At 28.3% G+C, this 56159-nt stretch overlaps 3 protein-coding genes across 5 annotated transcripts; 1 reads left to right on the top strand and 2 right to left on the bottom strand.

Annotated features, from left to right (window-relative positions):
* Positions 1-224: 224 nt before the first annotated feature.
* loj (p24 family member logjam) lies at positions 225-16452 on the bottom strand. Its single transcript, XM_016061704.4, has 4 exons — positions 16168-16452; positions 6980-7100; positions 4600-4745; positions 225-3340 (listed from the first exon to the last, which is right to left on the bottom strand). The coding sequence occupies exons 1-4, from the start codon at positions 16357-16359 to the stop codon at positions 3107-3109; spliced, it is 693 nt and encodes a 230-aa protein (XP_015917190.1). The 5' UTR covers positions 16360-16452; the 3' UTR covers positions 225-3106.
* A 3929-nt stretch (positions 16453-20381) lies between these two features.
* Positions 20382-28093, bottom strand: Su(var)3-3 (lysine-specific histone demethylase Su(var)3-3). Of its 2 annotated transcripts, none has more exons than XM_016061702.5 (2): positions 27764-28093; positions 20382-23058 (listed from the first exon to the last, which is right to left on the bottom strand). In XM_016061702.5, the coding sequence occupies exon 2, from the start codon at positions 23040-23042 to the stop codon at positions 20679-20681; it is 2364 nt and encodes a 787-aa protein (XP_015917188.1). In that variant the 5' UTR covers positions 23043-23058; positions 27764-28093; the 3' UTR covers positions 20382-20678. The 2 variants fall into 2 exon arrangements, with proteins under 2 accessions (XP_015917188.1, XP_015917189.1); XM_016061703.5 differs by lacking the exon at positions 27764-28093 and adding an exon at positions 26998-27036.
* On the top strand, positions 28034-55368 carry LOC107446914 (BRCA1-associated protein). Of its 2 annotated transcripts, none has more exons than XM_043039206.3 (17): positions 28034-28222; positions 31358-31516; positions 32076-32568; positions 34719-34829; positions 36914-36992; positions 38149-38262; positions 39448-39513; positions 40724-40806; positions 41722-41797; positions 42568-42635; positions 42767-42905; positions 42996-43034; positions 44485-44574; positions 44664-44777; positions 45400-45450; positions 51343-51426; positions 52913-55368. In XM_043039206.3, the coding sequence occupies exons 1-17, from the start codon at positions 28147-28149 to the stop codon at positions 53087-53089; spliced, it is 2019 nt and encodes a 672-aa protein (XP_042895140.1). In that variant the 5' UTR covers positions 28034-28146; the 3' UTR covers positions 53090-55368. The 2 variants fall into 2 exon arrangements, with proteins under 2 accessions (XP_042895140.1, XP_087006392.1); XM_087150266.1 differs by having other exon boundaries at positions 28212-28341.
* The last annotated feature ends 791 nt before the right edge of the window (positions 55369-56159 follow it).

Here is a 56159-nt window from a genome sequence, read left to right as displayed (position 1 = left end):
ATACAAAATATGCTAAGTTTTAAAAAATGAATTACCAAAACTAAGAAATGTGGCTTTCATAAGAGTATATAATTAAATGCAAACTTTGTACATTGAAACTGATATTATATGTTTAACAAAGGAGAAAATTTTTGAACTGATAGGAAACAAGAAATACTTAATCCCATTTTTCCAAATAGCATGTATATATTTAAGAAAATAAACCATAGAGTTCTAGAACTAAATAAAATCACAACACTAAAAACGTTTTTATTTTTACAATAAAAAGAAAATTAATGCTCAGGTTATATATAAATATCACTCAAAACAGCAAATGCAAGTATATTTTCATTAGTTTGCATTAAATGGGTGCGGAATGATGAGAAGTATAAAAATATTTTTGACAGTTGTACTTAGAATTAGTTTTGAGCACAAATAATACTGAACAATACTAAGTATAAATATGTCTTTTTCCTGTTTTGAATTAGCACAATTCAACTTTTTTTATATAATCATCAGCATTTAATTTTTCCTAAAAAAGATTATTTACATTGAATTTTATTATTTTATGAAAATAAAAATGTTTGAATATAAGAAGAAATTATAAACTTTGTACATTTTTAAAATGTTAACAATTGAACAAACTATCATCTACTACAATCAATAGTAAGAGAAGAAGTTGGTGAAAATAAATGCTTTCGATAGTAAGCATGCCACAAATATTCATTCTATGTCTTAAATCATTTTATTTTGAAACAATTTTATAAAACTTTATAACACACTTTATTTAAATTCCTTCCTGTTAGTTGAGGTTGAACTCTGATATCTTCCTGAGTATCATTTGCATAATTTTTGGAATGAATGATGCTGCATGCTGGGAAGACTGCTTTAAAGCAAAGTTAGATTTGATATTTGAAGATGTATTTTTTTTATCTCAGCAATTAATTTGTAAATGTAATGTTCAAGTCAAAAGTCTATGCTTTTTTGTTATCAAATGTCTCTATTAACAAAAAGAATCTGAATACTAATTATAGACAGATATATTTATTGCTATTCAATAGTAGGGTTCAAATACTCGAATAAAAAAAAATTTCTAAAAAAATTGTGCGATTTTATGAAGGTTTAAGGAAGTTCAAGAAGTTTAAGCTCTCTTGTAAGAGGAATGTAGAATGTTTGAATAAGAAACTTTCACTTCATAAGTAAAATTTCTGATTGTTGCAAAAGCATTGTACAATAATTATTTAAAACAATAACATTGTATTATAAAAATCCAAATGTCTTAGAATAAAATATTATCAATTTATATCTGAATATATCTTCACATAACCAAAGACTCTGACAATAGAAAAATAGCATATTTTCCTCAAAAATATTCATCTTTTGAAGATAAGCCCAACTGAGTAAAAAAAATAATCTTTCAGTTTTTTTTTTTCTTTTTAAATAAATATATATAAATGCTTATAAAGTGTAACTTATTTTAAAAAGTTATGTTTTTGGTGTGCAACAAAAATAATAAGACTGTCACAAATTGATAATAATATTCCAGAATTTCAATTTGAGTCCAATTTATTCTCTTTTAACATATCTCACTTAAAAGTTCTGTTTTTCAAGGAAAAAAATAATTGTTAAATTTTAGACAATAGCTTTATGAATAGATACAAAAAAATTTAACATATTATTGCTTGTCTGTTAAAAACATCCGTTATAGCTTAGGAGAGGAATGGAAATAACCTGCTCTTCTTAGTAATGAGTAATTGATCTTAACACTACTTTTAAAAAATATAAATTGCAAAAATTAATTATTTTAGTATGGTAAATATTTTAGATTTCTTTTGCTATTTGATACCTAAATGGAATCTTTATATTAGACAATACAACAGGTACACTTTTCAGAATTTTTTTAACTCATGCACAAAAAGAAATAATTAATAAATAAAAATAAGCCACAATCATTAAAGTTAAATATATAATGTTACCTATAAGAAGCAAAAATAATTTAGAAAATATTAAAAATATGACATGATATGAAAAAAGAAAAATATGCTGTTTTAAATACAATTTTACTGCTTGAAAAATAAGTTCCCAAACAAAATTTTACAGTCATAAGTATATTTCATTTTTAAGTAAATTTGACTAGCATTGTTAAATAAGTGTACAATGTAATAAAACAGTTCATGTACCTTTAAATATGCATAGTTTAACTAAAATCAACATTAATGTCACTCATAATATCATTGTTAAATTAGCAAATGAACAATATTTTTACATTAAAAATATAAAATGTGTAATCAATTTTTCATGAAAAATTTAAAAATGCTTATGAAGTATTTTATTTTGAATGAGCAATTGAAATATGAAAACCTATTCACTTTGTATATGTGTATATATATATAAATGTAAGCTGTGAATAAGCTTTTACATTTTTATTTCAGTTAAACTACATTATTGAGACCTTATCGTTCTATTTTTAATTCTATTATTTATTTTTTTAACTAAATATGAATGCTTTTTTTGTTGTGCTATTATGAATTTTAGCATTATCTTAATGAAAAAGTTTTTTTTTTCATTTTAATTGATAATTATAAAAATGTGTAAAACTGTATGCCATTTAAACATATCTTTCTGAACTATAATATTATAATGCCAGCTATTTAATGTTACGTGGTTTACAGTATTTGCCGTTACAATTACTTAAGCTTTGTTCTCATTTTATAACTAGGTTATATTGAAAGTAATTTTATGCCTTAAATTTGTAAAATATATATATGTTTATATACTTATACAATATTTAAATTTAAGAATTTTACTTGTATCGAATAATATTCATACAATTCCTTCATTATATACCTCCTAATTCTTTGTATACAGTATATATATTATTCAAATTCATGTAATAATTATGAGAATAGCAACTGAAAGATTTATCTTTTTAACTTTACCTTAACATTTAAAAAAATGAAAATTTCAAAAACAAAATCTAGAATGATCGTGTTGTTAACAAATAGGGGCAAAAAAACTTGATAAAGCAGGTGAAAATATGCAACAAAATCATTACAAAATGATTAAAAGAAACGCTTATTATTTATAACCTATCATTAAATTTGATAAATGCTAAGAAACACACACATTAAGCTCTAGGTTTTGATGTTGGTGTGACATTCTTCACATCAAAAAGTTTTCGTACAAAGTAGACTTGAAGAGTAGAAGTTAAGAAAATGACAAAACACTGAGCAATAGACCAACTCTGCACATAACTATGGTTGCTGTCAACTAAATACCAATCTTTTGTCATTTGTTTTCGAGAATGATCTTGATACTTCAACATTTCTCCAATACGTCCATCCACGGTTTGCAGTGTCTCCTATATATGCAAAAAGTTTTGATTAGAACAGTGTATGCCCTTTTAAAGAGTTTTATTGTAATTATAATAAACTTATCTAAAAGAGGATATGGTACACTTCCTGCTTCTTAGAACAAAACATGAATAAAGCGCAAATAAAGATACAAAAATGAGCATAATATAGTATATATAGTATATGCAGAAAGTTTTGATTAGAACAGTGTATGCCCTTTTAAAGAGTTTTATTGTAATTATAATAAACTTATCTAAAAGAGGATATGGTACACTTCCTGCTTCTTAGAACAAAACATGAATAAAGCGCAAATAAAGATACAAAAATGAGCATAATATAGTATATTCTATAAACAAGAAATTATCTCAGTGTCTAAAAACTGAATGACAGTAGAAATGTAGCAAAACAAACATGTAATAAGTGGTTTAACTATCAGGGAAAGACAAGATGATAAAAGAAACGAAGGGAGATAATAAACAGGTCTGAGGGGGTTTTGTGGGAATCCCAGGGTGCAAGGTGTAGAAATTACATTGGAATTGATTTTCAAACATTGGGAAAGGATGGAAGCTTAAAAAAAATCATTTTCTAAATTATTAGAATTTTCAAAATATTGAATGATTCCCAGAAATCAAGATTGTTAACACTCTATTTTTACACCTTTATTTGTGCTTTATTCACGTTTTGTTTTCATTTTAATCAAACTTGTACAATAATAATATAAAAAAGAAATCTTGTTCAGGAAAAAACATACTGTCTAATTTGTCTGCATGGCTTAAAAAGCAATAGGGAGGGGTAATTGCTTAGAGGTCCTTCGATCCAGCAGTTGTGGGTAGTGTTAATAAAACAACAAACATCCCTATTTCTAATTAGGAACTTTGATAAAATATTTTTTATTAATATTAATGTTACTAAAATAATAATTTAAATCTGTATAATTTCCTTGCTAGAAAAAAGTTAGAATCTGTTAGTGATACAATGTATCACTCTTGTTTAAAAATATTGCTATAAATTATATTACAATATTAATTTTAATGGTACATGGTATTAAATTTGATACTTTTCTCTTTATGAAGCAGCATTAAAACAAAAAGAATTAGTTGATAAACTTGTTCCACACTATATAGTGTTCTTAATGGCTTTTCTTTTTTGTCAAACGCAGTCTTAATATTGAATTTTATTTCACATGCATTTCTTCTACTTTTTCCATTGCATGCCTCTTTTTTTTTAATATGTTAAAATGCCAGTATTTAATTAAAAAGTCACTTACAGTAAAGTTAGTTACTGTGACATCAGCTGCTTCTAATTCTTTTACATAGTCTTCCCATTTATCCCGTTTGAATGAATTCACATACATGCTGACTAATTTTGATGCAAATCGAGAGAGAGAATTGTCAATGCACAACAGATAAAAGCCTGAAAGAAAATATATAATTTTATAACATATTTTCAATTGAATGTAAATGTTTACCATAAAAGTTTTGTGCTAGCATTTCATTTTTGCTTTCCAAAGCTTGAATTAAATGAGTTACAAGTTACTAATGATAGAAAACTCATGCATAAAATTTATACTGGGTGTCCAAAAAGTTTGTATACTGTTAAATATTTCAAGAAATACACAATGGTTAAACAAAACAAAAAATTAAAATACTCTGAGAATTTTTTCAAATGAAGCATTCAATGGTGGGGAAGCAACTTCAAAATCTTTTATGGAAACCTTTTCTTAGAGTAGTTTTGAATTCTGAAAAACAAGTACCCTATTTTGACATGCAGGTTTTTGTTTCACAGATAATGCTGCAAACATAAAATGAAATTGCAGTACAACATGTTTAAAATGCAACTATGTCCTGAAATGTAAATCATATCAAAAGATTAAAATACATTTGTTAGATTTTTGGATAAAAACGTTGTTAATGGCAGGGAACTCGACCACGGTGAAGTTGAGGGATTGAGTTTGATATTATTGAATGCATCTATTAAAAATATTTCTCCCTTTCAATTTTAGGTCTTTCAGGCAGAACAGGTAATACCTGGAATTGTCAGGGAATTTAAATTTTAACTCCAAAAATCTGGGAACAATCAGAGAAACCTGCACTTTTTTATAAAATAATCTGGAAAATAACCAGTCATAAAGTTGTCAGTAACTGTAATCGGTTATTGAGATTCGTGTAAAATAATTCAAACATCTATTACAATTATTTGTTTTAAAAATTTCACATTTTAGTCCGACATGTTTCCATTCTCAATCAATGATTTTTTTTTCCCTCACAAAATCTAATATTCGCATTACAAAGTTTTCTGATGAAACATTACATGATCTAGATTTTTATTAAAATTTACCTGTCATACTTTTTAGACAACTTGTGTAAATTTTTTCAGTCTTAACATAGTAGTTTATTAAATGAAGCATTTGACAATAGTGTGGGGAAAAAAACTTGCGGTAAATAGCTATAAACTTAACAATAAAATTTTTATATGCTTAGATGCAATCCTCATATTTACTCAACCCAACTCCTCAGTAGTACAATAATAAAAAATACATACAATAATAAAAAATAAGCAATCAGTCACAATCCCTGCAAACTTTCTCTGAAAAAACATTTACGCTTTTTCGGTTTATTTATTTTATCAACTGTATTAAAAATAAGAGATACTCATAACCTGAAAAATATTCTATCAATCATTTAGCTAAATAATCGGCGCGAAAGGTCTGGAACTACAAGTTCGCATCAAAGAATTGTGCACGCACTTTCAAAACTCGCTTAGCTAAAAATAATTTGAAAATGTTATCGATATAATTCGATTCAATGACTAAAAAATTGCATTGCAAAGATACTTTGAGTGATGCAATTAGTACCAGAGACATAATAAAAATAGAGAAAATAAAAACCGTTCAAACATTTTAAAATTAAATTAAATAATAAATATACATTAAATATTATAATCAGTGCATGCAATTTTCTTTCAATAAACTAATTTTATAAAAATAAAAAACATCCTAACTTTGACCTTCTCTTTTTTAATTAAACTTATAGGACCATTGTTTTAAAGCTGCAGTTTCATCTAAGCATTTTAAGGATTAAGAATTCGAATCTGAGAAGTGTTTTCTCAAAGTAAGTATGATTTTATTGTTTTCTAGTTCCCCCCCCCCCCCAGTGCAATACAGTCCAAGCAAAATTAGTTATCTTGAGTGACTCCCAGGAAACTATATTTTTCAACCTCGTAACATTGAAACTCCAGAAACATTTCTGATTCCCATTTTTTATAAAGTTATGGAAAATAATTATCTGCAATGTATTTAAATCTTTTGTAAATTATAAAGATATATATTTTCCATTTTTATTGCTTAAAATATATCTTTGAAACTTATAAAAAATTCAAATAATGCGATCATAAAATACCCAACACAACATTTGAAAAATTTCGTTGATCTATGAAGTACTTCAGTTTGAAGATGTGCTTTGTTTTATTCTAGTCATCCAGAAGTTATTTTAACCAGTAAATACTAAATTTATAATCTTTCAAAAATTTGCAAAGATGGATATCTACTTTTTTTTTTTGTTGCAGTTCTGAACCTGTTAATGCCGATTTCAAATTTGAACATTATTCAAGAATAATTCGAACAGCTCGTGAGGTTCTCACAAACTTACCTCCAGGGTCAGCTGATTGTTCTTCATATTCTGCATTTGCCTTCCAATAATACGGCATAACTAATTGCCCTCCGGGGTGTCTAACAGCAAAACCTGCCATTCCATCACCACCTCGCATTACCTGCAAGGAAGAAAAAAGTTTCTTATTCCGTTTATAATATATAATTAAATAGAAATATCAAAATGATGCACTTTTAATATTGATTATTATTATGACTAAAGTATTTCAATTTATCTTTAAAGAAATGAGTTCTACTATTGCATACAAAAAAATTTTTGATTGCATATAAATGTGGCAAAATAAGCAAAAATTAAAATTGGGGTAATAAGGGAATCTTTTAATCGAACGCCATAAGATAGGGACAATTCTTTCTATATAGTATCGGTTATCTTTTATAGTTTGAGAATCAGAAGCAGGCATCCATTGAAACGAGAGAAAAAAGTGAAATGTCTGCACTAATTAAATGCGATGAGCCGTCATCAAGGCATAGAGCGTTCTCCTCCCAATGAGTTGCCCCAGGTTCGAATCCCAGCGGTAGCTGGATGATACGAATTCTATTCCCGGCTCGATCGGCCTCTGTGAAGTAAAATATCCTCAGTTATAGCCGAATCATGGGTTGGAATCCCCTTGCCGTCTAGCTAACCGTCAGAGGTTTTCCTCTACATGTAACACAAAGATAGATTGGTTCCATCGAGAAAAAAAAAATCTTCCTAGTTTGTCCCAATACTTAATCCAGCTCAGGGGATAGAGCGTTCGCCTTCCAATGAGGTGAACCGGGGTTCGATCCTGGCGATGGCTGGTCGATACGAATTCCGCATCCGGCTTGCACCGACCACAGTGATGACGTGAAACATCCTCAGTGGTAGACGGATCATGGGTTAGAGTCCTCTCGCCGTCAGGCTAACCGTGGGAGCTTCTCGTGGTCTTCCTCTCGATGTAACACAAATGCGGGTTAGTTCCATCAAAAAAAGTCCTCCACGAAGGCAAATTTCTCCCAATACTTGATCCAGGAGCTCCCTTGTCTTCTGGATTAGGTTATAAATTTACAGGGCTACGGAGTTGAATATTACTAGTCGTAAACCCAAAAATTGGGTCAGTCATTCAACGACGGTTATAAAATAAAATAGAATACTGAATCCAGGAGTTCTCTTGTCTTCTGGGTTGGGTTCCAAATTACCATGCTGTGGAGTTGAACACTGATAGTTGTAAATTCAGAATTGGATCGGCTGTTCAACGTCGATTATAAAATTAAATAGTATAATTAATTTGAACACATTTTATCCTTTAAATTGTGTTACGTCAAAATCCGTTCATTAGACCAAAAGTTATTTAGAGTGTTGTTATTTTTTTTTCGCACGCACATGGAAAAAGATATAATGATTAGCTTTTGATCCATCTTTCTAGAACTAAATGGTTAAAAGGGGTGATTTTAAATATGCTAATAGTGCAAGCGATATTTTAAGTTATGAAAGCACAGTAAAAAACCTATTTTCATTGAAGAAACACTTTTTTCTCAACGGTTTTGGAATTTTTTACCATCAAAATGTTGCAGGCGGTAACCGTAACCTGTTTCCAAGTGCTTCAAAAAGTAATCGATAATTATTTTTACTTCATTTAAATTTTTTGAATTATAAGGTATACAAATTTTTACAACATATGTAATTTTAAACAACGAAATACAAAATCGGTTGAAGAGTTCCTGAAATTTCAAAAAAGCCGTAATTTGAACCTTTCTGTTTTCAAAAACTATTCGGCCGATTTCGTTCAAATTTCGTCATTTATTATTACGTGTTTTAAATTGGGGTAAAAATTTGTATACCTCACAATTTAAAATTTTTTGATCATTATTAAATTAGAAAAATAATTCTTAAAAGTTTTTTCCTTCATGGAATTGTCATCCGTTTAATAATTTTGTGCTAAAATATTTTGCTTCTCTTAAAAACTTCCCGAGGTAAGACTAAATATGTAAATAATGAAATTAACTTTAAGATGCCTTAACTTTCGACTGCGCTCCTGACTATACAATTGGGACTAAATTTTCCTAATTGGTGTTGCATATTTTGATTGTAAAAAATCTGAAACCGTTGAAAAAAAGTATGTTCATAACAAGAAAGTACTTTTTAGTGGCTTAAAATAATATTTGCACTGTTTAATTGGCATGTTTAAATCATTAAAATTTTGGCTCTGATTTGGGGAAACATTAGCGAAACACGTCCATTAGCGAAAGACATATTCAGAGTGATATCCTTTTATTTGCGCCAGACGCTTCGAAAAAAGTGGTTAGAGCTCATTTAAATTATGTAAAGTATTGCTGCACAAACCACGTACTTAGCTTCAAAAATTCAGGCATTTGACCCAACTTTCGAACTTTACAGAAAAAGAAATTTCAAATTTTGCAATATAAAAGAAGCGAGCTGCGATGGCTCAGGGGATAAATCGTTCGCCTTCCAATGAGGTGAACCGAGTTCGAATCTGAAGCGGTGGCTGTTCGAATCGAATCTGCAACCGGCATGCGCCGACCACAGTGCTGAATGAAAGATCCTCACTGGTAGACGGATCATAGGTTAGAGTGGTCTTCCTCTCCATGCAACGCTATTGTGGGTTAGTTCCATCAAAAAGTCCCCCAAGAAGGCAAATTTCTCCTACTACTTGATCCAGGAGTTCCCTTGTCTTCTGAATTGAGTTCAAAATTACAAGGCTACGGAGATGGACATTAGTAGTCGTAAACCCGAAAAAGTGGGTCGGCTCTGTTCAACAACGGTTATAAAATAAAATATAAAAGAAGTGATTTATTTTTATTTTCAAAGTTATACACACGGAAGACCGTTTTCTTTTTTACTGAATTTGTAAAAATGCTAAATTTCAGAAATTTTATGTATTTTATTATAACCTATCCGCTTTCGAATAGCCAATCCACACTCAGGAACTCACCGTTTCGTGGTTCCTCGTTGACCCTAGGGCTTTCATTGACCCTTCTGACTTCGACAGCATTGTTCAGAATCCATAACATTTCGCATTTTAACTACGAATTGGAGGGGAGAAAGTCGTGCGCAAACTCGCATTTTTGCTAACTTCTAACTATTACTTTATTTTATTCGTTGAACAACCGACCCAATTTTATGGGTTTACGACTATACTAATGTTCAACTCCGTAGCCTTGTCATTTTGAACCCAATCCAGAAAACAAGGGAACTCCTGTATCGAGTATTGGGAGAGTGCCTTCGTGGAAGACTTTTTGATGGAGCTAACCCGCATTTGCGTTACATGGAGATGAATACCACGAGAACCTCCCACGGTTAGCCTGACGGCAAGGGGACTCTAACCCGATGATCCGTCTACCATTGAGGATATTTCATGCCAGCACTGTGGTCGGTGCAAGTCGGATACGGAATTCGTATCAACTGGGATTCGAACCTGGTTCATCGTATTGAAAGGCGAACGCTCTATCCCCTGAACAATCGTGGCTCTTCTAACCATTACTCTAATAAAGAGAATAAAAAACATGCAGTGCGTCTTGTAATCACCGCTCTAAATATATATATTTTTTTATTTCTTCTCAAAAATGTGCTCATATTAGGGTAAAGTAAAACATCGTTTACCAGTTTGAATAGCGAAATGAACCTCAAATGCGTTTCGAATAATCGCCTTTCAGTTCCTCTTGTTGTCAATATCATCCAGCAATGAAAAGTATTTTGATGTTTTCAAACTTCTCGTTCAGGTTGATATTCAGTTTTCTGCCCCCTTGCTCAAAAAATTAGTTTACAAATACTATATTTTTTGATAAGGATTGTAAAAACACGTATTTTAGGACAGTGATTCTTAAACACCCTGAGTATTACACATTTTAAGAGCAAATCGATGAGATATGATGGTTTAACAAGCTATCAAATGCTTTTTTTAATGTGAAAACTGATTTATAGTTCTCCAAGTTTATAGTATTTCGAGAATCGCTCTATCTGTAATAATAAAAGGAAGAGTTTGTGTGTTTCTCTTATAACTCCAGACTGTTTGGGCTATCATACCGAAATTTGGACAGTGACTCACAGGAAAAAAAATTAGCCCTCATTACTAAATTTGTTCCAAAATGTAAATTTTGTAGAGACATTTAAAAAATGGGATTTTCTGATTAGTTCAGCATTCGCTATTCTTTTAAATTAAACTGTAGACGATTCTCTTTTTTTCTCCAAAAAGAAAAGAAATATTTTTAAGATATTACAAATTAAATATAGTCCAGGATCACCACTTATCCACACAAAAGTTTGGGTCCTCGAGCTATCACTTCGCCAGGAAATATAAATATTTTCATTCGCGCAAAACACCGTCTTTAATATTTGATTAAAAAAAAATACATTTAGTTAGATCTTGGCGTTAGTCACAAACGATTATTTAAATGAGAATTATTAGTATACTAGAATTTTTTTTTTTTTTTTGGTTAATGGCGGGCACTTGGGTCTATTTCCCGTTGACCTCAGAAATGCCAGAACTGCTACTCTCTTATTGTTACCCAGTCTGCACCTATGGCTAAGCCACGGCGGTGGAGTAGCGTTGCCCACGTCATACAACCACAAACACAAACCCGTTTATACGGCGGGTTACATTCACACAAAAGAAAGGACATAGAACACAGAGAGAGAGAAACATCCATGCCCTGGGCGGGATTCGAACCTGCAACCATCGGTTCCGCAGTCAGGCACGCTAACCACTCGGCCACTGGTCGGAAAGACTAGAAAAGTAAAATGTGGCGTATTTTAGCTATGATAAATGATTGCGAAAGGGGAATTAAAACAATCTGGGCCTTTTTATTAGTCGGATGAAATCGAAAAACAGTTTATTTAGTTTCTGTTAACTAAAATAATAAAGAGATAGATGTTGATCACTGTTCATATATTTATAGCTCAACCGATAATTTCAATTCGCTAAAACAAAACTAAATTTCTTCTTATTAACCGATGAATTCGACAATTTTTAACCAAACCGTGATCTCCTCCGAGTTTAATAAAAAACTATACTGAGACTATATCATGTCTTGTATTTTACGTTATTATACTGCATTATATTAAAATAATATAATTTCGAAAATTGTGTACAGCTTTTTGCGAAGTAAATTATCATAGGAAATGTAGTACTATCAAACTCTATTTCCAAGAGAGTGAAATTGTCGTTTGCTGATCATTACCGGGGGACTAACTAAACTGCTTTTAATTATTAACTATTAAATATAAAGAAAGAAAAATGCATACAATGAAACTTGTCAGTAAATATAATTTTAATACTATTCTTTGTTGAAAAAAGAGACAAATTGGCATTTTTTTTCCTCTAATTTTTCGAAATTTTTTTTAACCCTTTGTAACTCAACAACTCTGATTTAAGAAATATTTACGCGGATATTAGAATACATCATATTAAGCGTGTAAAAAATAATGAAAAAATTAAGACCCTAAAATTAAAAATTTATTGATAAAAAGCATTTGTTAAACATCTCCAATATCGTGAAAAATAGCACAAAAATTCCAATATGTTTAAAATTTCGTGTGAAAAATTTTGAAATTGTTGTTTTTATCGTAACAAGGTCTCACACCACATTTTTCAATCCCTCCTTAGCCAAATATACAATCAAGGGGATTGTTGTAAAAAAAATTGTATATCCTATGTCGCGGAACAATTCTTGCTAAGCGCATTATAATATTGGCAGCTGCACCAAGACTTGGTTCCCCTGAGTTTGCAATATTTTCTTTACCTGAATTTAGTTCGATTTTATAGGTAAATCCACCTCATTATAGGATTGAATTTTCATGTATGTTGCAGATATGTAACGCGGTGATACAAAGGGTTAATATTAGATGTACGGCATGCATTTTAAAATTAATTAAACAGTATAATCTACATATATTTTTAACCAAATTTTTTTTTTATTTTAGAATATTAATTCAATTTTTTACACAAATCTCATTTAGTGCTATTGAAATTAACTTTATTGATACACTGTTATAAAATGTATACATATTCTGATACATATTTAATTTGGAAATTAAGTATAATTTCTTTTTTATTTCAATAATAACGACTATGAAGATGCGTTATAGGTTAAATATTTTTAAATAAATTGAGATTTTTAAAAAAAAATTGAAAAAACAATAACGTTTTTAGTTTTTTGCTCGAAGAAAGTAAATAAAATATTGAATGTAACTTATAAGAATCGAGTCAATATAGTCTGTTAATTTTCAACGTATTCCGTTGTATGTAAAGTTTATCTTAAAATATGTTGCAAAAATTTCTAATAAAATTAAAAAAAAAAAAAAAAAAAAAAAAAAAAAAAACTGAAAAATCAGTGATTTTCGAGTAGTAATAATAACATCAAATGAATCGACGATTTTTCATTTGGTTTTCTTAATAATTTTTAAATAAAATTCACATGAAGTGAACATAATACCTGGAAAATTAACTGAGACTGTATCAACTAGAATCTTATAAGTTACACTCAATATTTTTTTCTTACTTTATCTTGCCAAATAGAAAAGTTATTTAAAAAAAAAAAAAAAAAAAGAACTTGAAACTATTATATTTCATAATTTTTTTAAGTATTCGTTTGCCTTTAAAAATATAAATCTTTCTCCACCGAGTCTAGCTACCTCGCTTTCTGCTTCCCATGATTTGTGAAGATTTTTACCGTGTCTGTATAATTAGATCCGATTACACCTTTGTTTTAATGACATTTCAGATTTTAAATTATTTAACGGAAACACGTTTTTCCAAGTAACTTCCGAAATACTAATTCAGTGACAGGTAGCACCAAACCACATGCCATTCACGCTGATCCCTGAGCTTATAAAAAATAATTAAACATTGAAAAAACGCTTAAACAGAATCGTCTGCAGTTTTATTTACAACACCAGTTCATGTTAACCCAATCCGAAAAATTTTTTCAAACTTCTTGCCCGAACGGACTGATTAAATATAATATTTAATATTAAAACAAAATTGAAAAGAATGAAATTTTTAATTAGGTAATATCTTACCTCTTCAGTTTCTCGGGATCATTTATTTAAGTAAATTATCTAGTTTGAAGCATACGAAAAACTACGGTGCGTAAAACTTACTACAAATACCTTCTAAATATTATGGGATAAGACAAGATTGTTTTATATATTTCAAAATTTAAATATTTCCATGTAATCCAAAGCAAAGCCCATTTAATTTAAAAGTTTAAATTTTATAACAGGGTAGCCACGTTCCAGTAAAATTTAAAAATTAGTATCAAAAATATTCTTAAATTATATACAGAGTGTAAAAAAAGTATGGAAACGTTCGAATATCTCGAAAAAAATGCATCAGTTCAAAAAAGTATAACTAGACAAATTGACAGCTATCCAATGATACCAAACTCAATCTTTCACCCTAAACATCTGGTGGTGGGGTGGGGCATTTTTGAAATCTTAAACATGAACCCAAGTTTTTCTTATTGCAGATTCGGATTTTCCCGAAAAAAGTAAAGTAGTTTCATGCATTTTGCTTCACGGAGGGCGATGTAACTAAAAAAATTTAAATAGGGTACAAATGAAGCTGTTTAAAATGACGAATCTTGAGACCCATCAGATTACGAACATAATAATAGACACGTTAAAACAAAGTTTATAAATTTTTTTTTCGAAAAAAAAACTAAACAAAAAAAAAAAACACCGAAATGTTTTACTTTTTTAGTCTGATGGTCAGGAGATACCACCATTTCAAACAGTTATTAAGAACATAAATATCGACACATTTTAAAAAAGTTTTAAACCATTTTCTTTTGAAAAAAAAAATCTTAAATTTTTTATTTATTTATTTTTTTAATTTGATGGATCTCGAGATACCACCATTTTAAACAATTTGTACCCTTATTAATTTTTTCTGTTACAGCGCCAGAGAAACAAAATGCATAAACGTAAAACTCAATCCAGGGTTACTTTTTTCTGAAAAATCCGAATCGGCAATAAAAAATTAAGTTTCATATTTAGGATTTCAAAGTTGCCCCCCCCCCAAGGGATGAAAGTGAAAGATCAAGTTTGGCGTAATTCAATAGCCTTGAAAAAAATAATGAATGCGACTATTTCCACTTCTTCGACTCGGTGTTGACCGCTTTCAAACTTTCTTATATATATTGATATTAAACTGACCAACCGAATTCCTTAAATTCATGTGCAATAATGGCCAATAAAACTTACTTGAACCACTTTTGAAATCGTCCGGACTGAGGTCTGCACTGGCATAAAATTATTGAACAATTTTACTTATTTTATATTAAAAAAGAAAGAAAGAAAAAAACACACACACACGCAATTTTTAATTTCAATTTCATAGTTATGGCTTTTTTTTTTTTTAATACGCGTATTCCAAGGGGGCAGGTACCAGTGTCCTTTGTCGTAGTTTCCCACTTTGCCCAGTGAAATGACAAGCAAAAGGCATGCATGAGAAAATTTAATAGTTTTTGCCCATCCATCCGATAAGGAAATTCCTCGCACTACCGTTGTGCATGTTACATAAAAAATAAATATCAATGACAATCAATTTTGGATTCATCTACGTTACAGCAAATGTATAATATCATAAACTAATTTATTTATAAAGCTAAAAGATACATTTTTGTCGAAACTTCTGGGTATCAATTGCTTACACAAATTTATAAAATATCGAAAATTTATAAATTGATAAAAAAAAAATAATAAAATAAACATATCTCCCATAATCTCAATTGAATTTTTCAATTTAATATGGAAAATTGATATAATTATATTTTGCTTAATATATTATATATAATAATTATATTTTGCTTAATAATTATATATGCAGTATAATAATTTATAAAAATTATTAAATCACTACATTTATTTTTTATTAATAAATAATTTATATTTTTTCAAAAAAAGATATAGGTATCCCATTTAATGTGACATAATTAGAAATGTAAAATTAATTCAAATTTGGCAGAACAAAAAGAAAATAGTTATAACAACAATTTAAAATTGTTTTAAATGCTAAAATACACATTGATAAAAGTTTTCTCACATTTTCTTAATCAAAAAACGTGTACACGATTATTGTAATCACATATTCATTTCAACGCCATCGCACGCCAACAATACACACGTGGCATTTCCATCTGTTTAGGAATGGCATTATAAATAAACCGGTCTGAATAACTCAAACTTACCTGAAAAGCAACATAAAATGTTGAACCTGGGTGAACATATTGTCCAAAACACTCTTCCTTTCCGGCGTCAACGTGTATTTTGAATTCATATGCTACTCCAATGTTTTGATTGAAGGTGTAAGTTTCGGAATCACAAACGGTAATGAAATAAAAGCAGACGATCCCAATCAGCCAGAGATCAGGAGAAGCCATATTTCTTTTACAACGCCGCCAACGAATGAAAAATCAAATCAAAACAAAACAGGTGTCTACTACTGCTATGTCTTCATGGTTGATAACTGGGTTGCTGTGAGGAGGGTGACTAGATAAAAGAATTTATCTTCGAATAAAAGGAGGATAGGAAAAGAAAAACTAGTTCGGAATAGAATAGTGAAAACGATTAGAAGTAGTAGAATAATGTTAAAAATAGAACAAAATAATTAATAAAAAATATTTTTTCTACATAAAAAAATAACTAGATCAGAAATAAAATAAATAGAATTCTTATGAACAATTATATCGTTTGCGATCATTTATATAATTTAGGTCATTTCAGTTACTTTAAAACAGGTTTAATAAATGCATAATTTTGAAAATAATAAATCGCATTTCTTGTAAAATAAGAAAAACGAAATTACTAATAACTTACCAAGTTTTTCTATTTGTATTTTACAGCGTAAAAAAATATCCCAGTATTATATACAATTTTAATATAAATGTTATATCGCCTTAAAACTCAAGCAAAAGTAGAATTTTAATATTAATAAGTTCAAAATTTTTTTTAAATTTTAATAGTAACTGATGTGTTTAGTTGTTATTGTGTTTTATTCTATGAATCTTTACACATTTTGCGTGAGTAAATATATTAAGACTGAAAGAGAAAAAAAATATGGCTATAAAATTGTCTCGCATTTCACATCAGTTAAACAATAAAGGTCAAACTTCTCCTTTTTGTTATTCTGTTCTCCTTAAATAGATATATACTTATTCCAAAACTTCCTTCCAATAATAAAATTAATTTCAGTTTTACGCTGACAATCAGTTTCATGTGAACTTATTTAAAATTAAATAAGTTAGTGGTCGCCACACGAAAAAATAATTCTTCATAAGCGTTTCGTTGGTTTTCGGATAGCTTAGGCATTTATTTTTGTTTTCAAATTAAATGTTACATATTGTAAAGACTAAAAAAAAAAAAAAATTTTATCAGAAATCTACGTTTTTAAAAACATTACTCAAAGTTGCAGCAAAACAAAACGAAATTGAATCCGGAAATGCACATGCAATGCATAATTTGTATGGGAAATGATAGATAACAAACGTACAAATACCAGATTAATGCGTTAAACTGATCGAAATTGTTATTTCCTTATGAATCCTTTTCCTTTTTCTATATCAAAAGTAGAGGGGTTATTAAAATTTAATTTTGCATTGGAATATATAATACGCAAGTTATCACTATCATAATTACTTTTTAAAATAATAACCATTCTACAAATAAAAGTTTATACGAACAGAAAACTTTAAAAATATCTTTAAGTCTCCCGTCGACATAAAAGTGCACCCCCCCCCCTCAAAAAAAACAGCCGATTTCGATGCTGAACACTTGGACTTGATTCAAATTAAAATAAATATCGATATTTCATGATGCATCGGCCAGCACTTACAGGAACTTTTTTACACAAACATTTATTTCGTTTTAATTAACATTTAAGTTAACGTAACAAACATTAAACTGTAATCTTGAATTTAGATGCCTTGAATGTTTAAATCATGAAATGTTTTCGCTCTAATCAGTCTTTTAAAAATCATTCTTGTTAAAAAAAAATATTAAAATAAAACTATAGTAAGAATTAAAAAAGAAAAATATCTTACTTTTTTTTACTTGAAATAGAGGAAGGTTCCCAATAGTTTTTTTCAGAAGGAAGATAATCCTAAGTTGGAACCTCTTATTAGAAATCGATTAAAGAGCTTTTGCAAAATAAAAATTTAAAGCTATTCGATTGATTCTTTTCAATTTTTAGATTTTAATCAAAATTAGAAATTATGTAAAAATTTGTATGGGGCACTACACAAAGGAGAAAAAATCGAACATGATTAAATAAAAAACTATAAAAATTTATTCCTTGCATGTTAGAATTGAGACAATTACGCAACTTTAAAGAAAATTAAATGTAAATAAAATCAGTTACATCCTTCCTGAGAAATAAAAACTTTTTTGAATAAGTTTTTTTTTTGAACTCAAACAATAGAACCTATTTCATAAAAATTTGAATTTCATTCAAAATTGTGTATGTAATAAGTAAAATTTCAAAATAATTTTTTCAAATAATGAAAACGAAATAAAAAAAAATTAAGAGAACTATTTTTTCTTTGCACGGAAAAATTGTAAGCAATTTTTTTATTACTCACTTAAATAATGTAGGAATCAAGGTGAAAAAAAGGCAAACAGGCAAATTAGTTTTCCCGAAACTATTGGGATTATAATTTCAGAGTTAATAGTAAATCTGATCATAATGAATCTGAGTCCACCAATTCTGAATACTTACAAAATCTAATTAGGAAACTCTCTATTCTCCAGATTTCAGATCTTGTACTCAGAAATTAATACTTTATAAGAAATAATGTGTTCAAAAAACGTTTAAATTTTTAATCGTAATCAATTTTTAAATTGTTATATCTATAATAAAAATAAAAAACCATGGTCCAGGATGCTATAAATGACTCTGATGGAAAATTTACAAAGAATTTACAACTCCCTAATATTTCGAAGGACTTTCAGATTTAACTTTAATTCTGACTTAAAATAAAAATCGATTATTTAAAACTTGTCTTGCCTTTCTAATGATAATTTCGTAATTCATCTCGTTCTTTTGAAGAGCATGATTAAGATTTTTCCTACCGAGAAGTCTTCTTGAAACTGACTGCACAAAATTTAATATTTTGATCAGAAATTTGTTTCTTGGAAGTAAAAATAGTATTGCAAAAATAACTACACTGAGAGTCTTCGGCTGGCTGGGATCGAACTCGCGACCTTTTAGACATCGCCCCACCAACCAGGCCCTGAAATATTCTACAATATAGTAATAGACTGTTAGTTTACAATACATTAAGTACTAACACAGAGGTGCCCAACCTTTATTTATCTATCATACACAAAATTTTTGACTGTCCAACTCAGATGTGCTACATAACTTCATCACTATCTATATAACAGACTAATTTTTATTTAAACATTTTACTGGAAGCCATCAATAGGCAATATTGTGATTAAGCAATAATCTAGAAGGAAAAAAAACTAAGTAACTGATAAAAACTAGAGTAACACTGGCTGTCACTAACAAACATCTAAAGCACCAAACATATATTGGCCACCAAATGGTGATTTTAATCCCCAAATTTTGAGAATTTTTACCATGCCCTTTTTTCTCACTAAGACCTTTTAAATATTGTTACCATTTAAGTATAAAATTAGATTTTAAATTTATAACAAAACTCTTTATTTTCTATTTTAGCAAGGAATAATTTGAAAAGTACTTTAACATTAAATTTCTCATAAAAGAACAATGTTCTTGAAAATTCGTTTTGGAATAAACAAAATTTTTTAAAGTACAAACGAAGAAATAAAATTTTATTAAAGTGGCAGATTAAGCTCTTTTTTTTTCTAATCCCCAAGAGGTCTATTCCAATTAGACCAATTCCATAAGTCCAAAAATGTCCAGAAAGTCTAAAAACAGATGAGGTTTTGAAAAAACCTCGTCGATATTAAAATCGATACAGTTTAGAATATGCTCGGGCGAAGCCGGAGCAGTCCTACATTTAGTGCAAAGTCCAAAAGTCTTTTGCCCCTGAACATACGAGAGACACCTCAAGTGACCACTTGCAAGCGAGAAATGGTGCCTGTATGGCCCCTGTACCATGAGACTAGGTTTAAAACTGGTGATTGCACACGGCCCTGATATAATTTTACTTAAAAGTAGAATTCTTTTTTCTTTTTTTTTTGCAGGGAAGTAGGATATTGTTGGTTAAATAGATTTACGCTGTCTAGGAATCAGCTATATTTCAATAAAACATCCTTCCAAAAGACTGTTTGAATGAGAATTAAAAAGTGTCAAATATTATATTTGAATTAATAGATAGTCCAAACTTCAATAAACAATTTTGTTGATCCTGAAATTTTAAGATAATAAAGAAAAAAAATTTCTGTTATACGTAGGTCACAAAAATAAATAAATATCTTTTATAAAATTTCATTTTATTTTATAGATAAGCATAAAATGTAGTATGTACATATGAATAAAATATATAAGGAATTTTAAATCAATAGCACGAAGAAGAAAAAAAAACATATATTAATTATAAGAGAATAATAGATAACATCTAAACGTGTGCTAAATCTAAATAAAAGAAAAACAGTAATCCTTAAAACAATAGAAGACAAAAAATATAAACAGATGCAATATGTATATTTTTTTAAATTAAAGTTAGCATGGAAGACAGAACTTCAAAAAATGAACTTTTTTTTTTCTAAATTTTTATATGGGTTGAGGTTGCATAGGTGGCTGACGTGGTGCAGCATATGGACAACCAAGAAATTGATCAGCAATGCGACCAGCTTCTCTTAATCCACTTAACATAGCTCCATGAACAGTGGCCGGGTAGTTACGAATAGTATGTTCACCAGCAAAGAACAATCTTGGAATTCCTGCTGGCTGACCAGGTTGCATTCCAGCTGGACCGGATACAGGAGTTGCAAGGATGTCATAATCATTCCCAGTTGATCCAGTAGCAACATAAGAATAAGATCCTCTGGACCATGGATCTGCTCGCCATCGAGTTACAACTGTTTCCTTAGGTTGAGGAACGGTACAATTTCCAAAGATTCCCTTCAGAACGGCAATACAACGACCAACAACTACATCATCTGTAACATTTTCCATAACAGCAGCTGCTTCTCCAGCAACTAAGGCTAGCAAAACTGGCGCCTTATACAAATTCCAAAATAAGAATAATTCACCTCGACTAGAAGTAGTACTCCCAACATGACCGAAAAGATTTGCATTAATGTCCCAAAATACTCTATCAAAACATAAAACAACTTTGTTTAGGTTACCAAAACCAAGCCTTTGAATTGCAGAAGCTTTCCAATCTGGAATTGGAGGTACAAACTGAACTGCATTACCAGACTGACCATTAGATTGAATTGAATGTTTTAAAACACCCAATGGTAATGTACATAATACAGCATCTCCTTTGTAACTAACCATACCTGAATTAGCTCTGGTATTTACAGCTAAAACTTCAACTCCGTGCGCATTGTATCGAATACTTTTTACGGCGGTATTGAGTTTTATGTCTAATCCATCAGCTAAAGCTACTGGTACACAAGAATAGCCGTTACGGACAGTCATGTGACTTCCAGTAAATTCAAAATCATCATCTTGATCCCAATGTCTTAAAGACAAATTGTTAAGTGGAGTAGCATTGGCAAATTCTAAATTAGCAAAATGCCAGTCGAGAACTTGTCGATCTCTTGATGATAAATATACATCGCTTGGTGGAGAGGCTTCTAATTCTTGTAACTTTTCTTCAATCTCCTTCTGTTGCTCTAAATATTGATCCCATTCTTTGCAAGCTGCACCTATATCCCTCATTTTACTACGCAACACAAACTCTAAGGTAACATCTTTTTGCTGTTTCGATTCAGAAAGTTCCTGGTGATGTTTGCGCATTTCTTCTATTTGTTCTTTTATATGAAGCATTTTATTTAAATTGGTTTTCAATTTTTCTTGTAGTTCTAAAATAGCTTTCCAATGTTGTATCTGTTTTTCTTTCACATGTTTCTCTTGAAGTTTTATTACCCATTCAAGAGCCTGCCCCAAAGAAACTGGTTTGCTTTGAACATAATTAAAATCTAATTGATGAGACAAATATGAAGTAGCTTCCAAAAGCCTGTTGAACTCTCTCTCAACCATCTCATCTTTATCTTTAGGAACAGTATTTCCATTAGATTCATACAAAGGACATTTTTGGCGTATTTTTAACAACTCCATATGAATTTGTTTGCTTAATACAGTTATAGGATTACCTCCTAAACCTGTGACTACCATAGCTCCCAAATCAGCTATAAAATTGCCTTTTCGAAAAGTAGCAACTCGTCCACCAACACGGTCTCTAGCTTCTAAAAGGACAACATCCATTCCAAATTGCTGTAACTGCTGAGCAGCAGCTAGTCCAGAGATGCCAGCCCCTATAATAATAACTTTACCAACTTTTTTGATTGGTAGCATTTTTAATCTTTTAAATACCCCAAAATTAATAAAGCCATGGCGATCCAAAAAGGCATGAACCCGCATAACTAAAGAAGTATCACTGTTATAAGGAGGTTCAATTTGTGCCATAATATTCTCCAGAAGAAGTTGTTGCTTAGGGTTTTCAAGCCAAAGCTGTAGTATACGATTTCTTATATATAAAAATACTTTGCTACTTGCTGGTTGACCTTGTGCAATATCAGGGAAACACATAGCCTCCTGGGCAGTCATTTTATCAAAAGGTAGTCGGCTTTGAAATGCAGCCCCTTCGAGACCAGTTGGATCATCATGTTCACTATCCATTTCTTCAATGTCTTCATTAGAATTAGGAGGTAAAATAGGTTTTTCCACTTTGCTTTTATCATCAATATCAGAAGCATTTTCTTCTTCGGAAACTGTAAAAGATTTAGTATCTCCATCCCGATGTTCTAACTTTGCACGCTTCCTGCGAGTAGTTCTCCTACCTTGATCATCACTCCCTCCACTAATGTTGCCTTGCTTCTCGGGATCATAGCTACCATTCATGCTGGCTTCCCCATCCATAGGGCTGCAATGACGACGATCTTCCATAGTAGGGGTGGATGACATTATGGAGACCAACAATCTGAAAAATTTTATGGAGGACATTAAAATTTATTGTGCAAAAATAAATATACAAAACTAACTGTAAGAAACAGAGTTTTGAGTTGTCCTACTATGCCACACAAACTTTACTTTGTTTAATAAGGAAAAGATTGAAAATTTGAGAAATTTTTTACACAGGTCATAAAACAAAATATTACAGTAAAGAAACATAATTGATGTTTTAGAAGTTTATTTCTAAAATTTTCAATTTAAAGATATAAAGCTACTGTCCAGAAGTAAAAATATACCCATATGTATGAAGTCTAATTTTTTTAAGAAAAAAGGGTAAGTGTAGACAAAAAAAGTACATATTGTAAAAAGGCAGAAAATTTAAGATGACAGAAGCTAAACTAATAATTTTTTCAGATAGTTCCTTCATAACACTACTATCCTAGTCATTCAAGTTGTTTTCATATTGATGTTGTCAAGATAATAAAACGTTACAAATTTATTAAATTTAAAAACATCGGACATCAAATCAATTGAAATTAAAAAAAATTTACACAAAAGTTTTTGAAAAAGAATAATTCAGAAAAAGTAATAATTTTCTGAATTATATTTAACATACAAAATACATTTAAATATATTATTTTTTTTGGTTAAAAGTGTTTTTTTTTTTTTATTTTTAACTTCTTTTAATGTTAAGAAAATTTTTAAGTTGGTTTTTAAAACTTTTTAAACAATTATCTTTGACATTGTACAAAATAAAATGACATTAAATTTATCAAGAATTTATATTTTAAATTCCGTTTTTAAAGGCTCTTTTGTTACACGAAATAACATTTTTTAGCAGCCAATATGCTACTTTCATAAGTGTTGCAAGTTAGTAACAGTTATTTATAACTGCTAGAATCTTAAATTTTATTTACCTCTGGCTTTCATGCTGATTAAGTTTTTTTCTCGCTTTTAAATCAAAAAGTTTGTGATCGAAATTACCAATAATTGGAAACAATATTATACCAATATTTACTCTAACAGTGCATTGCTTGGGCAAGAACTGAAATTTATTAATTTATTTTAATATTTTTCTTCTAGGTGTAAAAAGTCTGCCAAATCAATAATTTTTAAAAATAATAATAACAAATAATTAAAAAAAAGATACATTTTAAAAGCCTTTTTTTGACTTTGATATCAAGTCATTTACTTAGTTTGTAGTTTGCAAAATAAAAACTTACAATTTTGCTTGGAATCTTACCCAACTATAACTTTTTTTTAAATTTCCATATGAAAAAAGCTTGAAAAAGCATCCTTAAATACCTCCTGCTAAATGACCAAAACATTTGCAGCCTCATAATAATATACAACAATCATCTTTTCTTAACTAAAAGCTATAAGAGTACCACAAAATTTTAAAAATCCTGTTTTACATTCTCATATCTTGCTACTGTCAAACTGAATGGGATGAACTGCAATAAACACTTAACAGCAATTTTGCTGGCACACTATACTGCATAAAATATGCAACAATTCATAGAGATTTGAAAAAGGTTAAGATGTTCTGGTTTCTTCTGGGACATATAATTCTACATTAAAATGAATATTAAAAAATTCTCTCTCTCTCTCTCTATATATATATATATATCTTAATGCTGTTAATGTTGTTTTTCTTTGATACATATATTTGACCAGTTCCGATTGAAAATTTTGATTTCAAAATATTCAGACTTTTTTCTGGTCTTGAAATTCTTTGTTTTGTCTAAAACAGATCCTTTTAAATGTGCATATCAATTAATGGATAAAGAGATAAGTAAGTTTTGGTCTGCTCAATGTAACAGAACATTTTAAATTTTTTTTTTTTTTCATCTTGAAGACTATCTTTCCCATTTCTTTCGGCAGATTTGTTTTAATTTTTGAAACATCATTTGAAGTGCAAATTTATTTTATTTCACATGGAATTTCGTAAATTTTTGGATGTTATAAATAATTTATAAAATTTTAAAAAGGAAGTCACTTTTAGCAAGAAAAGGATTCAGAAATCTGGAAATCCTGAGTCGTATGGATCCATAGTTTCCAAATTCCAGTTGAATCACTGTTTAAACAGTGTTTTAATTTATTTATTTTACCAGCATTGAACTCAATTCTAAATTTATAACTATTGGGTATGTTCACCTCAATAGCCTTGTAATTTTGAACCCTACCAAGAAGACAAGGTAACTCCTGGCTCAAGCATTGGGACAAATTAGCCTCCATGGAGAACTTTTTGATGAAACTTAATCCAATTTGAGTTACATGAAGAAGAAAAATACTTAAAAACCTCCCACGTTTAGTCTGATGACAAGGAGATTCTAACCCATGAACTGCTAGCCACTGAGAATATTTTACGTCAGTCAGGAGCAGAATTCGTATAAACCAGCCACCGGTGAGATTTGAACCTATCAGCTGATTGGGAGACGAACAATCTATTCCACGAGCTACCGCTGATCAGTAAATAGTTCAAAAATAAATCTTCTGGACAATATTATGGTTACATTTTGTGACTTGAATATTTGTGATTAAGACTATTTATGTTTGACAACACTTATTTTGCAAGTGATATTGAATCTTATTTTTTGGAAATGAAGTTAGTAACAGATGGTTTCATGGAGAGATTACAAAAGAAATTAAGGTTTCTCTATAAAAGTCAAAATATGAGTCAGGAAAAATATATATATTTTTTAAAATATGCAATGAAATTATGGTTCCTCAATTGGGTGACTTATAAGTAATGTCACTCTCGAATTAAGTTCGTGAAGTTATAACAGTTTCGTGAAAAACAGAGAACAAGAAGCAAAAGCAAAACAAGAAGCATCATACAAAAATATGTATAAAGTGAGCAGACTGAATAAACTTTTGTAGTTCATAAAATTTGGGGGAGGGGGGGATTTTTCTCATTTATTAAATCTATTTTAGATTATTTTGCAATGAAGTAAAGATAAGATTTATGACAAATATATATATATATATATATATATCACTCAAAATTACAACCATATTCAATTGCCTTTTTATAACAACATTTTATTATTATTGCAAAAATTAACCTTGTTTCATATAAAATAAGTATCTATAAAATCATTATGCTTACAAATGTCAATAAAATACAGAGTTAATGTTTAAAAATCAAATGAGATTCGATTTTCAAGTTAAGCTAAACAACATTATTTGTTTATGAATTCCAAGCATATATTTATGCAATATAGTATGAAATGTGGCAAAGGATGGTAGAAGTACAGTGAGGAATGAGTTAAACAATGATTAAGGGGTGTTAAAAATATTGAAAAAAGTGAAATATCAGTTATAGAGAACCTCATTTAAAATTTTATTTTTTTACTTGATATTTTATGGTCAATATGTTAATTTTTTTAATGTGTTAAATAATATTTCCCACTAATAAATGGAGCCAAACACCCTGCAAGATGCTGCTAAACTTATGTCACATTCATCAATTTTGCAAAAGTAAATTATTAATTAATAAATGCCATAATTTTACTTTTTCGGTTATAATTATTTAAAAATGTTTTCTTGTTAACAAATATATAAAGAACAATAAATAATTAATAATAGGAAAGATTTCTGAATTGGTACCTATGCCTAGTACCCTCTGTATAGGTATGGAATAATCGGCAAGTTTTAGCAACTTCTGGGCAGTTAAGGTAAAAAAACTGCGTAAAAGGAAACCAACTTGACAATATAACTTGTAACAAACCACAATATATTTTATAAATTTTTTTGCTAGTTTAAAATACTTATGGCACCTTGGCGATTGTAATTGGTGCAAACAAGTACCAATATGCATATATTCCATTATAGTATACCATATTAAGTATATACTCAATAATACAATTACAAAATCATTTTTATTAATCAAAAGATTTTACAAAGAAAGAAAGAAAAAGAAGTAATGAAATAGACTATAATGATATCATAGCAAAATAATGACCTGACAAAATTTGCTGTGGAGTCTTTACATCTATTACAGAGTCACTAAAAACAAATGAGATGAAGAAAAATTAGTAAAAATTGAAAAATATGACAATCAAGGCTGACGACATCAGGGGGTACCAGCCCTGAATTGCCATAAAAATGCAAAACTTTTTCTATCGAGAAAGCTAAAACAAATGTCAAAAATGCCTTCTCTGTACCCCAAAAGTTTTGCCCTGGTCCAGAATAAGAATACAAAAATAAATAGTGAAATATGTAATAAAATGCAGTTTAAATTACAGAAGCATAAAACAGTAGAATAAAGAAAATATAGAAAGAAAGTAAGAAGTATTACAAAAATTTAAAGCAATTTTAACACTTGAAACTTTTTTGCTGGAATTTAAAAACAATGCAATATTTATTAAACATTGGTGTTTCAAAAACTAATACTATCTATTGAAGTAATAACTAAAAACCTTTCCTGATGGTTGTGAGACAAATGGCAATACATTTATCTGTCTTAATCATTGGAATATTCTAACCTAATTAGTTTATAGTTAGTAAGCTCAAGTGTTGCTTTTAGTATCTATATTCTATGATCACACAGGCGCAAAATGAATCCAAGCATTAAAAAATAGTTACCAAATACTTTTTTAACGAAACGTTAATTGACATTAATAGTAGCATTTTTCTTTAATGTGTTCAGATTCATTGCATTTTGCAACATTAGTAAAATTTTTACACTTGTAACATTTTGCAACTTCGTAACAACAGATCATACTTACATAATTTATAAATAGAAAAGAAAAGAAGCGCTTCTTCTATGAAAACTTATTGATAGAGTTTGAACTCTGCTTTAAAATTTCAAATGACTTTATTTTTCATTTTAAACAAAATAATTTAGTTTTAAGAGAGCTTTGTTTATTTCAAAACTCTGAAAAAAACTACGGAAGCCGCGGCGATAAATTTTGTTTCCTGTGATGCCAGATTTGAAAAAAAGGTTTTTCTTTTAATTTTAGGTATTATTCTCACTTTTGAGCTTTAGATTTGGCAACAATTTGATTCGAAACACAAACAAAAACAAAATGAGACATATTTGGTCGTAGTAGATTTAATCCTGTTGCGTTTTCTAAATTTAATTTGAAATTGAATTTAAAACTATGTTATTATGTCAGTATCACTAATATCTCTGATATTAGAAGTTGCAGAAGATTTTAATACCCTTCCACATTTACATTTTACAGGTACATTTGTCAATCTATTGGTATTGTTTATTTTGTGGTGCTAATATAATGTTTTAAATTGACGTCTTTATTTAATTTTTAAGTTTGTTTTGTTGGTTTTCGAAGTTTAAGTTTTATAGGTAAAAGAGTCGCTTTTGAAAGCTGTAAAAATTTTACAGTTTTCCCTCTATTTTTTATTACTTATGTTTTTCTGTTTTATTGCGATATTTTATAGTCAAAAGATACGGATATTACCTACTCAGGTACATTCAATGATTGAATGGTCTAAGCAATAGTTAATAGTACATGTAATATATATCTTACGTACTATTCCGATGGTAATTCTTACATCAGATTTATTAAATCGAATAAGGCAAGAGAATTTCTTCTCACTTATTCATTTCATCATTATTGCTTGTTTCAAGGAAAAAATTTATCCAAGCAGCATTATGATCAAAATCTCAGTTGACTATTCAAATTAAATTTCATAAGTGATTGTTATAAAAATATATGCCCCATTGAAAGCGAATAACATTGTGCCATGTAATAAATAATGTGAAAAATGGTAAAAATGTCACCAACTGGAGTTCAAAAAATAAAAAGATTTAAAAAAATATATAACACAAATATTGAACTAAAAAAATAGGAATCTTTCTTTCTTGACTTTAATATAGTTATTTTTTTCCCCTTTAAGAACTCAAAGGAAGTGAAATAAATCAGATTTCTAGTTCAGTTTTTAAAGTAAACACCATAATGAAAGGTTATTGTTTTCATGTTATGATTGTTTGAACTTGCTAAAGAAACAACAAAAAAATTTATACTTTGGTAAGTTGTTTCCGGTGCAACTTGAATTAGAAAAAAATTGAAGTTCTCTGAACTGTTTCTAAAAAAGGAAATAAAATTCACAAACTAAAATTATTAAAAATAGTTGTTCTTGTTGGAACAAGAACAACCATTTTTTAATAATTTTAGTAAGTAATAGCTGAGTAATAGTAATAGCTGAATGTTTAACTTTATAAAAACATGAACAGAGTCAGAGTGAATAAATAGTTTTTTATAGAGAGGAAACATTTCTTATTTATTTAATTAATAACTTTTTAAAGAAATAGTAAGAGGCTTGTCATTTTATAGTTGATTTCATTTATTTTTTCCCCATTGAAAATTTTATCAATAGATGTTGTGCACTATCTGTGTTGTTACCCTTGAATAGTTAATATGAATCATCCTGCTATCCATTCAAGAATCAATCAGAACATAAATGATATGAGAAATTTTTATGTTACAACTATGTGATTAATATCTAATAAAAATGTAGCGTGACTAGTATCTAAACATTTAAAAAGGTAGCTAATATGCTTTGCTTTGCCTAGGGTGGCTAAACCCATGCCTTTGTTATGTACACATTTCTTTGTACATAACTTTTAATACTTAAGAAATTTTTATACTGCTCTTATTTTATTAAAGAATTTATTAGTTAATAAAAACATTTATTAAGAACTCTGAAACCTGAGTAAATAGTCATTTTTACCTATTTGTATCAGTTACTTTATTAATAAATATTACATAATTGGTAGGAAAACATTTAAAAAGGTAACTAATATGCTTTGCCTGTGGTAGCTAAAATCCTAGGCATGTGTAGAATGTAAGGATTACTTAATCAAGAAAAAAGACCTAAGTTGATTCGACTGTTTTTTTTTTTTTTTTTTTATAGTTAAGTGTTAAAGTTGCTGCTAGCTTCAAATTTAGATAAAATTAAGCTTGTTTTAAAAATTAGATTTTGGAAAAGATTTCTATTAATTTTTATAAATAGACAATTGAGATCCAGGGTTGGGTTTTTGACGTCAAAAAGTGGTTTTTGACATGACAAGGGTATAATACTGGTTTAAACCGTCAAAAACAGAAGTTTGCCAAGAACTTCAAAACTACCAACAGTTGCCATGCATTAGATTGAAATTTAATTATACTATAGGTAATCAGCAGGTTTTAAAATATTTTTTAATTAAAATTAAGGTAAAATAACAGATTTAAAATCTCAGAAATTTATATTCAAATGTATGTGCAGAAAAATTTTGCACAAAAATTGTTTAAATATTTATATTTAAAAAAAAATTTTTTTTTTTTTTTTTGATACTTAAGAAAATTAAAAGTTTATTACTATGCATTTTTGACATATAAGGAACATATAACTAATATTTATAAGGAACTTACAAGTTATGTTGTATAAATACAAACTTGATACAAGTGTATAAAAATTTTTTTTTAATGTTATACCGAATATCTTTATTATCCAGTATGTTAATTTGAATTTAAAAGTAGTTATATTTATGAATAATGATAAATATAATTCATATTGTTTATTATATTTATTTATAATTATTACACTTATCATTTTAAAACAATTTTTATCTCTTAGTTTTTTTTTCTCCACTTGTATTAAGAATACAAATAATGCATATCTTGAAAGCAAGAAGTAATTATTCAACAGCTGAATATTTAGATATTCAACAAAACTATATTGTATTCAGCAAAATGAAATTCACAAGTATTTGGATAAACTAAACTTTCAGCATAGTAAATGAATAGGCTGAATATACTGTAAATCGACACTAACTACTCTGTGTATTTAACAGAAAGCACTTAAATTTGTATTGTCTTATGTTAAAAAGATTATTAAGAAGATTTAAAAGAATATTAAAAAGATTTTTCTTTAAAAGAAGATGTCTAATGTACAAAACTGCTAATGTTTATCTTTAAAAATGTCTAATTTTTAGTATAATCTATACTATACGCTAAATTTGGTTATAAATAAATTTCTTAATAATATCACTGCAGATTTTCAATAACACATGAAAATGAATACATAATATTACAAAAGATGTGAGTTTTAAGTACAAGATTTTGGTTACTATTCAAAATAAGTGTTTCTTCAAAATTTTAAATTTATTTTTTCTAGAACATATTTAGAAACACTATCCTTTATAAAAAATATATAAATTTTATGTATTAATTAAATTTCACATATGAATATAGGTTTTTGACATTTTTGACAGTGAGGTTTTTGACGTGACGGTTTAAACCATGGTTTAAACTGTCAAAAACTGTCACATGTCAAAAACCTGCCAACCCTGTTGAGATCATTATAATTTTTATTTTTAGCTTCAAGGCAAAAAAGAATTATGGCTTCAAGTAATGATCCAAATAAAGTTAAAGTGGGTTATGGAGAAGAGGAGAAAAACTATAACTTTTCTTCCCAAAGCAAATGTAGAGGATCACGGGAGCTGAAGGAGATGGCTGTTGAAACGTTTTCCAAAAAAGGTACTACTAACTCTAAATTCAGTAAGATAAATGAACTTTCAACTAGTGAACTTTCAATAAGTGAACTTTACAACTCTCAATTGATGTGTTTGTTTTAAAATCTTTTCTTAGCTTTTCACAGGTTCTATACAGTTGTGAATATAATTTGAGTTTTAAGTATGAGAAACAATAATTTTTCCATTCTTTTAATTTATTTATTATTTTTCAATTTTTAAGTAAACAAATTTTTTTTTTATGTTATTTTTTTTTTTTTTTTTGAAACAGGAAAATTTTAAATGCTGACAAAAAAAAGTCTATATTTTCTTAATTTCTAACAAAATTTTCAGAATAAAAAATATCTCTGTAGCATCAAAATCAATTACCCCAAGCAACTTTTCACTAAATAAATTCTTTTCTTTTTCTTAAAACGAATTATATTTTATGTCTTCTAAAAAAATTTTGGAAAAGTTACTGAGCTGATTTTTACATCAAATAATTGATAAACTTGTTTATTTGAAATTTTTTTTTATGTGAGTGGCCCATTTTTTTTTTAAGTTTAATTATAAAATATTTATTTCAGAAATTGGATCTCAAACTGTTTCAAGTGACTTTTCGGAAGATACGACTAAAATTCAGGATGAAGGAAATTTAGCTATCTCTAAGGAATCTGTTAAAGTAGAATCAACTCTGAAACCTGTATCTGTTGTCAAGCCTACAAAGCTTAAAGTGACTGAGAAACGACAGAATCAAAATGGGAAAAAATCCAAATCAGAAACATCTCCAAAAGAAAAACAAAAACTCAAAACTAATGATGATCTAAAAAACACTGATAAAGAGTTATCTACACCTTCAGACAAAACTTCTGACAATGTGGGAATTGAAGAAAGCAAAGTTATTCCTGTGGAAGTTGTGACTAAAGATTCAAAAGTAGAGAATATTAGTATTGGTGACAACATTTCTATGTTGGATGTTGATAAAAGAAACAGACTTCATCATTCCTTACCTATTCCATTCTCTTCTGGGAATCATTTTGTGGAAGTAACTAAGGGTTTACTTCATTTATATAAAGATAAGTAAGTGCATCATAGGATAAATTAAGGATAATTAAAATAACTCTTATATGGCTTTTTTAAATTTAATTTCGATAAGAGTGTCTTTTAGAGGGGTTCCCCCTTAACTAGATTTCAAAATATTTTATCATAGTGGACTTATATTGGAGACACTCCTCCTACCTCCTGCACTCTTTAGAGAGTGCCATTGATCAGTTTTAGTTCTTGCAATGAATTCGAAAAATATATATGTAACATAAAAAGCTTCAGCTAATCTTTTTATGTTAATTCTTTTCTGTAAATCCTTTTCTTAATTTATTATTCAAAACGAAATGCTTTCTCACACTTTTTTAAATTCACATCCTGTCCTTTAATCTATTTTTGGTTCAAGTATGCATTAATTAAAAGTAAGACATTTTTTCCTTTACTGTTTGTGGGAATCGCACGACCTATTTGCTAACCCAATTGTTTTCTCTTATTCCCTAAAACGAGACATTTACGGATTTACTTTGCAAGATTTTCCCTAGCTTTTATTGAGGAGCACAACAAATTCGTGCACACTTTTATAGCTGTTCTCACTCTAATAATTAATAAATACATTTTATACCCTCTTTCCCTGCCTAAGACCTGCTTTTATCCTTCCACTCGGCAGCAATGTTATATATACATAGTAGCTTGCTGGGAGGTGGCTCTAAGTTTATTTTTCTTTTTTGTCCCATTCTATAATTTTTTTTTTTATTAAGTTTATTGTGTACTTTTGCTTGGCTGCAAAATATGAGCCACGATAAAGGGATAGAGTTTTGCCTCCAATGCAATGATCCGGGTTCGAGTCCGTGCGATGGCTGGTTGATACAAATTCTGTTCCTGGCTTGCACCAACTACAGTTGTTAACATAAAATATCCTCAGTAGTAGACAGATCTTGGTTTATAATCTCCTTCCCTTCAGGTTAACCATAGGAGGTTTTCCTCTCCATGTAACACAAATGCTGGGTGAGTTCGATCAAATATGCCTCCACAAAGTCTAGTTTGTCCTAATGCTTGATCCAAGAGTTCCCTTGTCTTCTGGATTGGGTTTAAAATTACATGGCTTAAGAGTTTAACATCAATAGTTGTAAACTCAATTGGGTTGACTGTTCAATGCCGGTAATAAAATAAAACATTTGATGATATTTTGATTTAAAATCTAATTTAGATTTTTATGTGGTATTCAGTTGATGGAATAGTACTGTTTTTGAGGCAATTGAAAATACTTATACTAAAAGTGCTAGGTATAAGGAAGGTGCAAATTCGAATAAGAAATAGACGTGAGATTAAAATGCCGGTTATATTTTAACAATCTATGTAAGAAAAGACTTCAATTCAAGATTACAGTTGTAATTCAAAATAATTTCATATTTTTGAATCATTAGGCTTTTTTAGATTCATCAAATGTATATGATGTTAAGTTCTATGGTTTTTAGGTCTAATATTCTAGTTTTAATATCATAAATATGCTTAAAATTACTATGATGGCAATAGTATGAATATTAAAACAGTACCCAGACTAGCATAAAGATAACTGTATAATGAAAAGTTTATTTACACTTAGCATATTGAGAAACTTTCTCTCTTTGCTAAACAATCAGTTCATTGCTAAGGGTTTATTCATAGAAAACTAAATATTAGACCAAAAGGCTAAAAAAGTGAATTTCACAAAATATTTTTGAATTGACTTTGTTTCTTGTAATTTTGAATACTTTAAAGATTGTAGTTTTTTAAGTATATTGTAATTTTTAATTTGAAGATAATTTGCTTTTTGATTTAAAAAATTATGCTTTGATGAAATTTTCTTTACGAAATATTGTTGAATATGATTTTTTTTAACACTGCAAATAAAATAGAGAAGAGAAAAAATTTATTGCTTTTCATCTAAATGAACTAAGTTTTTTTTATCTGTCTGGAGGTATAAAAAATATAAGTTTTTTTATGTCATATTTCTTAAAATATTAGACTCCTTTATCTTTTTTTTATTGTAATTTTGTTATATGGATGTAATTTTTTTTTTCCTTTTGAAATCTGTGAAGGAAAAAAAAAAATTGTAACTTTGTAAGTTTTAAACTGAACTTTTTGTAAGATTTAAATTTGATTACCAGCAAGCCCAATGCTTCTAAGTTGTACACTTTTCTTTTCTGTAGCCAAAGAACAACACTTGCAGAAGAAGCTGAGAGAAGTGAAATGATTTGTATTTTAGCTGTGCCTGCTGCAATGACAACTCATGATCTTCTACAATTTATTGCACCAGTCTAGTACGTGTATACTTTATACTAAATTTATGAAAATTTGATTCTTCAACAACTGTGGAAAGTTTCATATCCAGGCATCTGTTTACGGGAAGCCAACAATCAAAATAAACAAAACCCTTTTTTCCTTATCAAAATTTTTTTTTTTGCATTTGTGATTTGTTGAAAAAAAGTATGCAGGGATGAGAATCCTCCGTTTTTCTGTTGCTTCTTTTTCATGTTTACCCGATTTCCATTTTTTTTTTCTAATTTTAATTTGATTTAGACTACAACATGAAAAAAAAATTAGATATCATCAAAACGAAATTCGGCATTTTACTACACCTTGAAAAAGATCGTTTATTTTTTTTCACTTCTGGCATAAACGGATTATTACAGCCAAGAATTATGTGCTTAATTTCAGAGCGCTCAAAATTTTCACTTTAAAAAGAAAAAAAACTGCTGATTTGAGATATTGATACGACTAAAGTGGGTCATTAATTGATTTTTCAAAACAGCGATTTGGAATTTGCAAATTAAAATGATATTCTATTGAAAATGAAGTCGATTTTTTAAAAACTATGTAGAAACCAGAAACTGTTGAAATGGCGGCGATCGACAAAACCAGAGAGACAATAAAATCACAAATTGAGTCATTAAAAAGTAATTCTACAAATGCACAATTCGAAACTTCCCATATATTATAATGTAGCATTAAAAAACTATGAAAATTGGTAGCAACAACTTGCAAAATTGCGATCGTAAATCCATGTGAGATTGTGGGTGAATCTTCAATAATTGCATGTGAAATGCGCAATTACAAAGTTTGCCCATCAAAATAATATTGCATTAAGATTTTAAAAATAAAGTGACAATCGGTTTTAATAACTACAAAAACGATAGGGAAAAAAACAATTGGAAAAACCCCGCACAGTCATTGTGGAATCATCACTAATTGAGTAGATTGAGAAATGATTACTAACTGAAGTGTGTGATTTGGAATTTGAATCAAAATTTTAAAAACCATGTGGAAATCTGTAACAAAATCTTTCAAAATAGTGCAACCAGCCAAATCATGTAGATTTATTCTCTGTTGAAATTGTTGTTACTTATTGTCGATTTTTTAATTTTTTTAATTTGAATGTTTTGATATTTTTTACCTTAAAGACCTATTATCCGGAAAAATCTATTTTCTGGACTTACGGAAGTCCTGACGATTCCAGATATGGGACTTTCCACTGTTTTTTATAGCTAATTTATTTTCTCCTCTCTAAAGATGATTATTTTTACCAGTTCAAAAAAATAAGTTTAACCAGTTTAAATCATATACAAAAAATACATTAATTGATTCCATTTTGTAGCTGGAGTTTGTTATACAACATAACAAGAAAGATAACAAACACTAAGTTTTATTTTGTAGTATACTAATTCTCTATGTTTGTTTTACAACACAGGTTTTGCTATTTTGTTTTTTTAAAAAATGCATGTAGAAGTAAATTTAACTTAGCATGTGCTTGATTAAATAAGTATGTGCAATTTTTAAACTTCTACTAAAAATAAAATTTGACATCTTTTTTGCTAAAAAAAAAAAATATTTAATTAAAGTATTTAGCCCTATTATTTATCAATATATCCGTGAATGATACAAAAAAATTTGATTGAAAAAGAGTGTACAACTTTTAAACTTGTACTAGAAATAAAATTTGACATCTTTTTTGCAAAAAGTAAATAAATAAAAAAGTGCTTTTAATTTAAGTATTTAGCTTATTATTTATCATCATATCAGTGAATGATAAAAAAAAATTGGAAGTAAACTGCATGGATAATTGATTTTGATAAGCTATTAAGAATTATTGTCCAATTTAACATTAGAAAATTATGAACTATGCCCAGAAATGCAACTTTTAATAAGAGTTGTGTCACTAGTTGGTGGTTAAACTAAAACAAATTATAATTAAAAAAGGAACATTTGAATTTACTAAAGAGGAAATGTTTGAATTTACTATAGATTACCCTACTTTGGAAAATTATTATGAATTGTAATATTTTATTGTAACAGTTTTTATATGTTATGTATAATTTCTTTTAAAATGCATTTGTTTTCATTTCAGTGAGGATGTGGAAAATATTAGAATTATAAAGGAAAATAAGCCCAATCAGTATATGGTGCTCATAAAGTTTAGAAATCAAGTAGGTGTCTTTTTATTCTCTTAAATTAATTGCTCAGTTTTCAATAACAGAAAATAGATATTTAGTTTCAATTCTTTATTCAGTTCCATAATTGTAAGCTTTTATGGTTTATATATTTCACCTAGAACAACAAAAGAATTTGATACTTTTAATATGTTGAGCTTTATCATCAAACAATATTCATTTTTCTGCATTTTAAAACAAATCATTTACAATAATTTTACCTCTAATCTCATCTATGTAATTCCATATATGACTGAATGGCATTTTGTAGAATTATAGATAATGCTATATCTCTGATGTTCTTTGTTCTTGATATGATAGAAAAATGCTGAAAAAGTTTTTAATGCCTTTTTCTTTTATTTTAATAACAACTAATTTCTATCACAACCAATTTTTTCTATTTTCTTTAAAAAAAATAATCAAATTTTTTTAATAGAAAAATTCCAGTGAATTTTTATTTTAAGAAACCCTATAGGTCCCTCAAAAATATAAGCCTGATGAATTACAACCTTAGTCTATGTTTGGAGTTTCATTTTCTAATTGCCAAACTTAAACAATCAAAGGGTTTCATAAAACATAATTTATTGAAATTGCAATACTATTTGAGAACCATTTATTTGCTTGTTTTTACTGTTTAACTGGCTTTTACCAAATTCACACTAACGAAATATATTTACTAGTATTTTCTTTATTTTAAATATTATTTGTTTGTTTATTATTATTGTTTGTTTATTATTAATATTATTTGTTTTTTATTTTAAATATTATTTGTATTTTAAATATTATTATTTGTTTTATTTGTTTTTCAGTATATAAAAATTTTAAAAGATCAGTAAAAAGACCCAAAATTAATCTAAAGTTTTGTAATTTATGCATTTATTTGTAATGTACAAGAGTGCATTCAGCAAAATATTATAAATTAGTTATTCAATTTTATGTATTAATTTGTACCACAATCACCTAGTTATCTAAATGCTATTTGAAAAATATTTTTTTCCCTTCATATTCTGGGCAACTTTCTCTGTTTTTATACAATACACAATGCTTTTGATATTGTTTTTTTCCTATTTTAATTTTAAAAATATTTAATATTTATGTTAAAAATGTTTGAAATAATTATTTTATGTAAATTTTACCTTTTATTGTTTTACAGTTATCTGCTGATCTATTTTATAAAAATTTCAATGGAGAACGTTTTAATAGCATAGAGCCTGAAGTCTGTCATCTTGCTTTTGTTGCTAAAGTTGAAACAATAAAAGAATCGGAGGTAAAATATATATATATTAATACTAGTGTTTTTTTTTTAAAATTTATTATTGAAGAATATGAATTTTCCACTTGAAAGTTTCTCTCATAAGATTAGACAAAATTAAACTAAATACATTAGTTATATGTGTAATAAAACATAATATGAAGTTTTTCATATGTTAAAAACAGTCAACTCAATCCTCTTCTTTATCAATTCCATACAAAGTCATAAAAAAATTGAGTATTGGTACCTACACTTAAACAACTTCAAAGTGAGTCTAAGTGTTTCATAATTAAGCTTTTTATGTAATTAATACAATTTAACTTTTTTTTTAAGAAAAATTTCTTTGTTTTGAAATATGTTTGTCTTAATTTTGTGAAATTTAATATATTTTTTATAAGAAAAAAAAACTATTATTAGGATTTTTTTCTATGTAAGTTTTAAAATTTTAACTTTGAAATTTTCTAAAAAACAATAAACAATGTAATTTAACTCAAATCTGCAAGTATTTCAAAAAAAATCAATACCGTGTCCTTCAGTAAACATTTCGTGATTGTAAAACTATTACCAGGGATCTGTCTAGGTTTTGCTGAGAGGTACCTATTTTGAGAAAATATAGACATAATTTGTGAAAAATGTAAAATTATATTGAAAAATCAACACAAAAATATGGTAAAAATGTACATTTATCGTTTCTTAAGGGATACAAAAATAAAATTTTAAGAAAAAGTATTTTGTGAAACTGTCGTTTTTCGTAAAGTTGAATTTGTGAAGGTACCGCTAAACGGTAGTAAAATAGGCCTGGACAGACCCCTGATTACATAAGTATTTCCCCTACACTTTATAGTAGTTTTTCTGTATAGAGTAAGAACCTATGTCTTCCAAGTGTATTTGAAATTGAACCCTTTCAATATTTTTTGCAAGTTGGTGCCAATGGTTGCTACAAATATGATGACGTTTGACAGGAATTAAATTAAAGAAATAAACATTGAAAACTATACTGTGTGGTCTAAAATTATTCACAAAAATTGTCCAAAATTATGTTTGGTCAATGTTCATCAATTATTTTTTAAAACTAAGGAGAGAGAAAAGGCTTTTGTTTCCTTTAAATTTTATTTTCCTCCCTCCCCCTTTTTTTACTTGTATTTTTTACACATTTCTCGATTGATGTTAATTTTAAGTGTTTAATAATATTTCTTATAGATATCTTGCTTACCTTTGCCTGGCACAACAGAACTTCCAACTTGTCCTGTTTGCTTAGAAAGAATGGTTAGATTTATTATTATGTTTCTTATTGTAAAAGGTGTTATTGCTCTTTATTTGATCTAATTTCTTTTCATGGATATTTATTAAAAATTTTGCACTAGTGCAATTTGCTAATATTTATTATTTGGTTCTAGATTAGTTATTATTGCTTTTTTATGAATATTGTAATACTGAGTGTGTGAACGTTTTGAGCTGTTTTAATTATGTTTACTTTGTAATTCTAAAGCTATGGTAAAACTATTATTATCATATTTGTCTAATTTTCAGTTCATAGTGAAAGACAAATTTTGTGTTTGTCGCAAAATCACTTTTCACGTATATATGGAAGTTTTAAAATGCATAGCTCTTTGTAAGATATATGAGATTCAATGCAGTTAAATGTTATATGTTGGTCAAATATAGATTTTGTTTGTAGATTTGTAATGTTTTCTCGAGGAAAAAAGTTTTTTAATTTAAAACACTTTGAAATTTTATTTATTTATTTGCTTATTAAGCTTTTTTTAATGAATTTATTCAATCAGCTTTAATGTTTCACGAAATTTAGTTAGCATTTTTCAAAGTAATATTGATATTTTTTTTAAAAATTGTTGTTCTCCAAAAAAGAATAGAAGGATTCTTGTTTTCTTGTAATTGAATAACCTAAGAAACATATTTTAAAATACTCTGTAATCCAGTAAATTTTACTATTCCTGTCATTGGTATATGCAAAATATAACTTGTTTATTTTTAATAAAGCAAAAAAAAAAAAAATAATAATAACAGTTGGGTTACAATCTGAGCTAATTTTATTTTGTGAAGAAACATTAGAATTTTCACCAAATTAATATTTAAACAATGATATTGTTAAGTGATAAATTCACAATATGCAATCACCTTCACAATCATTCTTCAAGAATGATCTTTAAATTTTTTTTATTTTACACTTCATTTCTTTTCTTTTTTAATTTCATACCTATTATTATAGAAAACTATGAGTTATAACTTTGCGACTTTTAAAAAATATTGCTCTGGTCAGGTCGACATCTATCATATGTGTATAACCTTTAAGATTACACACACATGCTCAAAAAAAGAAATAAGCTCAAAACATTATCAAAAAATTAAATAGTTTATAAAATATATCATTATTTTCTTTTATTGATTGTTTCATATTGATATTAAAATAAGAGATGTAGCGATTCTTTTGCAATAATTTATCTTTGGATATTTTTAGGATGAGTCAGTGGAGGGTATTTTAACTATTCTGTGTAACCATTCATTTCATGGTAGTTGTTTAGCTAAGTGGGGTGATACAAGGTAAGTTCATATATTCAGTTAAATTCTTTACATTTGTTCAGTATTAAGTACATAGCTGCCAACTCTTCTGGTTTTCCCGGAAGATTTTATTTTCATATTTAATGTGCTAGCGAAATTCATGTTATTTCCCTAAACCTTTTGAATTATAATAATAATTTTAAATCAGTTTGACCACCACTACATATAAATAATTACAACAAATATATAAAAATATATTATTCCTTACAATAGCGAATTTTAACCTGATTAAAATATAAATATATTCTTGAGGAAGATAGTTTTTCGGTAATTGTTTTACTACCACATGGAAAATCCATTCTCGAAAAGAGCGAATGTTGGCAGGTATGTAAGTATTTAAATGTAGCACTAATTATTCACAATTATGCATTCGTTCTGTTATTCATTTCTGAAATTCTATTGAGGAATAACTATTGTATATACCCTGTTGTAGTCTTCTATTTATTGAAATATCAGTAGTGCAGCCACTATTTAAAAATAAAGCAACCCAAAGTTCAATTTTATATTCTTTCTTTTTTTAAAAAAAAAGAGGAAAAAAATACGAAAAATAAATAGCTATGTATTTTATGCTTTCAACTATGCATCCACATAGGATATATTCTGGATGTCAAAAAATGACTAATAATTTGAAAAATTTACTGAAGAGAAATTGAAAGAAAAATAAATATACAATTTTCTGTGTTCTGTTTAAGAAGCAATGGATTATATATTTTCCCCAAGTTTTAATGTTGGTTTCAAAGTTCCTCAGCAGATGCTCAGAAAAAATATATATGAAAGAATGTTTTCTGTTGCAGGCAGACTATGCTACATTGCTGCTGCAAATAATGTTTTTTGTTTGTTTTCCTTTTAAAAATTCAATATTTTGCTTCTTTCTGACAATTTTGTTTTAAATTGTAGCTGTCCTGTTTGCCGTTATAGTCAAACTCCTGAGCTTATGCCTGATAACCGTTGTGTAGAATGTGGATCACAAGAAGTAAGAGATTATTTTTATCTTCAGTATAGCAGTATGTTAGTAATGGTGTAGACTATATCTATTCAAGTTGCATGCGTTTTTAATTCTAAAATTTTTCGCTTGCTGTGCTACTATTAAGAGTTCAAGCATGGATATTTTACAACATAATTTTTAAATTTACAACTAGATCAATCAAAATGCATTCAGACTAGCTGTGGACAAATAGTCATTCTATACAATAGTCTAAATTGTTCATTTATTTCGATTATTTTGATTTTTCATATGTTACAAAGAAAGAAAGATAGTCAGCAATAAATTTTAAAAAAATTAAAAATCAAAGTATTTTTGAATTTATAGATCAAGAATTATATCCAAATAATGCATTGTTAGGTATCAGTAGTCTGTGTTCTGCACTGTAGCATATTTTACACTTTAAAAATGCTAAAATAGGCCGCACATAAAGTTAAGAAATTCTTTTTATAGGTCGGTCATAGTAAATTAAGTAGTTTTTTTTCCCTCACACTTGTGTATAATTCAATTAGTTTCAAATCACAAAATTTCTCTTTGTCTTTTAAAACTCTGACGCTTGCATGGTTATCATTTGTTAGCGAAATTTGCAATTTAAGCTCAGTATTGTTTGTATTTCTAACAAAAATTTACATTCAATAAAAAAATTTGTTTTTTATTATTAAAGGATTTGCTGTTTAATTGATTAATGTTTAAATGCACTGTTAAAAATATTCTCTTTTTTGCGATCAGTAATTTTAAAAAATATTTTAATATTATTGTAGAGTTTATGGATATGCCTTATTTGTGGTCATATTGGTTGTGGTCGATATGTAGATGGACATGCATATCAGTGAGTTAAATTTATTTCTATTTTATTAATTAGCACAACAATCTCATGTAATTATTTAATTCACTTGTTAATGCAAATAGGTGTATATGAAATAAAACTGGTCTTTGTTTAATTTCTTTTGTTTATTCTAGCCATTATTTAGATACACAACACACTTATGCTATGCAGTTAGGCAATAGCCGGGTTTGGGATTATGCTGGAGACAATTATGTACACCGTTTGATTCAAAATAAAGCTGATGGTAAACCTGTTGAGCTTGAACCTCTGTGGGTAAGAAATATTTCCTGAAGATAATTAATATTGTTGTTTTTAATATAATATTTGCGTAACTTCAAAATAATTATTCTAAATTCTAAACAGGTGGAAAATGAAGAGAAAATGGATTCAATGCAACTAGAGGTCTGTATATTGTTCATTACTTAACTTTTGAAGGGTTAAATTTTTAAAATGTAATCTTTATTAAAATGTTTCAGCATTTAGTTTATAAAAAATAATATTAGCTTTATGCTGAATTAAAAAAATATTATTATTATTTTTGTTCACGGGTCACTAATTTTGCCTGTTAATGTTTGTTATAAATTAAAAGGGAAAGAGTTGTCCAAAATGATTCTTGAAGCTTTACATTACGTTGACTCAAATTATCAATTATCCTGATTACATTAGTTCTCAGTTTAAGAATTGCATCATAAGCACCAATTTTTATTCAAAGAAACAGTGCAATTTGCACATCATTAAATATAGTTGTTTATCTTTTTAGTTCTTTTAAGGTTTATCTTGTTTTATTAGTGTTTAGTAATTTTCAAAGGGATATTGTAATGACTGTGTCCATTTAAGACACACATTTTGTTACTAATTTTCATTTGACACATATTTTTTGTTTTTGAATAACTAATTAAAACAATTAAGAAGTCATTTCTTTATAATGTATCACTCAGATTATGTAACTTAATAGCTTTTAATAATTTATTTGGAAAAAAAAGACCTACTTTGTTATTTCATTGACCTGAAAAGAAAGCAGATGATTTGAAATTGATGCACAACCTGTGTATGTTTGAAATAGGGTGCACATGATTTTAATTGAAAAAAATTAAAAATGCTGAAATTTTAAAAACAATTGTCCTTTCCTGTCCTTCAGTCACAGTCTGAGGATGAAGTTGCTATTGAATTTAACACATATTTGTAAGAGTGAGTCCACTTTCTCTCAATCACTGCACACACTGCAAGATTATTGTCTACTTTAACTATACCTTCATAATTATAAATTTCTTTTGAACTCATCAAATTAGTTAGTTCTTCCAAATCTTATAAGCAGTTTTTTTTATCAATGCACACATATTTTTCAAATTCACTTCTTTAGGAATGGATGATTTAAGCAACTTCTTTTTAGGAAATATCTTTATTGCTATAGTTTAAGAAATGGTTCATGTAATTATACAAGAATAGTCTGAGAAAGACTTGAAGTTCAAAAAAGCATTTTAAATTCTTGAAAACTTAGGGGAAAAAAACATTTGAAGTGACTAAAATATATTATGGTATCACGGAGCATTGAGAATTGGCGAAATGTTTGGCTAAAACAGTTATTATTATTTTTTTTACATTATCAGCGTAAGAAATTTGAATTTAAAATTTTTCTTGTTACAACATTTCATCATATTCAGGTTTGACTGCCTTTATATATATAAACTAATAAAATTCATGAACTTCATAATATTGGATTTTTTACCATTGTTGGTCATAATCTATAATTTTCCTATGTCTAAACCAATTTTCTTCTAGTAAAATTAGTTCTAATGTAATATTTAAAATTAAACAGTTTTAAAATAAACTTAATATTTTAAATCTATTTTAGTATACTTATCTATTGACAAGTCAGCTGGAAGCTCAGAGACACTACTTTGAAGATCGCTTAACTAGAATTGAAAGTGAAGCTCTTAAACAGGTTATTTTGTTTGCTTTAGCTCTGCTTGAAAAAGTAGTTTTTAGTTACATACCTTTGATATTAATGTTTTATTTTTATTAAATTTTTAGCTGGAAGAAATGAAAGAGAAAACAAAACATGCAGTTGATGAAAGAAAACAATTAGAAGAAAAGCTCAATAGAGTCACTAAAGAGAAACAAGCCCTAGACAAGAAAATTACTCAAGTATGAATATACATTATTCATAAAAAAGACATTTTATTTTTGTATTAATTACAAGTAAAAAGTTAAAGAATTCCTGCAACAGCCAGTTGTTGGCCAGGGGACCATATTTTCGTTACATGATTGTGACTATATGGTCACCATTATGCAGCCACTGCTTTGCTTCCCACACAAGCTGTTACCCATCAATCTGAAACTGGGCGGGTTTCAAGCCACCACTTAGGATCAAACCCTAATCCTACATAAAGACAGCTCAGTGCCCTAACTATCCTGGCTTTTTTTTTATCATAATGAGTTAGTCTTTTCAAAATTTTAAAATAATTTTCCATTCTACATCACAAGAAAACATTTAATTTGCATTTTGTGCTTCTATCCTATGAGTTCTTTCTGAAATTATTTTAATACTGTATGTGAAAAATACTATTGATAGAATGTTCTACGAATATGTTAACTAAGTTTAAAGTTATTTATATGTGCCAATAAATTAAAAGACATGTCCATATGTTTAATTTATATATTTTAAAATGCAGTGAATTATTAAAAAAATTTAAATTATTTGATTTCAGTGTTATAACTTTCTGTTTTTTTTTTTTTTTTTTTTTATTTATTTTTCTTTTGCTTGCAGCTTACAACTAAATTAAATCGTTTAGCTACTGAATTCAAGGATGAAAAAGAGGTAAATGTTTTTCTTTAATGTTTATTTTTAACTAAATGAAAATGTTATCAAATTTCAGCTGAACTAAGGACAATTTAATTTCTTACCTCAAAATATACAGAGATACCTTATTTATATACCCAAAACCTTAACTGGAAAATGTTAAAATTGCTATCTAACTTGGCAAGTTAGCTCCCAAATCATTGAATTACATAAAATAGTTATTTCTGGGTCTATTTTAATGCAGGTTATGACAATAATAACTTGAATTAACATTAATTTAAGGTAATTTTAGTAGAAAAAATAGCTTTTCAAACCCACTGGTCAACCAGTTCATAGTTAAGTAATGTTCCAAGTGGTGTATGATGACCTAACCATATAATGAGTATAGTTATATTTTGTTATTATTTCTAATAAGAATAAGGATGGGATTTTTGTTCAATTACTGTCAAGGGATTATAAATATGTATGCATTGTTTTTATTATGCCAATTAAATATGAAACTATATTTTATAATCATAAATAATGGAAAAAGTTTTAATTCCTGCAGAATAATAAAATATTCATGTGAAATGTTTTTTTTTATTTGAAAAAATAAATGCATCAAATATCATAATAGCAATTAATATATTTTTTTAAAGGTTAATAAAAGAAATTTCTTTGATATCTATTTAAGTTACTCTGAATTGAGTATTGTTACTTTTTTAAATAAAGACCATGGTTTTCTTTTTGTTTAAATATTATCATTATGACAGAGTTGTTTAACACTAGATTTACGGGTATCGGCCGCATACCTATTTTTACTGAAAGCCGTATTTTTGACGGGTAAATTAAAATACTCATTTTTGTAAAACTTTTATTTTTAAATTAATGGTTTTTTATTCACAGTTGTTTTCAATACATTTTTTACATGTAAACTCTATTTTGGATGCACACTTTCCACATACATACTTGTTACATTTAATGCAAATGTTATGAGACCTATTTTTTTTACATAACCCAATTTGACAAGATTTTCGCACATTTGGATTTTGTAAATCAGATAATGAATTAAAACTTGTATTTTGTTCATCGCGATGGTCACTGCCTAGTTCTTCAGCCAATTGGGGAAAAAAATTCTTGCGAGTTATTTTTACTCCAGTGGTCTCCTTGTACAATATCTAGGCATTGATGGCTGCCAAATCTAAAAGGTTATAAAACACATGAAGCGGCCAACTACGGGATCCTGCTTTCACGCTATATTTTCTAGCCATTTGGTCTACAATATTCACCCCAAACTTTGTTTTGTTGTAATATGCAACTGTTTCTGGGACACGTTTAGCATCATTTTCTATTTTGACATTTTTGTGTTTCAAACTAAGCAATAATGCCTTTTTGTTTGGCTTGGACTTGTAAACTGTAAGAACGTACTCATCTGATTTATAAAGTTTTGTGGAATATCGGATCATGTTATCCTTCTTAGCCTTTGCAAATTTCGGCAATTCTTTTCTGTTTGCTCGTAAAGTCCCTACAAGAGTTTTTTTTTTAAAGTAACTTTTTTGCAAGTAAAATACTCCTAAAAAAGTGATCAGTAGTTATATTTCGGCAATGGCCTAAATATGGTTCAGTAAGCTTGAGCACAACGAATTCGCCTAAAGGTATGTCTGATGGTCGTTTTTCGTCTTTCCCTAAATATGGGAAGCTATTTATTAGATACTTGTTTTTTACATTCGATGCCAACCAAAACTTTATGCCAAATTTATCAGGTTTATTTGGCATGAACTGCATAAAACGGCATCTAGTTTTGCTTGGAAACAATTGCTCGTCAACTGTAAGGTTCTCCCCAGGCTTATAGCAAGCCTGGCTATTTTGGATAAATTTGTCCCATATTATAGAAATCAACGCAAATTTATCAGTTTTCAATCTTTGACTTCTTTGGTTTTTCTTGTCAAAACGTATGAATCGAAGAATTTCCATGAACTTATCTCTGGACCTGGTTTTTGAAAAGAAGCTTGGACCCCATTTCTTAGACCGTAAATATGAAGCTTTCAGGGATTTTGCTTCATACGCCCCTCGGGCATACAAAATCGATATAAAAGCTCGTAGTTGTACCTCTGTAATCAACCAATCATCTTTTTTCAAAACCTTACCGAGCCTCTGTTTAAGTACATATTTTGATTCAATCATGCCGTTGTCAATTATCAGTTCAAATGCGCTCCTTACATTCCTAAGCATAATATTTTTTTTGCGTACGCTGTTGGTCCTGACACATCCTTGAACATACTATAAGCTGGTTTTCTACCACAACCTCCACCTTCTTTTAGTGTTTCCCATAAAGTTCCATCCGCAGAACGTTTGATCGAATTTTCTAAATTACAGGTATCAACAACTTCCATCTCATTTTCTCTCTCGGAGTCTGAAATGATTTGCATTCTTTTTCTTTAATAGCAGGTATTGCGAATATTTTCATTTCCACTGTCCTCAGAATCTTCAATTTCGTAATTACTTCGTCGAATTCTTCCTCGCTATTGCATAATTCATTTATGTCAGAATCAGATCCAGATTGGTCTTCATTTATGCTGGTTAGTTTATTTATAAATTCCATATACAGTCAGTACCGCCTATATGGTCACCCTCTTATAAGGTCACCCCGCTTATATGGTCAATTTTCTAAGGTCCCGTCTAACTTTATAGGAAACACGTGTTAAAGATCACCGCTTATATGGTCATCCTATTTTTCGAGTTACCGGTTATATGGTCATTTTCCTTTTTTTTTTCTTTTGAAAAAAGATACATTTTAAGACATTTCTTTAGACAGGAAGACAAGAAAAATGACCAGAAGGTAAACACATTACTTCGACCCCCGGAGAGAACCGGAATTTCCCCCCTCTATTTCGTCACCCTACCCTCTTTTCTCTTTTGCATTCATTGATGACCTTACCCTCTCCTCATTTGACCACTGACATTCTTTTCCCCGCCCAAGGGCAAAAGGTCTTTTGATCGTTTGAAGTTATCTCTCAGAGCTTGAAAAGGAGTTGAAGTTGAGAGAAAAGAACATTTTTATTGGATTACTGAACGAATAACATATCCATGCTTTCATTATGGCTTCGAAAAGAAAGAATTTAACAATATCGGAAAAAAATGAATTGGTTGAAAAGTTTAAAAGGTCTAACCTTTCAAAAGCTACTTTTGCCAAAGAAAATTCTATTCCGCGAACAACTTTAAACAACATTTTAGCAGCCAAACGTAGCTGTCCAGATGTTTCAATTAGCGACCGAGAAAGAAAACGTCAGCGTGTGTCACCTTATGAAAATGTGGAGAAGGCTCTTCTGTCATGGATCAAATATGCACGATCACAAAATGCTCCTATATCCTGGAATATTCTAAAAGAAAAAGCTTTAGAAATAGCTAAAGAACTAGGAGAATCAAATTTTGTTGCAAGCAATGGCTGGATACAGCGATTCAATGCAAGAAATAACCTATTCTTTAAGAAATTGTGCGGAGAAGCTGCTGATTTTGACAACAGTTCTTTAAAAGAATGGAAAGACGTAGTGTTGCGAGATATTCATGAAAGATATGAACCTGCTAACGTGTTCAACGTCGATGAATGTGGACTTTTCTATAGGATCTTACCCGACAGAACCCTTTGCTTTAAAGGAGAAAAATGTGTAGGCGGAAAAAAAAGTAAGGAACGCTTAACAGTTTTGTTATCTGCAAACATGGATGGTTCGGAGAAAATGATTCCTTTGGTGATTGGAAAATTTCTGAAACCGAGATGCATGAAAAATTGTAAATCTTTGCCCCTTTTGTATGATGCCAATTCCAAAGCATGGATGACCCAAACGATCTGGGAAAAAACTCTCAGAAGGTGGGACCTACATTTTTCAAAGAAAAACAGAAAAGTTGCATTGATTGCTGATAACTGCACTGCTCACTGTCCTGTTGAGGGCTTGAAATCGATTGAGCTCGTATTTTTACCTCCAAACAGCACATGTGTGTTGCAGCCCCTAGATCAAGGCATAATTCAAAGCTTCAAGTCTATGTATAGAAAGCTTCTTCTACGGGATATGATCACCGCCATAGACAAAAAAAAAGAATTTCACGTTTCAGTTTTGAACGCACTGTTCTATATTGACCAAAGCTGGAACATGGTGTCGTCGAAAACTATTGAAAATTGTTTCCGTCACGCGGGGTTCCACTGTTCTCCAGACTCTTCGGTAACATTAGAGGACCCTGAGGAAGATCTTCCATTGGCTGAATTGGCAGAAAATCTTCGAAACAGAGGCTATGCAATACCGGACGTAAATTTGTATTCCCAAATAGACGTTGATGTCCTCACTAATTGTGAAGCAACTGTGGAAGGCATTGTATCTAATGTCTTAAATCTGAATGCTGAAGGAAGTGACGATGAGGATGATACTGAATGCAATAAAAAGTCTGTATCAACAGCTGATGCTCTTAAGGCTATAGATGACTTAAGGTGTTTTTTTGCAAATTCAGATGCAGCAGATGAACATTTAAAAACTATCAGAGACTTAGAAAAAGTTGTTTTAACAACCAAGAAGAAGAAACAGACAAGCTTATTGGAATATTTTTTTGAACATGTATATATGCTAAGGTAAAAAATTAAACTTTTCTAAAAGTGTGAAAATTATTTTTGCATTATTTCTTATTATGCACCTTAATAATTAATTTTTAAACGTTCTTAAAAGTTGAATTATTTGTTTAAGAAATACATTCTGATTCCATAATATATTCACGCCATATTAACTATACTATATATTTGGTTATTGCATATATGGTCACACCGCTTATATGGTCATAATATTCTGGACCCATGAGCTGACCATATAACCGATACTGACTGTATTTTGGAAACTTGTCCATATTAGCAATTGCTAAGTAGACAAAATATAAATGTAAAAAAGTATTTCTTTTTAGATAAGTTTGTAACAAACCTGGAAAAAATTAAATCTTTACTTATAAAATGAATTTTCACTGAACTTCACAATTTCACTTCTTTTTGCAAAATGCACTGTTTGTTGCACATTGATCTAATTTTATTCTGAAATATCTAGATCAGCCTAACTAAATTTACAAAAATCACAAGTTGTCTCTGTAAAATGCACTGTTGAAATTATTATTTTTGATATGACAAAATTTACTGTACTTGTATTCTTTCATTTATTTTTATTTATTGGTTTTTTTTCATTTATTTTTATTTATATGTTTTTTTTATTTGTTTCATATTTTCATTTTAGTTATTTTGCAAGGTTTGCAACAATTGATCGTAAATTAAGTAATTTGTCAAATTGACGGATTATCATAAAAATAGGTATATAACATATAGAAATACTAAAATGTAAGTCTATCGGTGGAAACGAATGGAAATATATATTCTATGCATTATAGTAGTGAAAACCAATGTATAATATCTTAAGAATAATATTTACATGTTCGAAATTTCAAGGCATGAAATCGAAAACACGTCAAATTGACGGGTTACGTAAATCTAGTGTTAATAAAGCAATCTCTATTAAAAATCATATTATTGTTTAAAATAATATTTTTGTCTTACATACAAACGAAAAGTATTAAGAGTCACCTTTATTTATGCTATAATTTTTTTTTTAAATTTGAAAAACAAAATTTTCAGATAAAAATTGAATTTAACATTAAATAGAATAGAAAGTGTATCGAAGTTTCAAAAGATTTCAATATATCCTTAATTTTACTGCTTAAAAATAATTCTAAATACTCCATTAATTTTTATACCTTTTTTTTTGCTATCTTTTATTGTTCACAAGTTTCCATTTCATATTTCCGTTTCTTTGTATGTGTAAAAGAATAAAACTATTAAATTATTATTGTTTAGTTTTCTTTTCACGAAACATTCAGTGGATTGACTTAATCGAATTTTTTTTTCTTTTTTAGATGAACAAGTGCCTTAGGCAGAATCAAACATTGTGGCAACAAAAATTAAATGCAGCTGAGAAAGGTGTTAAAGAAAAAGATAAAGTAAGTATCTTTAATGTGGACTTCATTCCATTATGCGAATTCACCGAGCATACTATACTCAGTTGCAAGTTAAAAAATAAATATTGCTTCTTGAAGATAATTTTTTTTTTACAGCAAAACAAAAGTAAAAATTATTTTTTTCACTTTTGATTTGTTAAGAACATGTCAGCGTAAGACGTGTCAGTTTTAGCTTCCCAATTGAATCCAATGCTCCTTGCAATGTCATATAGTTGTTTCTTTTCCAAGAACAAATATTCTCCTTATTTATCAAAATATGTTGCCAAGTCTAGGATTCCAGTAAGACTTATGTAATCTTTTTTTAATAATTCTATGATATATCGTAAATGATAGCTCCAATTAAATTTCAGTCTGACGTGATGCTTTATCTTGCTTTGAAAGCATATTTGTATAATTTGATAATGAAATAAAATGGAACTATATGCAGTAGCAGATGATGGCTTAAATTCCATACCGCTATGGTATTTTCTTAACTTGCCAACAGAGTATAATTAGTAATCACAATAAGCCTGATAACAGGATACACTCTATCAACCTGCTGCACTATCTTCATAAATTCAAATTTTTCTGCAATTCCAGCTCAGTCACAGAGACTATGAAAAATTATACTCAGAAAATTTTATGTTGTAAAGATTTTGTGTTAATTGAGTTTGAATTTTATACAATACTTTCAAATAATAGATTAATACCACATGAAGTCTGCAGCCAGTATTTCGGAACTTAATAATTAATTTTTCTTTATTCTTTAAATGGTTTATTTTTAAAATTCTAATTAATTAAAAAAATTAATTGGAATTTTTAAGAGACAATTTACTTGTTCTACTGATTAGTTTTTAATTTCAGATTTTTAATCTTTGTGTATGTGAAAGAATTAATCACTACTGTCTGCTCTAAATGCAAATCATTGCTTCCCAAAATAATCGAAATGCTCTTTTTTCTTTTCTTTTTTAATAGAATCTTTTATTTTCTTAATAGACTCACTCTTCATTTCTTTTTATATTCTTTATTTCTATTTCATAGTTTCTTCAAAAGGAAGATGTTACCATAAATAAAGTTTATGTATTAGAAACAATTTTTCTGTTTATTATCTCCAACATTAATAATGTTTAAAAAGATATTAATAATGTTAACCATTTTTACATAAATCCAAGAGATAGATCAAATGGATTGATGTTCAGCATTTTGGGAACCTATTTCAAAAGGGTAAAATTTAGATATAAACGAGGAAAGCAAAATCTTCCAGGTTTACAATTTATATAAAGCTCATAATTTTTCAAGACCATTAGCAAAATGAAATTATTATATTCAATTGGTTCTGGTACACAAAAAGTATTTTTCAACTCTGTTAATACTTTCTTTTTTTTTTTTAAGTAAATGTAAAAACAGATATTAGAATTTTAAAAACAGATATTAGAATTTTAACAATCAATGTTCCAAAAATTAAAATTTTATTTTAATGTTTTAACAGGAAATTTTAGACTTGCAAGATCAATTGCGTGATCTGATGTTTTATTTTGAAGCTAAAGATAAACTTCAAGATGTGCCTAATATATCAAGTCAAGAAATTCAAGAAGGTCAAATTGTTATTGGAGAAGCATCTGGCACATCTGAACCTTCTAAAACCCGAAAGAAGAAAAATCGCTAAAATTGGATGAAAAATAACTTTAAAATGTTATAGACTAAAACCAAAAATAAAACTATAATAATCTAAATATTTTAACATTTAATTATATTTTTACAGTATTTTCTTTCAATTTAAATATTTTTTTATGTACTTTTTATTAAAACTGGATAACTGCTCAATGATATTTGCTGGCTTAAGTTTAAAAGTATTGTACAATAAAATTTAAAACATTAAATATTTTATCATGAAATTGAAATCATTTCAGTACTTTAAGTTATTTCATTACTACAATTTCCTGACTTTAGTTTTTTTTTTCTTTGGTTCTCCTAAATATTTATTCTTATACTTAAATGTTTTCTCATATTTTAATGCCTTTTATAGAGCATTAGAGAATCAATTTAATTTTCATATGTAAATAACTTTTAAAGTTATGCAATGTTTTGCTTAATACATATTTTTAAATGTGCAATTATAAGTAAATGTTTTGAATAAAAAGATGTGTTCAGTAACATTCCTAAAACAATTTTAACAAAATTATATTTAACCGAAAATGCAATTCATTATTGCATACAGTACTTTGAATTCTCAATCTTCTTAAAAATTTCAATGCTTGCATTAAGAAATTTCCTTTCGTAAAGCAATCTAAATATTTTTTGTAAATTTAAATATAATCTAAATATAGTATTTTTTACTATAAAAGTTATTGATATGTTTTAATTATTTAGTTAAAATTGATGAAACAAAGAAAAGCTTATTATATACTTTTTGGTCAAAACTAATGGATGGTGTTTTCAATATAAATGTAAATAACAACATCAAGCTCTTGGCCCTCTCTACTTCTGATTAGAAAGTATACAGCTTATTCTGCAAAGCAATATTTTCAAACAGATCATTTTGTTTTTAATAAAAGAAATAAATTATAAAATTTCTGAGCTAAAATCTGCTGTGCTCAAATCTGCTTTATTAGGTATTAAAGATCATAAGTAATTCTGGAGGAGTTCTGCAGTGAAAATTTGTTCTACTTATTTATAAATGTATTATTAAAAAAGGTGACATGGTTGCTAGATTTAGAAAGAACTCGCTTTTTTGGTAGTCCCAATTTGGCCCCTTTTACTACTTTATTAATGTTTGTTCTTGTTGCATGCCATGCACCATCACACATTAGTCTTAGCATATTGTTCTAGTAGCTAGATCAAGTTCATTTTACAAATTAACATTTAGGTTTAAATTTTAAAGTTGGTAAATTGTTGACAAGGCAAGAATTGTTTTATGTAACAAAACTTTTTTTCGAGTGACGATTCTTACCCCTTGAAGTGACAGGTCATCAAATGACGATTCTTATAGGGATTTTTTTTTAACACATATAATAAATCGGGTAACAAATACATGTATACAAGAAATTCTACTCAAGAGTGTTTCAAAACACTATGATCACGTTGTGAACTTAATGGTTTCAAAATACGCAGGAAAAGTAACCCAGAAGTATAGGCAGTAAGGAGCTTGCAGTGCACCCAAGTGTACAAAACACTATCCATTAAAACTTGAAAATGTTGATAGTTTGACCCTTTATGTACAGCCAGGACTTATTAGTCCCTCTAAAATTTCCACATAGCATTGAACTATCCATTGGAACTTATGATTTTTCATTTATCATTACTAATTGACAACATGATTATTTGAAGTTGAAAATCACCTATGGAACTATTTAGTTGTTTATATTTCATTCTAGAGTGCCATTTTATGATTTCTTAATTCTCAGCTTTCTATCTAGATCAATTTCACAAATAAGACTTTCATGTTGTTTTTCATGATTCATAAAAATTTTAAACTACTTATGAAACAAAATATTAAATTCTAATTAAAACTTGTAATATAAGTCTCAAATTAAAAATTTTATGAAAAATTAGAAAATATTTAAAATTAAAAAAATATTTGCAAGTGTAAAATAGTCATTAGATGGACAAAAAAGTTCACACATTTTTGATAATTTTTTTTTTTTAACATTTTGGTAAATAAAGGGTTGAAACATGATTTTTTAAGTCATTTTAAAACATTTTTTTTTAAATACTACAAATATGTTTTAGCTCATACGTTCTGTATGGTGCTGTAAAATATACATGGTGCTTTCAAAATTGCTAAAGGAAAAAATATTAAGTGTATATCATATATTTTATTTTAAAATGTTTTCTCTGCTTTATGTTTCTTAAAATTCAGCTATATTATCACATCCCATGAGAACTCAGCTCCAGAAAATCCTTAATACAGTTATAAAATTGATATTTTTTTTATTTATTATTTTTTTTTTTTGCAAGCTTAAATATTGAATAGCAATCATTTCTTCCCTTTCGATTTTTAAAAAAAAAGCTGCATAAATAATAATATACTTTTTAATTACTATAGTAAGAAAAACCATTGGTTTTAAAATTATCTTTTTTCATACCTAAAAGGAAATAACAAGTTTTCATTTTATTAAAACAAAAAGTTCTAGGCTCTCACTTTTTAGACTACTTCTGATAAGAAAACAAAGCAAACTTTTAAAGTATTTAATATCTTAACTTAAAAGAGATTGCTTTATTATTACTTTTATTTTATTTACTTATTTTTTTTGGAGGGGAAGAGGATTTTTTATGGTTCTTTTATCAAAGCCTGTTTGGTGTAATTTTTTTTTAATATATATAAAAAGTATATTTAATAATGAAAATTTATAGATTTGGATTCTTAAAAACATTTACAAAATCTTCTTCCAAACGGTCTCATAAGAATATACTTGCAATTAAAAAGTTAAATGAAATAATCTCTAATCATTTGATTAATTTAAGAGCAATAGAAAATAATTTGAGTTTAAAACTAGATCTAAGAATTTGGACAATTCTAATTTGCTAAGGTGTGTTACACCCAAAAATAAGGAGAAGGTGAATCGAGCTAGATTAATTCAGATAAAAAAGAAACATTCGCCAATCTTTGTTTTTGTTCCCACCACTGTTTTGTTAAAATCAATGAAAAGCCAACACCTGCACAAAAGGTTTCCATAAGCAAAAACAATATTGATTAGACATGTTTACATTTCAGAATGCTTCCTTTTCCTAGAAAA

The sequence above is a fragment of the Parasteatoda tepidariorum genome, chromosome 8, assembly GCF_982258835.1.
Source record: "Parasteatoda tepidariorum strain Cologne lab strain chromosome 8, Ptep-v5.0, whole genome shotgun sequence".
Classification (NCBI taxonomy): Eukaryota; Metazoa; Arthropoda; class Arachnida; order Araneae; family Theridiidae; genus Parasteatoda; species Parasteatoda tepidariorum.
The sequence above is the reverse complement of the archived record's forward strand: the minus strand, read 5'-3'. Positions and strand labels throughout refer to the sequence as shown.

What these genes read in the sequence shown, in the direction of transcription:
- loj (XM_016061704.4), bottom strand. Translation starts at nt 16,359, where the DNA reads ATGGCTTCTCCTGATCTCTGGCTGATTGGGATCGTCTGCTTTTATTTC. An exon ending in CATTTTATGTTGCTTTTCAG is followed by an intron (nt 7,101 to 16,167) that starts GTAAGTTTGAGT and finishes TCTTCCTTGCAG; the next exon opens with GTAATGCGAGGTGGTGATGG. An exon ending in TCACAGTAACTAACTTTACT is followed by an intron (nt 3,341 to 4,599) that starts GTAAGTGACTTT and finishes TTGCATATATAG; the next exon opens with GAGACACTGCAAACCGTGGA.
- LOC107446914 (XM_043039206.3), top strand. Translation starts at nt 28,147, where the DNA reads ATGTCAGTATCACTAATATCTCTGATATTAGAAGTTGCAGAAGATTTT. An exon ending in TGGATTCAATGCAACTAGAG is followed by an intron (nt 43,035 to 44,484) that starts GTCTGTATATTG and finishes AATCTATTTTAG; the next exon opens with TATACTTATCTATTGACAAG. An exon ending in AATTCAAGGATGAAAAAGAG is followed by an intron (nt 45,451 to 51,342) that starts GTAAATGTTTTT and finishes TTTCTTTTTTAG; the next exon opens with ATGAACAAGTGCCTTAGGCA.